Source organism: Sebastes fasciatus, chromosome 23 (genome assembly GCF_043250625.1).
Source record: "Sebastes fasciatus isolate fSebFas1 chromosome 23, fSebFas1.pri, whole genome shotgun sequence".
NCBI lineage: Eukaryota > Metazoa > Chordata > Actinopteri > Perciformes > Sebastidae > Sebastes > Sebastes fasciatus.
In genome coordinates, this window is record NC_133817.1 from 20,295,423 (window position 1) to 20,366,998 (window position 71,576).

At 40.5% G+C, this 71,576-nt stretch overlaps 4 protein-coding genes across 6 annotated transcripts; 2 read left to right on the forward strand and 2 right to left on the reverse strand.

Annotated features, from left to right (window-relative positions):
• Positions 1-6,123: 6,123 nt before the first annotated feature.
• On the reverse strand, positions 6,124-10,137 carry LOC141761791 (suppressor APC domain-containing protein 1). The gene is made up of 4 exons (XM_074625408.1): positions 9,921-10,137; positions 6,802-6,972; positions 6,560-6,715; positions 6,124-6,339 (listed from the first exon to the last, which is right to left on the reverse strand). The coding sequence occupies exons 1-4, from the start codon at positions 10,017-10,019 to the stop codon at positions 6,250-6,252; spliced, it is 516 nt and encodes a 171-aa protein (XP_074481509.1). The 5' UTR covers positions 10,020-10,137; the 3' UTR covers positions 6,124-6,249.
• Positions 10,138-23,980: 13,843 nt separating this feature from the next.
• On the forward strand, positions 23,981-29,896 carry cdkn1d (cyclin-dependent kinase inhibitor 1D). Its single transcript, XM_074626182.1, has 3 exons — positions 23,981-24,220; positions 26,802-27,286; positions 27,423-29,896. The coding sequence occupies exons 2-3, from the start codon at positions 26,806-26,808 to the stop codon at positions 27,479-27,481; spliced, it is 540 nt and encodes a 179-aa protein (XP_074482283.1). The 5' UTR covers positions 23,981-24,220; positions 26,802-26,805; the 3' UTR covers positions 27,482-29,896.
• A 738-nt stretch (positions 29,897-30,634) lies between these two features.
• Positions 30,635-42,284, reverse strand: slc37a3 (solute carrier family 37 member 3). Its single transcript, XM_074626181.1, has 14 exons — positions 42,145-42,284; positions 39,809-40,030; positions 37,548-37,662; positions 37,357-37,449; positions 37,190-37,273; positions 36,917-37,062; positions 36,419-36,515; positions 36,222-36,306; positions 35,830-36,032; positions 35,601-35,742; positions 34,554-34,655; positions 34,211-34,410; positions 33,758-33,823; positions 30,635-32,341 (listed from the first exon to the last, which is right to left on the reverse strand). The coding sequence occupies exons 2-14, from the start codon at positions 39,883-39,885 to the stop codon at positions 32,249-32,251; spliced, it is 1,503 nt and encodes a 500-aa protein (XP_074482282.1). The 5' UTR covers positions 39,886-40,030; positions 42,145-42,284; the 3' UTR covers positions 30,635-32,248.
• Positions 42,285-42,364: 80 nt separating this feature from the next.
• Positions 42,365-55,305, forward strand: LOC141762195 (DENN domain-containing protein 2A-like). Of its 3 annotated transcripts, none has more exons than XM_074626180.1 (20): positions 42,365-42,487; positions 45,066-45,137; positions 46,567-47,649; positions 47,824-47,915; positions 48,620-48,714; positions 48,794-49,003; positions 49,209-49,302; positions 49,400-49,450; positions 49,531-49,736; positions 50,804-50,913; positions 51,184-51,253; positions 51,701-51,778; positions 51,873-52,013; positions 52,865-53,013; positions 53,597-53,774; positions 53,903-53,944; positions 54,075-54,183; positions 54,595-54,864; positions 54,947-55,033; positions 55,127-55,305. In XM_074626180.1, exons 2-20 carry the CDS (start codon positions 45,079-45,081, stop codon positions 55,156-55,158), a joined length of 3,156 nt encoding a protein of 1,051 aa, XP_074482281.1. In that variant the 5' UTR covers positions 42,365-42,487; positions 45,066-45,078; the 3' UTR covers positions 55,159-55,305. The 3 variants fall into 3 exon arrangements, with proteins under 3 accessions (XP_074482281.1, XP_074482279.1, XP_074482280.1); XM_074626178.1 differs by lacking the exon at positions 42,365-42,487 and adding an exon at positions 43,605-43,837; XM_074626179.1 differs by lacking the exon at positions 42,365-42,487 and adding an exon at positions 43,605-43,837 and having other exon boundaries at positions 49,406-49,450.
• The last annotated feature ends 16,271 nt before the right edge of the window (positions 55,306-71,576 follow it).

The window sequence follows — 71,576 nt, forward strand, 5'->3', positions numbered from 1 at the left end:
GAGATTTAAAAGGAAACTCCTGCTGAGAACACGAGATGACTGTGAGGAGACTCTGACAGGGTAAGTTGCATCAATGGTGCAAAATGAAATTGCATATATTTTACAGCTGCACTGTTAAGAATTCCCCAGTAAAATAACAGTAAAGAACTGGCAGCAGGGTTGCCTTTATGTTACTGTAAAATTAACATTATTATACTGTCGCTGAAATTTACAGCTTTGTAATGTTAATGAAAAATACAGTTTGAACTGTTATTTTTGTATTAATTTTACAGTTAATTTACTGTTTAAAGATACATTATATAGCTGTTTTTCACCTTTCTTTTACATTATCTTACTGATTTGTTTTAATGCACTATTTAGGTTGTATTTGTTACATACATTTTAATAAACATTATTTTTTTGCCCTAAATGAATAGACTTAGCAGGTTACAGACATAGGAATAGTCACAATAAATACAGTTAAAGGCACTTGTTAGGAAAAAGGCTATAATAGACTTGTTGACACTTTCCCCAAAATGTGTATCTCCAGCTGGCTACAAGCACAGAATGCAAACCATAACAACATGTCAGTGAAGAACAATAAAGCTAATTCACTGATTTTACAATCATGTACAATGTACAAGCCTCACATGAGCAGATCAGGTCCCAGAATTCAAGAAATACTGCATGAAACTGTTACTGATGATACTTTAGACAGTTGATCAGCAGTAAAGTGATGTTTTTTAAGAATGCATTATAGTTCAGTTAAAAAACGGCTTATGAGTGTAATTTAACAGGTTTTCTTTTTTTGCTGATATTTTTTTTCATATTTAAAAAAAGATTTTCTCTCATAACTTAATATTTTCCTGATGTTTTACCAACGTTTTTCAGGTAGTTTACTAATATTTTTGGGATATTTTACTAAGAGTTTTCGGATATTTTACCAAGATTTTGTCTGATAACTTATTAATATTTTTCAGATATTTTACAAATGTTTTTTGGATATGTTACTAATATTGTTTAGGATGTTTTACTGATATTATTTTAAATTTGTTTTTAAATTGTCTGATGCTTTACTAATCTTTTTTTGCATATTTTACTAAGATTTTGTCTGATCATTTATTAATATTTTTTACATATTTTACTAAGGTTTTTAGGATATTTTACTGATATTGTTTGGATTTTTTTACTATTTTTTATTTTACCAATATTTAAGGTGGAGCTTTTGTATTAACAGTAAAGCACTGTTTTTTTTTTAGCAATAACAGGTTAATACTGTTGAAATCCTGCTGTAAATTAACAGCAATTATTTACAGTGTGAGATGTAATAGTACAGTAAGTAGGTGGTCTTTGAAGAGCACTCAGGAAACTGTTCTGAATAGATACTTTGCTTTAGGGACCAGTTAAGCGTTATTACTATACTACCAAAACTAAAGCATGACACAGGAATATCAGTTTCAGACAGTTTCTTGTTCAGAAGACATTTTGACATGCCATAGCATGAAAATCACAGCTGTGATTACAGTAATAACATGATGAAATGGCTGCATTGCATTAAGGTGTTTGGAACTGAGTTATTAATTCATGTTTTTACCTACACCTTCTCCTGCTATGACAATTTTGTCCATTTAATTTGTATTATACAAAACGTCTGATTGCTGCATGCCCTTATGCTGTTGGACCCATTCTTATAGCTTTGGAAATTATTCATTAAATTGAAAATTGTTCTTGTTAAGTTTATAATAATTTAATATAACTCAAAAAACTATTTGTTTAGAAATGTCCAAAGGGATGGATGGACTCTAACTCTAAATGCATCTTTTAATACTATGTATTAAAGATGAAGAGAGATGAAGTGCTCAACTTGTAATTATTTTTTTTACTATTCACCTCATTCAGTTTCTAACATATGGTAAAGACTTCAGTAATTCAGTGTTCTCAATGTCTACTATCCTGAAAATGTCTCCTTTCTCTGATGGATGTTTGTCCTATAGCTCCCTAAAGTAGTCTCATTTTTCATTCTCAGAGAGATGTCTTATCCCAGTAAGGAGTTAATGGAGCATATTCCACATGTTCCTCATCTGGCTCTGCACAGCTTCTCTATGAAGAACAGTGGAGCTCACTACAAGGATGCACTTCTACATGGACTGCCTTTCCACCTGGACGCTGCATACCTGGACCCAGTGCACGGTCAGATGTCACCCTGCAGACGGTTAACCTATCTCCCCTTCCACATCCCTCTCGGTGTGTGTGATTACTCCTTCGAGCCTGCGTTTATCCGCAAGAGGAACGAGAGGGAGCGTCATCGGGTGCGCTGCGTCAACGAAGGTTACGCGCGGCTCAGAGAGCGTCTGCCGCAGGAGTTAGAGGACAAAAAGCTCAGCAAAGTGGAGACACTGCGAGCTGCTATCGACTATATCAAACACCTGCAGAGACAGCTGGACTTGAACGTGTCCGGGATGGAGACGTCACTTGGAGACGTGCGTAAGAGGACAGACTGCAACAGTGATGGAGAATCCAAAACTGGCCTCAGCGACAGTGGGGAGATGGTTTACTAGCTCTGACTCTCTCTCTGTGTGTGTGATCTACTGTTCACTAATTAAACTGTAAAGAGAGTAAAACATGACAAATTGATCAAATTCCACTGTCTGATTTTATTCTACAGTCTGTAGGCAAGGCAAGGCAGCTTTATTTGTAGAGCACATTTCAGCAATAACATAAACATTAAAGAACATTGCGACAAAGTGCAAAAGAACATTAAGACATAATTAAAACAGTTATAAAAACATAAAAGATTAGAAAATAAAAACAAGCTAAAAATAAAAGCTAGGATAGAAGTTAAAATAGAATATAACACACAAGAGTAAAATCTCTAGTGCAGTATAAGATCATTATCTGCTTTAATAAAAGACAGCAAACAGGAAAGTTTGAAGCTTTGGAGCTTGTTCCAGATATTTAGTGCATAAAAACTGAATGCTTCTTCTGCATGTTTAGTTGTGACTCTGGGGACACTAAGCAGACCTGATCCAGATGACCTGAGAAATCTGGATGGTTCATAACATAGCAGAAGATCAGAAATATATTTTGGCCCTAAACCATTCAGTGCTTTGTAAACCAGCAGGAGTATTTTGAAATCAATTCTCTGAGAGAGACAGGGAGCCAGAGACCTCAGAACTGGACTGATGTGATCCACTTTCTTGGTCTTAGTGAGGACTCTAGCAGCAGCAGGTTCTGAATCAGCTGCAGCTGTCTGATCCATTTTTTTAGAAAGACTAGTAAAGACGCCATTACAGTAGTCAAGTCAGCTGAAGATAAATGCATGGACTAGTTTTTCCAAGTCTGTACATTTATTTATGTAGGGAGCTATAGGACAAACACCCATCAGAGAAAGGAAATATTTTCAGGATAGTAGACATTGAAAACACTGAATTACTGAAGTCTTTATCATATGTTAGAAACTGAATGAGGTGAATAGTAAAAAAAAAAATGACAAGTTGAGCACTTCATCTCTCTTCTACTTTAATACATAGTATCAAGGGATGCATTTAGAGTTAGAGTTAGAGTCCATCCATCCTTTTGGATATTTCTAAACAAATAGTTTTTTGAGTTTTATTAAATTATTATGAACAATTTTCAATTTTCAATTTAATGAATCATTTCCCAAACTATAAGAATGGGTCCAACAGCATGCGGGCATGCAACAATCAGACTTTTTGGATAATACAAATTAAATAGACAGGAGAAGGTGTAGGTAAAACATGAATTAATAACTCAGTTCCCCACACCTTAATGCAATGCAGCCATTTAATCATGTTATTACTGTAATCACAGCTGGGATTTCCCTGCTATGACATGTCAAAATGTCTTCTGAACAAGGCTTATTCTGTCTGAAACTGATATTCCTGTGTCATGCTTTAGTTTTGGCAGTTCAGTATTAACGCTTAACTGCATGGTCCCTAAAGCACAGTGTCTATTCAGAAGAGTTTCCTGGGTGCTCTTCAAAGACCACCTACATACTGTACTATTACATCTCAGGGTTCTCAGGAAGTCTTTCTCCTCTAATAGCTCGAGTGTGTGTGTTTATACTTCCCACCTCCGCTGACCTGCACGGAAACAGCTCACAGTTTCTGTAAAACAAAAGTAAACATGATATTGTATACAAGTAAAAGGGGTTTGGAGAGACCAGCAGGTCAAGTGAACCGTGCCAGTACGGGAGAATGGCATTGACAGCCACAGAGGCGTGACATGTACCCATAACAAAAGGTGTTTGGCTGTGCAGTTTGTGAATCAGACCCAATAATTAGCCAAGTGCTGGTAGCCTGAGCTTGATGGTTCAGTGGCACTCTGAAGATATGAGAACATGAAGCTACTTTAAATGAAAGCCTCCACCATAATGGATGTTTTTCTCCCGGGCTGATTCTAATCAGATTCCTTGCAGGCATTGCTCTATTTCACCGGAAAGGTTGTTGCTAATGGGAATCATCTGGATCATTTCAATTTATTTCTTCCTGCCTTCCTTATCAATTTGTGAATCTGTCAAAACATGTACCACAAAACGTGTTGTCTTAAACCAATAGACACAACAAAATGCCCTTTTACTGCATACAGTCTTCTATCAAATCTATTTACCTTCTCTGGTGATGACTGTAAGCTTGTGGCCAGGTATTCAGACTGACAACAACAACTCCTCCACACATAAAGACACAGGTCCACCATGGGCCCTGGAGTAAACACACACTAGTAGACCATCTTCTGGGGATGAGCATACAAAATAGGAGTCTGATGAGGGATATGAAGCATAAACAATGACAACAAGTCAAAAGAAAAAAGTAGATTAATTACTCAAGATGGAGCAGAGATTGGTTTGTTGAAATGGGAAAAGAAGAGCTAAAATAGTATGATCAGAGAGCACCTGTTAATGTACGTCTTCTCTGTGTAAGGCTGCAGATTTGTGCAAACATGCAAGATGACTTGGATAGATAAAGTTTATCAGTTGAAGTTAAGATCCGTGCGGGACCACCGGGAAAGGCTGCTGCGACGTGTCGAGACAGAGAGCCCACATTCAGAGGCGGAAACTGCGAGTAACAGGACACACAGTGATGCAGGGCTGTCCCCTGTACACTGAAAACATATTGATGCACTTCAGCTTAAAGAAGTCTCTTTGCTGTAGTGGAAGTTGTATTTCACTGCACATTTACTTTATCAGTGCTGAAACTCAACATATCTATTTGGGATTATATTTTTTGTCATCATATTTACAACCCAACATTTCCAGTAGATGCTATACATTAGTGATTTAACCTGTGGCCTATTGATTCAAGTGTTGCGTAATGCTGTTTACATTGCATTAGTGGGGAAAACACTATAACTAATTATAAGCTACACCAGCAAACTACTTCTTAAGTAAAAGTGCAGAAGTATTGGCAACAAAATGTACTTAAAGTATCAAAAGTGAAAGTACTCATTATGCAGTGTTATATATTGTATTATCGTATAATTATTGTTGATGTTGATCAAGGTGGAACACGTTTATATACTTTTGGTAGTTTAATCTACAGAAATACATCATATTTTATGAACTGATTTTATATACATACTTTTAATTTGAAAAGTAACCAGTAATAACAACTGTGGAAAACAATGTGGTGGAGTAATATTTCCCTCTGAAATGTGGTGGAGTAGAATTATAAAGTAACATAAAATGGAAATACTCGAGCAAAGTACAAATACCTCAAAATGACGAGTGAATGTACTGTTGGTATCCACCACACATATTGCACTGTATTGAAAGGTGTTTCTGTTATTTTGTCCACCCCCTACACCTCGCAAGAGTATAAATTGTACTCAAACGCTGACAATCTAACCTTATGCAAATATAATAAATCCTAATGTTGTTACATCAGGAGGAAAAAAGATTATTATTATCGTCATTATAAGATTAACTGCAAATTCCTGTTATGTTAACAGCTTATGTTGTTAATGGCTTCCGATTAACCATCAAGGTGCACAATGACAGCAGGGCTCGGCTATAATAAAGTCAGTTACTGACTAATTGCAGCAACATTATCATGTCAGTCAGGTTATTCAACGCTTCAGCAAAACTGGTTTGTACTGAAAAGAACACTCAGAAGCAAATGATGCATCTTTTACTGTAATTTATTAATTTAAATACATATTTACAAGTGGCTAAAAGTTAGTGACTGTGTGACATGAGGTGAAATGCAGGTTTGCAGTACAGCTCAGTGTGTGTGTGTGCATGTGTCTTGGCAATCAGAGGGCCCGCAGTTCATTGAGCTTTACCAGGAGAGCGCCTTTTTCCAATTCCAACTTGGAGATCTGACGATTCTTGTTACTCACCTCCTGTTAAAGGAGGAAAATGTGGCCAAATATCATACAGACGCAAACAGACTAAGGATTTTTGAACATCATTCTCTGTTTGTAAAGAGCAATTAAAGGGGAAAACACTCATTATGTCAAAAGAAATAGATACAAAATAGGACTTTAAAAAAAGGTGTTGAAGCCCTTTAAGGCTTACAGTAAATCAATTTACTTAGCTTACAACATTTTCTGTCCTCCTTACCTGAGTCAGTACTGTGTTGTGCCAGCGGAGGTCACTGTCCGCCACTGCGTCATGAAGAGAAGGGTTGCTGCCACTGGTGACATTGGGCTCACTCATCACAGAGCCCAGAGAACCATTCACTCGCTGGATACGAGACCTGAGGAGGCAGGACCGAGCCTGTAGATGTACAGACAGGTGGTGTGTTTGAGTGACAGTAGATTGAGTAAAGTCAGTGAGGTCCTGAACCTAGCCCTGCCTCGTACCTCTGTTGAACCTTCCTGGCAGCAGCCGACCCCGCTTTTGGTCTCGGTGTTGTCCTGCCTGGCTCTGTTCTCCTCCAGCTGCTGGAGGTACCAGTGACGGGTCTTCTCCAGGATCTCCAGACCAGAGCTCAGAGCGTCCTTCTCCTTCTCTAGATCCCTCAGACGTCTAACCTGCAGCGGGAAGAACACAGCTCCATCAGGTTCGCGTGAATTTTGAGTTGTAACCCCAAACTGAAATTCTCCTTCATCATCCAGGAACAGGTTTGCTGACAGGATACCAACAAAATGAATAAATGTTGGAGCGTCCTAATAAAATGATGACCATGTGATCACACCCTGGGTCAAGTTCAGCCGGTGACCTTTGCTGAATGTCATCCCCCTTCATTTCCTGTCACATTTCCACCATTTACTTCTCCAAAGAAGAAGAAAAGTGTCCACAAATACTTAAAAAAATAATTCTAAATGTTGAGTTTGATGATATATCTAATTTTGTTAGGTATTCAGGGCTCAACAATAAGGATTGCCTGGGGGGAAGTAAAATGCCATGTCAGGCCATCCGGGAAAAATGTGTTTAATTCCATTAACTTTAGTCTTTGTTGTTATTTGATAACCAGAAATAAATAAAACAATTTGTATAGAGGCAAGAAAAAATTGACTTCAGGCAGTTTGTGGTTGAACCCTGTGTGTGTGGTGTGTGTGTGTGTGTGTGTGTGTGTGTGTGTGTATTATGATGGCACCATGGGGTCAGCTGACTAACAAGCTTGACCAGCAGCCTGCGGCCTGATGTAAAGCAGTGTGGTCGGCACAGCGCTGCCTGTTGTCTTCCAGAGGCCCCAAGGCTTTGTTTATATGAGCAGAGCCAATCTACAGAGCAGCAGGAGGCCTTTAGTTCTATTGTCCACACTCAGTTGGATTACATGCACTTTAAATGGGCTCACACAGAGCTAACAGTGTTACAACAAGCAGAGAATCATAATGTATATATGGTGGTGGTGGTGATGATGATTCACCTCTGGTATCATGAGGTCAGGACGTCACAGTCACTTTGTCAATTTGAAGGCAATCAACAACGAGATGGACGAGGAGGACGTTAGAAACTCATGACACTATTGTATCACTAGTGAATGATTCATTTTTAGCTGCGTTTGATTAATCACATTTTCAAGATATGCAAAAAAGCTCCATTTTATTTATTTATTAGATAAGATCTTATCTTACAGCTGTATGTCTACCATAAATAATCTCATATCTATTACTGTTAGTAACTGTTTGACATCTCTTCTCATAATAATAGATGTACAGTCAGTGGGATCTGGTTATATTGAGCCTTTAACAGGAAGCTGTGAGGGGAAGACTTGACATGTGGGAATGTGTCACTGAGATGACTGCAGCCATGCTTCAAAATAACACGCAGACATGGAGCAAAGACGGGAAAACGGACTGAAAACAGAGTGACTCTACAAGCATTTAAATCAAATGTCCAGTATGAAAAGAAAGCAAATTCCCATTGTGTTAACATTAATAATTAATGCTCAAAAATACGTACATACAGTAAGTGCTGTAATTTTGCCAGTAAAGGTCAGTTTAGTCATCAGTATTTTTCTAGTTTTCATTCCACAATTAAAAACGTATAGTAAGTATTTTAAAGGCTGATTACAGTAATTTTAGATCCAATATATTTAAATGTGATTACTTTAAGGCCAACAAAAATAGATAAATGAAGAATACAGAATTTCCCTATAAGAGTTATATTCCTGGCAGCATGGAGAAAGCTTTGAAACATTTAAACCTTCATTTTGGGAAATAAAATTTACAGGAAATATAATTTAACAGAATGACTCAATGGATAAAATATAAAAAATCCAAATAATTAATCCAAATTTGAGACTTCCTGTTTGGTGTTTCCCTTTTTTGAAGGGAGTGATGCATTGCAGGGACTTGGAATAGATATCTCAGTTTTTCCAAAATCCATGGCTATGACTATGCATTTCTGTTGACACTCCTTCCATATGATACAAATAATAATATATTTTATTTACAGAGCGCTTTTCAAATAGCCTACTCAAAGATGCTTGTACTTGCTTGTACTTTCAGTGTGATGCCTCACACATGCATATATGTAAACGTATAGACGCTAGTCGGTCAAGAATTCAACAATTGCTTTAAATGCTGTCATTTAACAGAACTCCATTATAAAAATATATGTCTAAATACACTCATACAACTGTTCTATCACAAAGTCTACCTTTATGATGCCTATAATTTTCCATTTCTTTTTTGTTGTTGTTTTGACACTGTTGTAGAGGTGTTAATTCAATTATACAGTATATCTATTATTGAGGTCAGGTCAAAGGTCATAGCGGTCCTGTTGAACTGGACTGCATTATATTCTGAGGTTTTTCTAATATTCTGCTCCCCTCATGTGTGTAAATAGGAAGGACAATAATTAGAAACACCTTCCTATACAGTGTAGTCCACTACAACAGCAACTTTAAATAGTAATTGAATTTACACATTTCTGAAAATGTCACCATACAGTATATATGGTATATATACAGTATATACAGTATATACTAATATATACCGTATGTCTTAATACATATTTCTAAATTGAGCCTAAATGTAAAGAAATTACTTCAAATTGAAATATGAAATCTTTGAAAAATAGAACACCGTCTTTTACAAAATGAGTCAAATGACTCATTTAAATCATTTGTTCCACATTCCAGAGGAGCAGAAAAGGTCATGTGAATGTACCTTAGCCAAATGCACCAAACTGGTGACACTTACACAGACTTGAATAATAAATCACATCTTTTTAACAGAAAATGTACAGTTGGTTTTTAAACCTCATGCCAACAGTCGTTGGCAGTATAATCAGTATAATACAGTATAATCTACAGTACACTGCAGTTATTTTGTCTATTGTGCAGAAAATATTGTGCTGAAAACTGTGAAACATGTGAGTACCCACAGCAGCTGATACGAATCACCAACTCAGGAGAATCACACTTATATTCACACACAACAAAGACACGATGAGATGATTAGAATCAAAACACACATGCACGCTCATATCCCCCCCTACACACACACACACACACAGCCCCCCTCCTCACCCATAGATAGAAGCGTAGTGCGTCCAGGCTGCAGAGGCTGGTCCTGAACGGGATGATAACCACAGTGTAGGATCCAGAGCCGGGGGGATGACAGGCCATGGAGAGGAGATCAGTCACTGACAGCTAGTACTACTACTACCAGTGCCCCATACAGCTGCATGAGTAACAAACAACAAACCACAGCTCGCCAGCGGCTGACTCAGAATAATACCACAGAGAGAGAATGAGAGAGAGACAGAGCAGGCAGGGGTGGAAAAAAAAGCAGCAGGATACACAGGCACAGGCAGCATGGTGCCCCCGGGGCGAGGTAATGAAAAATTCCACATGTCACTGCCATGACTGGTTAATCGACATACAGTGACAGAGTGAGAGAGATGGGGGGGAAGAGATCTGAGAGGAGGATACAGGTGTGATCAGACATTTGCAGCTTGTGTGTTTGGTTAAAAACCTTGTTCACTGAATCTCAGCTGTACAACAAGGATAGTTGGGTTTCCACAAGCTTTCTCTGCTCAAGGGATTGGCAGAATTTTCTAGGGATCATGTCATCCTGCAGCTGAAGTTCAAACATGCCATTCCTTTGTTGAATGAAAAGAGAGCGTGTGTGATTATTTTGTGCTTTGGTTTCAGGTGAGCACTCTGTCCTGACATGTTCCCTGGAATGTGACATAACCAGGGGATGAGGTGGAGTGCGTGCCAGGGGACATTATAGCAACAGAGTATAGCAGTTAACAAAAACAAACAGAGCAGTCAAGTAGAGTTTGGTGAGCAGAGGGTGGGGATGAGGAGGGCGGAGCGCTCATGGATTTCAGCTACACTGCATTGACATTAACATCATTACTATCAGCGCTCAGCTGTTCAGCCGGGCAATACCAGAACAGAAAATCAGTGGCACATGTTGTTTATTACTGCCTCAGGCCACACTGGCTGGAGACAGGAACAGTACTGTTGGAGAGATGGAGAGAGGGAAGACTATGAAGATTCAGCCCACTAAAAATGATTATCTTCAAAATTAACTGAAGCACAAGTTAACGATGGCTGATATGATAACAGTTACACACTGGTATATTAAAGAAGTACTCACTTGAATAAAAAGTACCAATACAACAATGTAAAAATACAAGTAAAATTCAAAAACCTACTTCAGAATACAGAATACACATAAAAATAATTTTATCAAGTATTATCAGAAGTAAAAGTACTCATAATGCAGAAAAAAAATCCCAAATAGTGTGATTCAAAGCTCTGTTATATCCTCTGTGATGTATTATTTGAGATTTGATATGCCAACAACTTTGTAGATTTGCCCACAGCCTCATAATATCCATGTTTCATGAATATAGTTTTTTTCTGTATTTAATATATAGCATCAATTCCATTTTGCAACTTTGTTTTTATTCAACTTATTATTGTGGCCCAATGCATTCTTGTGCGCAATCTGTAATTCTTCAAGATGAGTTTGCAAATGATTGAGTTTCTCTTGTGTAAGTTTCTTTAATACAGACGGTGATACCCCTCCGTTATCATTCTCTTTAAAGTCAGTTTCAAGTTTCAGTTGATCTCTCATCTGGGGAACTTTTAAAATGCTTGAATTATTAATGTGTATTGTCAATTGATCAGATTTGATTTAACACTAAGGTTTCACTGTGTATAGCAGTTTGATCAAGAGGTGATAATATGAAGAAAAAAAAAAGGTTAATTGGGAATTAAAGGCACACTCCACAGATTTTTTTTCTGTGGCTCTGGAAGACCTTTGATAAGTGTAATAATAAATAATAACCCCTCATGATGTCACAGTGATGTCTTTTGGCTTGAAATTACAATTTATTAAAAGAAACCCCACATTACAACCTGGGGTTGTGAAGTTTGAAAGATGTGGGCATTTAACAAGCAGGGAGGTTCTAACGAGGAGATAATATTACAATACGTTGCATTATGGGAAATGTAGGATCCAAAGTTTTTCGGTAAGACCGATACTTTGGACTAAAATCAGAGACCATGTGACTGACTCCTCTAGTAGGATGTTCCCGCTGTTAACAGGAGCTAAATTGCGAGAGTACTCTTTTAATCTCTGACTATGCTGCTGAGAGGAAGGCTATACATACAGTATATATTGTGTTTGATTATCCAGAGGGTGCGGCTGAGTTTGTTTCTCCTGACAACTGACATCTTAACGGACCTCCCTGTTTGACGCCGTCAACATAGATCCACCGAATTATCACACTGCTCTACAGTTAAACCCCCAAACTGAACAAGTTAGAGGATTTTCTTTTAATTATTTGACTTGAACGTGACTATCTTTACATGTAATCATGAGTAAGACCTTAAAACCTATTGAGTAAACTCACTGACTGGCTTTACCACTTTAAAGCTGCAGTCCTGCTGCATCACCAGCAGAGAGAGCTATAAGTGCACATCGCCTGGCTAGAAGTTGAGAATCATATTCAGAGCTGACATTTTGTGACTCTTTATGATATTCTCATTGAAGCCGTAAACTGAAGCTTTTAGTCAACGCCAGATGGCGCAGCTCAATGAATACACAGAGCACTGAGACTTCCCTAAAAGTGTGTCAACTATTTTCAACCTGTTACTTAAGACATTTCTACAGACTGCAATTCATAGAAAAATAACTCTTCATAACTTCATCTCAATCACAAAAGATGACCTTATTAAGATCTCTAAGAGGTCACTTTTACATAACACACCTCTACGTTACATACTGTAGGTATTCCCTGTATTAAAACAAAGCTGTATTTTCATGTTGGGTCACAAGCTTAAGGCCAGTCAACCTCGAGGTTTAAGGACAGCAGTTGAATCAAAACATAGGATTAACTAAGTTGCTACCGAGGAATGGCTCTCTATGCTCCAGCATCTCTGAGATGAAGCCTGCAGGGAACCCATGACCCCGTGTTACAGCATGAGACACATGATGCTCACCAGAATGAAGCCTAAAGCTCTACATGATATCATGAACACTAACAAATGATGTGTTTTCTGCTGTGAGTCCTTATTTTTAGTTGATCATGTGCTTGGGGCTTTTTCTGTGAGTAAAGAGAGGCCACAAAACATCAACTTCTGCACAGCCTTGTTGTTATCACAGATCATGATGAGTTTCCACTGTGGGGCCCCCGAGGGGGAAGTTCACATTGTCCCACAAATAGTGTTAATATATTCACACAAGCTGCATTTCACACATGTATTCACATCGGTGTGCTGTTAAGGTTCACTCTCATGTTTTAAATACACACAAGTTTATATACACACACTGCAGTCACATTTTCCCCCTATATACGGACTCTTTTTAGTCACTACTACTACTTGCGGCTGAGAGTGGGCCCCTTGTTGCTTCCTGTCTCACTCCCTCATACACACACATACTTTCACACACGCATATTTGCTCTGCTGCTTTCATACAGATTTTAAAACCACATAGAATGAAAATGACACGTGAACGCACACAGACAAGCAGCCGGAGTGAAATACACATACAACTCTTGAAAATAAAAAGTGAAGTGAAGAGTGCAGCTCTCCATTCAGCGGTGTGAAACAGGACTGAAGAGGCTCAGCCAGGCAGAATTGAGACATTATTCTGGGCCATAGAGAGGTTGCACTCCCTTTCGCCTCTCCAGCCCACGCCAGCACCGGCCGCTCAAGGCTCACTGTTCCAGATCATAGCTCCAAGGAATCTGATCCAGATATGTAACCCCCCATACCCACTCACTTCAATTAGGAATGAAAGAACTGCGTCTCTCTGGTCTCTCGAAGGGGCCTCATTACAGACAAACACTCACCTCCTTGTCCTGAGAAATCTACTGTAGGCAATGAACTGAGGAAAAACAACAAAACAAAACAATGTTATTGCAGAAATAAGATAGCGGAAACTGAAAATCATTGGAGTTATTCATGCCAATGACGTTATGTTTTTTTTAAGTTACACCAAGCAAGATTTTTCAATGTAAAATAAAGTTCTCAAATTTAGACTGTAAATGTACCAACACACTGAATTGAGACTAAATTTGCTTTCTTTAGTTAAGGTTAGGCATTGACCTTGAAGAGTTAAGGTTAGGCATTGACCTTGAATGGTTAAAGTGGCAGTAGGCAGTATATTTTTGGCATCATTGGGCAAAAATTCCATAATAATCTTTCAGCATATTGTAATTCAAGTGTTCTGAGAGATAACTACACTCCTGCACCCCCTCATGGCTCTGTTTACAGGCTTTAAATTAAATTTTTTTCAGGTTATCTGTTTCATGTACTACTGTCACGATAGCGACCGTTTTATAAAAATAACTTTTTTAAATCATATTTGCTCCAATCTCGCCTACTTCAGCTTAAAGGTTAGGATAGGTCATCGGACACTGAGTCTTCGCAATTTGCAGGTTACCTTCTAGACACAACCTAAAATTGGTGGAATATATTTGTATCAATAAGAAACACAATGACCCCCCTCCAGTCTCTTTTTCCATCATTCCCTATCTTTCTATCTTGACAGTTTCATGCAGTCAGACAAAACACACAGCAGCATATGGATTGTACCTATAAGCCCAGCTGGCCCTGTTACCATTAATACCAGGGGCCCCCAACACAGGCACTCCAAATACCTACCCCCCTCCTCTCCTGTTCCATCTCCTCAACATTTATCCCTCTTTTCAAAGAAACATCTCATCATCTAGAGCTCTCTGCACAAGCCTATCAGGCCTCTCACTATCAGAAATTTGGCAAAAGATATATCGCCATTGGCTGAACTTGGATTCTCCGTGATCACGCTACTTTTGTGTTTAATGATGCGTTCAACACTTTAATCAATGACTTTTGAAAATCATCCACCTGTGGAATCGTTCCACCAGCGAAACTGGACTGGAGAGGTTTTCCACCCACAAATGTCAAACAGATAAGGCTGACTGCGAAGTCATGCATGCACATTTATCCTCTGATAGTCCCAGGTGTTGAACAGACTGCACTAAATACCTGCTTTTCACTTGTATATGTGACTTTCACATATTCAGACAGCAACGTTAGGTAACACAATCACACACATACTTCTGTCTCTTTTCATTTGCTCACTCACTCATCCTCTCATCCAGCCAGTCACGCACACACACACCCAAACTCACAAATATATCCCGTGCCCTCTCCTTGCCTTTCTCTCACAAACACACACACACACACACACACACACACACACATATTGTCACGCTCATGCACAGCCCAATACTACAAGGCCAGGGCCAGATGCAAACCAGATGTTCCCCAGATGTAGATAAGAGCGAAAACACATCAGCTGAAGCACACCACCTTTTCACCTCAGCTGCACGGAGTAGAAACAGATGCAGGACACGAACCTCCTGAGTTATGAATGGCTGATACAGTGTGTTTTTCAGAGAGTTAAGATTATTAGTATCATTACTGTAGTTATAATGGAGTTAAAATAAGCATATCTAATATCAGGGGAGAGTGGGTTTCATGTGAAAGCAGCATTTTGTGGGGGAAAGAATTATTTTTTTTGGTCAGAATAAACAATATTTGCTTGACTTTTACATAATGTTTCATATTTCAGACATTCCTTTGTGTTGCTGTGGCTTTCTCTCTGTAGTTTTGACATTGAACTAGTCTCAAAGTCACCTCAGTGAGACCAAAACAAGTCCCCCTCAGAAAACATATGCAGGGACGAAAACAAAGGATTGACTTACATCCGCCTCGGCCCGCCCCTTTTAAACCCTCCCCTCCTCCCCTCCTCCCATCCTCCCCTCCTCCTCTCCCCCTCGCCCACAAACACACTCTGCAAAAACAATATTTCATAGAGCGCCGTGTTATCCCCTCAAACCACAGACTGCTCTCAAAAGAACAAGAAGTGCTTTACATCTACAGATAAATACTCGAGGGCTATACGCACATTCACTGGCCACCGCTGCTCAAAGAAAAATAAATCCGAGACCCCAATCTGTATGTTACACCGGCACCCCCCAGGCCTGCCCATGAGGACTCCCACCCCCCCCCCAAAAAACAAACACAGTGAGTCAGGGTCTCCTTGGGCACATTTCATCTTAAACCTGTTCACCCTGACATGCAAGCTCCCCTGGTGAACCCCTGACAATATCCAGCTGCCAGAGAGCTGCCTCGCTCTCCCTGCACCCCAAATTTCTTCAGACCCTGCCCTAGAAAGCGCACACACACACACACACACACACACACACACACACACACACACACATATGAAATCAGAGTACGACTCACTCCTCGCCCCACAACCCCACCTGTGGCCTCCACAGCTGGGCGAATACTCCCATGGAAACTCCTCCCACTCCACGTATGTACTACTTTCTGTGTGCATGTGTGACTTCATTTTTGGGTTCACTGCCTTTTTTTTATTCCCCCGTGTTTCTCCCCCATCCCCCCCTCACAAAGTACAAAGTTCCAAATTTAGTTTACACCTCACAGATCGCTCACACTTGGAGATATGAAAGAGCAGAAAGAATTGCATTATAAGTTTCTCCCCGTTCAGTATTTATACCCCTGTAATAATGGATTTGGTGATTTGCAGGTCAAACCATAACTAGATTAGACATCTGCTGTTTAAATCACATTACAATTTCTATATTTCAGTGTGTACATATTAAAATATAGTGATTTAAATGCGGTTTATCCATGCTTACTGATCAATTCATTTTCCATACTCCTAATCTAACATAGTGTCTGCACTAGTATAGCCTAAAGGCATCCTTTACTATCATCGTGCACACTTTGTTTTGAGTCAGATCACTATCTACTGTGAATGTTTGCTTGCTTGCGAGTGTAAGGCTATTCATCTCTCAAACCACCCGTTAGCAGACAGCTCTGAAAGCTCGCCTGATTGATGTGCTGACATCGTTTCATTTTCAATTCTGCTGCTATCTCGCTGTAATTCTCTGTCATTTTGCCATTTAACCGCACCGCGTTTCCTCATAATGTCTCTCTTCTTCTCCTTGCTCGGAATTTGTTGTGGTGCGTCAGTAAATCCCGATTGACGTAAACAATCTACTCTCTGTGGCGAGCCTCTTCTCAGTATTTGCCTCCGCAACTGAGGGGCAGAAAGGATGTGGAAACCCCCACACTGCACCTGTGAACCAACAACTTCCTCTCCCCTGTCTCTCCATCACAACTTCCTCCTTCACCGCAGACACTTCCTGCTGAAATGAGACTGGCATATGGTAGGCACTGTACATCCTCTCGGTGTTTCACTGAAGAGCGCCTTCGGCACCAAACTCTCAGTTTCAAGGTTCTGGTTTAGCTAATGACCTTTGACCTGCAGCTTTCTGAAACCTCTGTCTCATCCGGAGTGAAACCAAACATTTGCTGTGATGCAGTAAGCATTACTAATGATATTAGGTGGTTTACGGTTGTACTAGCTGTTGTACTGTGTCATCACATTAATTAAAACCACAATTTGTTGTTTTAACGCTTTGTTCTTTGTGCAGATTTTACAACTGAGATTTGAAGTGTCAATTTGTGAGTTTTAGAGGTGCTGGTAGACAGATTTTGTTAAATTTGGAGAGAGACAGGCTAGCTGTTTCATCTTGATTCCAGCAACATCAGTCTTTATTCTATGATAAGATAAGCTAACCAGCTGCTGGCTCCAGCTTCATATTCAGCATACAGACATGAGAGTGGTATCAATCTTCTCTAACTCTAAATCTAAATCATATTCAGTGGTGGAATATAACTAATTACATTTACTCCAGTACTGTACTTAAGTTCAATTTTGAGGTACTTGTACTTTACTTGAGTATTTTCATTTTCTGCTACTTAATATTTCTACTCCACTACATCTCATTGTACTTTTTACTTCACTACATTTATTTTATAACTTTAGTTACTAGTTACTTTTTACATTAAAAAAAACATATGATATGCTTTTATAATATGATGCAGTACTGTACTACTAAATTACCCAGTAGTATATAAAGTATCTAAATTGATTAAAATGTATTTGTTAGTGATAAAAACAGTATAACATAATATTTCTGATAATACTTCTGTACTTTTACTTAAGTAGCATTCTGAATTCAGGACTTTTACTTGTAATGGAGTATTTTTAGACTGCGATATTTGTACTTTTTTACTTAAATAAAAGATCTGAGTATTTCTTCCGCCACTGATCATACTGATTCCATCTACCTTTAGTTATCTTTAGTTCTTTTTTCATAACCTTTCCTCACAGGAATACATGATAGTAATCATCACTGAGCAGCATCCTTCCATACGGCTTTGTCAAGCTATATTTGTATTATTATTTCTCTCTCTTATCTGATAAATGTCTTCCAAACACCATAACGTTATAAACTGATTAACAAACTACATATATTTGTAAAAACCCTGCCTGTAGTTGTAGGATGTATGTATGGTGAGTTTCTTAATGGCTTCTCTGTTGTGTCCTTTGTTTGTTTTACGACCCAGTGAATCAGTAACATTTGAATGAAAAGAGCTGAATTGATTTTTTTTTCCGCAAGCACAAGACCCACCGTGACAGTTCCCCAGCACGTCGTCTTCTGACCCGAGTCACATTGTAGGCTACTGTGTGACTGTTGTTTTACAAACAAGCTGATGTATTCAAAGGGCACTGACCGTGGAGGGAAGACAATGGGCTTAATGACTGTAACGAACTGTAATACAGCACAGGATTAAGAATGGGAGGAGGAAGAGGGAGGGCACACCAAAACACACACAGCACTGTAGACAACAAGAAGAGGATTAGGAGATGTAATGTCGAATGATAAGCTGACAGTAAATACGGGTCGGAGAGCTGACAAAACAGTGAGGGATCATGCTGCTGAGGCTTCATTGTCTGCTGATGAATCCTCAAATATGACATGTTTATAAAGGCCACTTGACACACAGATTAGTAGGGATTTAGGGAACTGGGGCACAACCCTAATTGACTATTATGTATCACGATGGGAGAGACCTAAAATAACACAGCACGTAAGAAAACAATAAGAGTTTGTGCTGATGTCAGTGGAGGAGCAGATCATCCAGGAACTATCATCACATCTTTGTTTGATTTAGGGACTGTACGGAAATTATTAGGGGGGTCAGAAAAGGGGAAGGTTATGTATTTTTGTGTGCACATAAAGGTGCATTTAGTCATATGCAGAGGACAACTATAGTATCTCTGTATCAGGGCTTTATTTTCTACTTGACAATTACATTAACTATAGCTAGTTAAACTACACAGGCTGTTCTCATACACCGTTCGTACCTACGAAAAGTAATGCACTATAATTCGTATATATTCCATGAAATCAATTTGTATATAATCCACCTAATCGTGAACCAGGAAGTATATAGAGCGACTTTCGCCCAGAAGACCGGTGTTTATGCCCCGTGTGAAACCAGAAGTCAATATTTATTTATCTGTCAAGTAACTTCTGTACTTAAGTTACGCCACTTCCAGAGTTACTTTAACCCAAACCACGATCTTTTCCTAAACCTAACTAAGTAGTTTTGTTGCCTAAACCCAACCAAGTTGTTTCCTGTGAATACGGAAGTTTGTTTTGAAAAGACTGTACGTATGAAACGAGCGTAAATTGACACGTGCGACGCGCGTTGCAGGACATTCGTAGGAAAACTCACAAAAAATTTACTTTTAGTAAGGTATGTGATACGTTGAACCATAATATCTTTATAGTTAATAGGGATGGAAAGAACGCACCATTTTTTCATTTGCCAACAGTCGCCCTTAGTTTTTGGTTTGCTTTTATGTTTTTGGCAATTGCTAATTGCACCCCTGACGTCTGAAAATATACAGTAATTATGACGGGAAGTAAGGTGATGTTGTTATAGAGTGACAGGTTGATGGATGGGTCAACAAAACATCCAACTTTAACATTAGAGGCCGCCGTTCCTTTCCCGTTTCCTACAGTCCGACATCATCGTCACATTACCACGATTGCTCCCTAACCTTCACCAAGTGTTTGTTATTGTCACCATGACGATAAAGCTCCCCCGACCTTAACGACGAAGTCATTTTAAACCACAATGTTTCCCTAAACCAAACCTAGTGTGACTAATCCTAATCAAACCTAGTTCATACGGTGGTGTTGTCACATCATAAAAACATATTTATTTTTCAACTGTGGTTTGTGGAACGGTTTTGGAAGGCACAAACACATGATGTCATCCTGCTGATGAGGTGTCAGATCTGTTCTCTGTGTCGTTCTAACAAGGTATTTTGTTTGATTTGGTGGACTCGTTCATATATTGTTTAGGTCTTTCTTTTTAGAAAGTCAAGTATAAGGTACCTCAGTAATTTTCATACAGTCCCTTACCGTTCAGAAATTAAGTAAATTAAGTCCAAGGTTGAGATTTATGCATCTTTGTGAAACACACTTGGAAGCATATGGGGAGATTGTTTGTTTGCTTTGAGTCTTGTGCTGAGCTGCCTTGAATGTATGATAAGAATGTGAAAATAGCTTTTTCCTAGAAAGCCACATTCCACAGTGGTGACGTAATTTCTTCTAAGCTCTGTCACACACAGAGCACACAAACAATGACCGCTCCACTACCTGCTATGACATTATTAAAGCAGTGCATCTCATAAACCAGTGGTTCTCAAACCTTTTTCACCAAGTACCATCTCATAAAATATTTGGCACTCCAAGTACCACCATTATGACCGATGTTAAAATACAGTAGCGTAGGCCTAACCTATTCAGCAATGCACAGCTCACGCAGGAGGCAAATTTATTCCTAATAAGAATATTACTTATTGTTGACTTTTGTCAGCCACGCTGTACAAAGGGGGAGCAATAGAACTGGTACTGAAACTCTTCCACACAACTCTCATACTACGCAAGGGGCAGCCTCTAACACGAGGCCTGCACCATATGAGGAACATCTGCCATGTGCAATAACACTGTTCAATATTGCGATGACGATATGACTTGCGATAAATAAACAAATATTGAAGTGTGCATATTAGCTATACATATACATATAGTGTATTTAAAATATAATTAGGCAAAATGTTGTTTCTAGAGCAGCAACAGTAGAGTTTACAACAGTAAAGCCACCATATAAACTCCTTAATATCTCACTGGAAACAATGTAAAATGTTAATAAAATAAATCGTATTCCTGACATGAAAATACTAAGTGAAGTTTATAAAGACTGAAGAACACAGACTTCAGTCAGTATCAGTCCTTCCTCCTGTCCTCTGTCCTCCAGAGCAGATTGAAACGTCGCTTTCCTCCATGTTTAAGCGTTTCATCGTGTCTATACTTATTAAAAGGTGTAATGATAACGTGTCTTGGCTTTATACTTGCAAAGTTTGTGACAGGTTGATGGATGGGTCAACAAAACATCCAACTTTAACTTGAGAGGCTGCTGTTCCAGTTTCCTACCGACAGTCATCGTCATATTAACTTTTACCAAGTGTTTGTTATTGTCACCATGATGATAAAGCTCCCCTGACCTTAACAACAAAGTCATTTTAACCCAAACCACAATGTTTCCCTAAACCAAACCTAGTGTAACTAATCCTAACCCAACTTTACAGCGGGTCTTGCTTTTTAAAAAGTCAAGTGTTTGTATTTCAATTGTTGTTTGCTTTGAGTCTTGTGCTGAACTGCCCTGGACTTATGATAAGAATGTGAAAATAGCTTTTTCCTAGAAAGCCACATTCCACAGTGGTGACGTAATTTCTTCGAAGCTCTGCCACACACAGAGCACACAAACAATGGCCCCTCTACTACCTGCTATGACATTATTAAAGCAGTGCATCTCATAAACCACTTGCAGAAACGTTGGCCTATATTTGCAGTGTCTGCGCAGGGAAAACATTACTGGTATGAGGCAGTCCAGATGTTGACTAATGTATAAAAATAGTAAGTAAGTAAGTGTAAAACCTAGAATAACCTTTCTGAGTGAGGGGCGTTGGCCGGCCAGCAGGCCTCTCAAATGACTCGTCACTGAAAAGCTATGCAAACAACAGGCTACCCATGTAATACACAGAGAGCCTATGTAATAATAAGGAGGAGAATCTCATGTAATAATAAGAAAGAGGAGGATCTCTTTCTCAAATACAGTAGGAAAGAAGAGCCAGTATTTCATAATGGAAAGAAAGAAATGTGTCATAATAGGTGTTGGAAGGGTTATGGGAAGTGAACATGATGTAATAAACAAAGGCTGTCGAGCAGTCATTCAAGAATTGGAAATAAAGATATTACAAAAGAGTTTGATGACAAAAACAAGTGTAATGTAAGAAAGGAAAGAGTGAAATGTAATACTCAGTGATTAAAGTAATCAATAATCTGCTTTTAAAGATGGGAAAATTAGATACATTGTCACTTTAAATTTTCATCATCGATTAATCTGATGATTTATTTTCATTTAATTGATCATTCAGTGAAAAATCTCAAGTTCTGGGAGCCCAAATTACATTCAAATGCCTAATTGTGTCCGACTAAGAGTCCAAAACCTAAATATATTCAGTTTATTATTAAAGGAAAACCAGCACACATTCACATTTGAGAGTCTGGGACTGGGGAATGTTTGGCCTTTTTTTGCTTAAATGTGACTTAAACGATTATCTAATCTGTTGCTGATAATATGTTTTTTCTTTGAGCTGTAAAAACTCATTTTAAATTTCCATATTGCTTCATTTGACTCTGATGCATCATTTCAAGGCATAAGTCAATTAAAAGGTCAAGAAGTCATAAACTATTTTTTCCAGTTATAAAGAGAGAATAACAATGTTTCCTCCTCACTTCTCCCATGAGCAGCCATAATGTACATCATCTTGGCATTCAGGGCATTGGAGTGCTTTTCTCTCCACCTCATGGACCTATAGGGTGCATGTAAATCTATAGGAGGAGAAGTCAAGATGGAGCTGTGATTTCCCGCTCACATTGCAGTTCAACGTGACTTTGGGATGTTGGCAGGGTGCCAAACTAAATGTGACGCAAGAACCCTACACGATAATGTATGTCACATTTAAGGGTGAAGGGGAAATTGCCGCCATTGCCAAGATATTTGACCAACTTGTACTTTTCCCGCCGAAGGAAGAGTAGGGAGAGTGCAGGAGCAACAGGTCTGGACCAGGAGCACACACACACTGAATCAGAGGATTGTAGCATCATGATAAGAGGGTAAGAAAGGCTTTCTAATAATTATTAATAACCTAAATTCACAATAACGTTGCATTGAAGGCAGGTAAAAAAAAATATCTTTGCATGCATTTTAGATAGTTTTCTGCACACCTTTGCAGCAATGCAACCACAGTGTGTATATAAAAAGTATGCAACTGTAGCTTTTTAATCATTATTAATAACCTAAATTCACAATAAGGTTGCATTGAATGCAGTTATATTATTTTTTTTTCTTTTCATGCATTTATAGTTAGTATAGGATAGTTAGTATAGGATAGTTAGTATAGGATAGTTTTCTGCGCACTTTTGCAGCAATGTAACCACAGACTGTACATAAAAAGTATGCAACTGTAGCTTTATAATCATTATCAATAACCTAAATTCACAATAACGTTGCATTGAATGCAGGTATATTATTATTTTTTCTTTTTATGCATTTTAGATGCACACTTTTGCAGCAATGCAACCACAGACTGTACATAAAAAGTATGCAACTGTAGCTTTATAATCATTATCAATAACTTAAATTCACAATAATGTTGCATTAAATGCAGGTAATTTTTTTTCTTTTCATGCATTTTGGATAGTTTTCTGCGCACATCTGCAGCAATGCAACCACAGACTGTACATAAAAAAGTACGCAACTGTAGCTTTAACAGAAAAAAAAAAGTACAACATTTTCCTCTAACATTTTTAAGGATATATTATGTTTGTTATTAATAACCTAAATTCACAATAACGTTGCATTTAATGCAGGTATATTATTTTTCTTCTTCTTTTAATGCATTTTGGATAGTTTTTCTGCACACTTTCGCAGCATTGCAACCACAGCCTGTGCATAAACAGTATGCAACTGTAGCTTGTGTTGCGTTTACTTGTCGTCAGAATTCACAGAATCGGTGTTCGCCTCCTGGCTGCGCTACAACTGGGACTGTTTTGACGGAGACCACGTGACGGAGTCCTCTAGTAGGACGTCCCCGCTGTCTTTAGAGCCCAGTGCAAACAAGACCAGCAGATAAGGGGACACGCAGGACCCTCCCGTGGGCAGTGGCGACTAAAACCTTTCAACGTGACACTTGTTTGGCTGTCAGGAACACATTGTATTCCTCTAAGACTGGATGAACTGTGCGCAGTTTGTGGACGAAACGCTTTGAATACTTTGACATATTGACGCTGATGGTAAGAGGAAAATAATGTTTTCTTGTCTTTATGTTATTATAGTTTATTTGTTCACGCGTTCTTGTTTGGGTTTATTTGAGTTTTGTCTGGATACGTGGAAACTAAAGTTGACGCAGTTTTAGTGGGTTTTCACCGCTTAACAAACAGTCATAAATGTCCATTAATACTAGTTTGTTGTTGGTATATTCAAGTTATTATTACGTGGATGTTGTGTGTGTGTAATATGAGTGTTACAGTGCGCTGACAACATGCGGACTGTTAGTGTCGCATCTCATTGACCCACATCCTGCACTACCTCTAACTGCGCCAACAAGTTTTACTACGCACTTTACACTATCTTTACTCCGCCTCTAAGTGGACCTTATGGTGTTGTTTTGTTCAACATTGTACGATTATTTGTTGTTGTGGTTGCAGAGATAGTTGGTGCATTTTTAACTGTAGGTAAAGTTAAAGTTTGGGGTTAGATAATGAAGGTTTTCTCGGTGTTTTTCTGCAAGTGGTGACACCCTCCGCAGTAACCTGATATCTGCGCACCGACCGCGCCCACTTTATCTTCCACACAAACAACTCTCACTGAGAGATAGAGAGAGACAGAGATAGAGAGAGAGAGAGAAGTTTTTTGTTGTTGTTGTTTTTTTACATTTATCCTTTGATATTGCAATAGATTGTTATTAATTGTTTTTTTATTTGTTTTATTGACACAACAAACATGAATGACGTCTTTATTCTTCCATTTACATGCATGTTTTTTTAAAATATCTATATATTGTAATTTGCTTAATGAATTGTATATATGTATATATATATGTTTTTGTTTTTATTTTGTTCTTTTTTTTTAACTTTTATTTATTATTGAATTTACGCTTTGGCAATATGGTTCACCTGACTGACAGTCATGCCAATAAAGCAAATTGAATTGAATTGAATTGAGAGAGAGAGAGAGAGAGAGAGAGAGAGAGAGAGAGAGAGAGAGAGTTGGTAGAAAAAAAAGCTACTATGGTTTTGTGTTTTAGTCTTTCGATATTAATCCAGCTTTATAAGGAAACATAAAGGAGGAAGTTGTGCGTATTAAATCTATTATTGTTGGTGATTACGCACTTAAAGTGTTTGAATGTGTCGCCTGCTGTGGTTTCCAGCACATGGTTTTAACAGATTATAGGAGTAGGACAGACATAGTAAAATTACAGGATGTTTGAGTGGTGAAAGTGCTCTTCCTAGCTATATATCCTGTAGGTGTCAAACAGTTGCACAACACTCTGCTCCTCCTCTCAGCCTCCTCTGGGCTGTTTGTGCAGCCAGATCTTGGGCTGATATGATGTTGTTGTTGCTAAAAGTCATTATATCTCCTTTCTGTGTTTGAACTAATCACTCAGATATAATGAATGGCCCAGAATGTGACAATATTATGTCCATAATTATTGGTATTTTTGTCTAATCTCTTTCTAAACTAGAGGTTATTGGGGCAGGGCTGGATTAGCCCACTGTGGGGCCCCTTCTCAGCTTCCCACACCCTTTGTCCACAACTTACTTTGTGATCATCTGATGAGATGCAAATTTATTGAGCTATAATATGAACCGTGTAATTACAAGGTTTTGACACAGGCCCTCTATACAAACAGGGCTTTAGATTAACAGAAAAAAATATAGAAGCAGGCCCATATCAAAGTATTTAATATTGTTTGTTAGTGATGCATATCATTACACACATTTACAGTTAATCCTGTTGAAACCAGTTGAAATTACCTAAAGGGGGAACCCTGAGGGGCCGTGACCTACTTTGCTAAATTGGTAATCCAGTGTTTTGTTGGTATAAGGTCTTAGAGAGGAAAAAAAAGCATAAATAATGTTGATTTGAGAGCCAAACTGACAGAGGCACTTGTTATTGAGTTAACTCAGTCAAATTAGTCTAGAAATCAGTGCAAGTTTGCAACATTTCAGATCGAAAAAATACATTTTAGACCTTCTATAGTATCAGCAGCAGAACCATACATCTCTCAGCTCTATAGTAGCCACTGCCCATCCCAGAAAAAACACATCTGCTTCTTTTACTGCCTACACACAGCTGATAAAGCACTGAGGCTCAGAGAGAATCAGCAAGGGATGTGGTTATGATCCACCTATATGGAAAACTATATCTCGCTCTATATAGAGATAGTGCAGGCTGTGGATAAGCGGGGTAGAATATCAATTACATGTGCAGAATTCAACAGTATTGCTCTAATTAAATGGGTATGTGGGAAACATTCCTCACATGGGCTTTTTCTCAATGTGACCCACTGACCTTGACTGTCGACCTTTGACTGGCAGACACCAGAGCAGGTGGAGAGTCATGTTCACGTTGACACGGCAGGGCAGTGAATTCTGTTGGAGATTTATTTGGTGTTGGTTCAGTTACCTGTTGCTGCAGTAATTACTCAGCGGGTTAGGGCACATGTGTGTTTGATCACATAAAACTCAAAAGGCGCCCAGGAGAGCCGATACTGCTGGTGTAAAAAACCCAGATCACACCTCAATGAAACTCTGCAGGCCCAACACTCAACCTCTGACCTTCCTCTAACACTTTGTGTTTGTTCTCCGACAGGTACATGGCGATGGCCGCTCCATCAACACCAACAGCAGGACCAGCTACGGCGGATAACCCCGAGCTCTCACGCCTGGGGGGCATTGAGGACTTGGAGATGAAGGTGGGGCCGGTGCGGAGGAACCTCTTCGGGCCCGTGGACCACCAGCAGCTGCAGAAGGACTTCCAGCGGCTGCTTTGCACGAACGTGGAGGCGGCCAACAAGCGCTGGAACTTCGATTTCCAGAGCGAAATGCCAGGAGAGAGCTCCTCCCACATTGAATGGGAGGAGCTCAGGTACCAGGACGTACCGGCGTTTTACCGCAGCTGCACGATTAGGGCAGCGCCGCGTCCGACGGCCAAAAGGTGGACGTCGTCTTTTTCGGGCGAGTGTTCCCCGGGGTACAGCAGCTCGTGCGGGTCCGGGGAAGAGTACCTGGAGGTGACCACAAAGGGGTGCTACCGGATCCAACGGCAAGGAAAACGCAGACAGTCTACCATCACAGGTCAGTCGCATGAGTTCGATGTTGTCACATCTTCTTTTAATCATAAATCTACACCAAAACTTGGGCATATTTTAGTTACGAGACTTGTCTGGAGGTATTTTTTCCTGACTTTGCATTGTCTTCTTTCACCCTCCAGATTTCTACAAGGTGAAGAAGAGCAAGCTTCTGCATTACAAAGCATCTTCTCGGCAGTAGAGAAGCACAACGAGAACCAGCGGAGGATCACTTAGTGGTCGACATCCCTCCACACGTCACCTCACATAGATATGTGTCATATATGTATATATATATATATATGTAGCAAATTGCAACTGACTGTCCACAAGCTCATCCAGCATGGGCTTAAAAACTCCTCCAACACCATATACCTTAAATGTTCAGCACAAGGAAGCTACCATTTTCCTGGTTGATCAACCTCAGACTTTTAGGAACGGTTCTTGTTGATAGTTGTAAATATTATATATGTTCTATATACTGTTTTCCTCAGCCTTTTACTATACTGTGAAATGATTGTGAATGCACTCTTAATAACAGAAAGCAGGCTCTAGTTTTAAGAGGTTCATTTTTTTCTGAACGGGCCTCGGATAGTATTTGACCTCAACCTTTTTTTCTCCCTCTTGCTAAAAGTCATAAGAGGGTTTTGATTAGATGAGTTACTATTCCTGGCCTCGCTCCACACTTAGCCTTTAGTCTCCCCCCAGGGCTCCGATAGCACGAGTCAAGCCGGGGGTCAAAACCTCACCGAAGGGCTCAGAATTTAGCAGCGCGACTGTGATTAGCTCCAGGGCAAAGGTCAACGGTGGAGGTTAAGCAATGAGGTAATGTGGCCGTACCTGTACAACAGTGACTCAAATTCCTATGTGACTATTTATTTATTATTCACGATGCTAGATCATCGTCAAAAAAAAAGAAAGCAACGTGTAAAACGAGGTAAAATGAAGTGTTTGTAGAAACCTGTGCCATTGCACCCAAATTCTGCCTTAGACTACAAGTCATTATAGGTTATATACACTCCACCGTTGCCACTTAAAAATATTGGCCATATATTTAACAAAAATATACAAATCACATCCCCTTTACAATTTTCATTATTTTCATTATGGGGATGTAAAAAAATCGATATTTGTTTGGGCAACAGACCAGAACATACCTTATTTAGTTGTATGTTGTCAGCTTTATGCTCATAATGTAGCATTTTTCTACTCTGTCTCCATGTGACGTCCCCCTTTTAGGTGTTAAACAAGCCTCTTTTCTCCTTGAAGGGATTGTAGCGTTTTATCACCGTGTTGCAGCTCAAAGGAATCCCAAACTTTTGGTTCCGCTTTTGGTAATTTCTTTCATATGAAGAGTCGAACTGCTTCACTTTTCCCTGTGCCATTCTATAAGTGTTTGTGTACATATGCATAGAAGTGTTTTGTGTATGAATGCGTTGATTTGCTGTTTATCTTGAGGTTTTATAACAGTCGTGGCAGCTGAGGCAGTTGAACCAAAGAGAAATTGCTGTGCCATTAAAATTAGACGCACGTCATTAATACAAGTCGCTCACTGTTTGGAGGGATCAGTCATGGGTCACGGAAGGTCTCAAACATGTCAAGATCTTCGAATATATCGTGTAAACACACCACAACTGCTCAACTAACAGTTTTGGTGACTCAAATAAGATACTTTTTACCCCTATACCTACAGTCATTCTCATTTCTATATGGATGAAAAGCCATAATCTGGATTAATCCGCTCTTACTACCTCATGAAGTGATTCAGTAAAACAAAAAAGAAAACCAATGTAGCTGAGGTTGTTTGCGTCTACAGGCGAAAGAGAGACGGAGAGACAGAAACAAGGGGGGTTGGAGAGGGGGGGTGTCTGATCATTTTGTTGTGGTAAAAGCTGTCGAGGTTCAGCGTTCAGAGTCGAGTTTCACATCAGGTAAAAGAGTCAGTGTGTCAGAACGGGGCCCAGCTCCGAGCAGAGGAAACTGGGGTCCCTCAGGGGGGGGGGGGGGGGGCGGCTTTTGTTGTCTCCCCCATAAATAGACAGAGGAATAGTGGTGGGGGTGGTGGGGGGGAAAGGGACAAACTTTAATAAGGGAACCTTCACCACAAATGTCTTCTGGATCAAAGGATTTCTCCAGCCAGACAAGTGGCCAGCGATTCAGACACTCTTTTGTCTGCACCCCCTTTAAAGTCTCCAAGTCTCTCTTTCATGAACAAACCGCCTCAGTCTCTGCGAAGAATCGGCATGAAAGCAGTTGTTCATAATCATGTTCTTTCATGGCTCAACAACGCGATATTTCACAGATCTAAAAATAGCCAACATGGCTAGTTGAAATTGTTTTTGTCAAATTATCTATGCGTTTGTTTGTGTGTGTGTGAGAGACAATGTTTGTGTGCACCGATCTTCTCAGACGAAACTTTCAAAGTCTATATTAATTTATTTTGAGTTTGTATCATTTGTTATGTAGGGAAATAATTTTAAATCCCCTAAGTTTTTTTTTGGTATAACTAACTAATTGTGTTATTTCTGAAACTATATCTTTGCACTACTTTAAACATTGTTGACAAGAGAGATATTTTTTATGGTAATCTTTAAAAAAAACAAAAAAAACAAACAAATACTGACTGAGAAACTGAGGCACAGATTATCACATTTGAAATGAATAAAAAAAATGTTTTCCTCAAATCACACTGTTGGACACAGTTTCTATGTGTTCATTACGTTTTTTGTAGCCTTTTTAGTCTTCCTCAAGTCTGTTCGGTGGAAAAAATAAATCAAGGAAAACTAAAATGATAAATATTGAGATTGACTGGTTAGTGTCTCACTGTCAAACTTCGCTTTCCTGAATCACCTGTCGCAGCTATATCGAAGTGTAGCGTACTAGCGTTTGTTTTTTGTTGTTGTAACTTTGTTTATGCATGAATGTATGATAATCTTTATACAACATTTGTAAGAATTTTATTGTAATTTAAATCTTGTTTATGTTCCCTTGCAACATGTAAGAAGTGTATTTGTATGGGATCAGAATCATATCCTTTTTGATAATAATTGTAAAGAAAATATATTGCTGGATTGTTGGTGCACGGTTGCCTTCATATTGTTGATTTCTTATAGCGTGCTCAAAATAATAAAAAGAATGACTGAGATTGATACAAACTACAAAATACTGGTCTGAAGTTTTTGTTTCCGCTCTGTTTTTAAGTGTTATGATCATGAATGCATTAAGAGAAGCAGAGACAGATTGAAATATAAACTTTCTTCTTGATTAGCAGCACCCCCTGGTGGTTTAATAGTTAAGATAAATTCCATCTACACCATTACTGTCTTATCTGAAATAATCTGTAGATAACTCACAATTTGCAAAATGTAGTTTGCATTTATTTAAAATGAAAATTTGCATTCACATTAGTTAAAACCCTAAAAGTACACATAAATAAAAATAAAACAAAAAAATACACCACAGATAGTGTTTCACATTCAACACACGTTTCAATTTACATTCTGTTACATTTGGCAAGTTCAGAAACATCGGAGGTGCAAGTGTCATTTTAAGCTCCAGTGCTGGAGGTTTAGCATGAGGAACACGTCTCGTACCACAGAGTACTTCTCAAAAAGCATTTTAAATGCTCTAAATGCAACGGAGCAAACTACCGGTTTTGTCTATTGGCCACAGTTGCTGGAAAATCACTAATTCTAGTCTCTTTTTACTGATTTTAACCAAAACGATTGATGGCTGGTTGCTGACTACTGTCACGTAAAGCAGACAACCTGCAGAAACACTAACTAGCCCATGGCTGATGACATATGATAAGTGATCTGATCATGAGTAATTATAATCTAAAAGTAATTTACCTCTTTAAACATAATAAATCTGTTCAAACACAGATTTGCAGTCAAGTTCCCCAAACAAACGTGCAAATGTGCAGCTCCTGCTGCAAACAGGCAAACCCTGTCTCTTCTGCAATGTCAGTATGCGGTTTACACTTGAATGTGCATGAGGCATGCCTCGCTGTAAACTCAATGTAAAGAGACAAGACATTGGTAGAGTTTTCTAATTGTGTTTCTGTCGGTGTGTTTGTTGGCGTGAGGGTTTTCACGGCGATTGCTTGTGACTTAAGACATTAAAACTTAAAAAGGAATGAGCATATATCGATCAGTGACTGACACACATACAGAATCAAGAGAACCAGTCCCCGTAGACAGTATAGTTTCTAACCCTGATGATTGCACAAAATGTACACAAGAGAAATCAAGTGGCTGCGGTGAAAGTTTCCCAAAACCCAGCTAAAATCTGAGTGGTGCACTAAAATCTTCAAGACTAATTACTGTATACTACAGTGCAATATTCATTATCTCGACCCAAAGCAACACAAATATCATACATATCTACAAACGCTGACAGTACATCTCTACATTATCGTTATTATTCACATTCTTTAGGCCATCATGACCCCCAAATTGTCTCCGAGGGGCTGATCTTTAAGTTAAGAACTCTTGATTTAAAACTTGAATCAAGAACACCTACATTTAAAAAAAGGTTTTTACATCCATTTAAAACCTAAAATATATACAGTAGTACATTCTGTGATGGCCCCGCAAGGCCTGAATTCACAGAGTGGACAGCTAGGGTCCCTTTAAAAGCCTTTGTCAATGAGGCACTTCAGCTCAACCTTTAAATTCTTGTGTGCACACTAAAAGACGTGTGCATTTGCATTTTTAGGCTTCTAGTGAGTGGATAAGACTTCAGTGTTGTGCTCAAAGTCGCTCTGCCTGCTCACATGGGTGTTAATGGACAAACACTGGTGGTTTGTGGGAGTTAAACTGGTGGTTCTCTATCTCCAGGTTACCTTAACCATCGTGGCTGTGAGAAACAGCATCCCACCTCCCGAAAACTCACGTAAAAGGAGCCGTTTGTGAGCAGCCCTGCTGATTAGAGGAGGAATATTATGGCTGGCAGATGTTTGGCGCGTTCACAGCTGGCGTCGCAGCGCTTGTCTGTCTCTCCACATGGCACGCACCTCTTTGACGAGCAACGGAATGATGAACACGATGCTGCCCCCTGTCTGTGACATAAAAAACACAAGAATCAAAAGTTACACAACGGTTTTGTTATACAACTACATGGTGTGGTGTTGCTGTGGGTTATAGGGTTCCACCAATGTTTCCACCAGTGAACAAACGAGTCATGCTAAAAGAAGGAAAATGCACATAAAAAACATCACGATATGGGGTTATTAGCTAGAAATTAAAATGTACTTTAAACCTATGAAAAACATACTACAGTACACACATTAATATACTTAGAATTGGCAATTAAAAAGTCATATTTATGCCAATGTATTGTATTGTAATCAGCCTTTTTCACAGCAGCCCTTTTGAATTGTTATAGTAGGTGTTTCCCTACTGTTTCATTTTCCAATCATTTTGGCTGTGTTAATGCATATGGCATACATTTTGGCAAGGATATGAGGTTTTGGAAGTTCAACCTGAGCTCCTTTAATAAGTCTATAATAAACTGTGTAGCCAAAATACTCAGACCCTTAAGGACAAAAACGTCCCCATTGAAACCCATTAAAAGCACAGTTTTTGATCCCATGGCCATTACAGCATATAATCATTCAATTAGCTCATGCTTTCAATCTAGAGCCAAAATGCTAGTTTTAACTATTTTCCACCAGATTGAGTCATTTTCTCATGTTTGCCCTGTAGGGTAAATACATGCTATTTCTCTGGTTTCCTGCAGAAAAAATAAAAATGCATCAAAATCAATGTTGCTGCTAATCATTGCCATACTCAGGACTGTGAAAAAAAGCCCCCCCTTGCATTTAGTATGCAGAATAGAATTCAATTTTTGTGGGGTTTTATTTTCTCATGTTTTTATGAGAAAATAAAACCCCATTATGTTCAACAGTGGTATTATGTAAACAAACTGGCATTTAAAGGGTTAAAATTCTGAAAATGACTGAATATTTGGTAGTTATCATCAGCACTGATGTCGGTTAAAAAATTGAACCCTGTGAAAGTGGAAAATAATATTAATATAGTATTAGTATAGTATAGTATTTTTGTAGCAGTTTTATGAGGGGGACATTTTTGTCCTCTGAGGTAACAATTGAGAGTTTTTAAAAAAACAATCCGACACTGCACAAAAAAAAAATGAAAAACCACCAAAATCAATATTTTTGCTAATCATTGACATAGCCTAGACTGTGAAAAAATCCCCCTAGCATTTAATTTACATAAAAAACAGTGGCATTATGTACACAAACGGGCAGTAAAAGGGTTAAAATTATGAAAAATAAATGAATATTTGGTGGTGATGATCAGGACTGAAGTTGGTTAAAAGATTTAACTCAGTGAAAGTGGAAAATAATATTAGTATATAATTTTATGGCAGTTTTTTTGTCCTTTAAGGACATCAGAGCAACGTTTTCAAAAGTGAGACACAAGGGTTAAAAAGTCCTGTTGTGATTTCTTACCATGACGACGAAGAAGTAGAACACGCACATCCAGCCCAGCTTGTTCTCAATCAGGGACACCAGGTACTAGAGGATGACAGAGGTATTAATGCACCAGTCTGATGTAATCAGTGTGTGTGTGTGTGTGTGTGACTGGTATAATACACAGCCGTGTGTTATGAAAGTGTCGATGCAAAACTAAAATCCAAAACTAAAACCACTGCAGTGCTCTCTTAGTTGATGTTAATATAGAAAATGTAACTATTTCATAATGCATTAATGCCGTTCTAAATGTTTTTCTTTTATATAATTAGGACAATGATGACTAGTCGACGGGTTTAGCTGGGCAGATCCATCAAAAACCATCTTTTATGTCCTTTATTCTGTAATTTAATCTGGTCTCTTCCTGCTGTTTTAATGCATTTTTTGTATAGAAAGAGTTTTACTCGTGAAATGTCCCGTATTTTTGTTCACCTGTCCCCCAGCAGCTCCTATACTCCCAGTTCCGTCCACTATGCCAGTGACAGTAGCCAAAGCCTCCTGACTGCCCCTCAGAGCGTCCTGTCTCCCTAGATCAGCGGATATAGCCGAGCTGATCATATTGGAAGGACCGCCAATGAAGAAGCCAGTGGTAGCCAACAGCGCAGCGTTTATCACCTGGTCATTAGGGGAGTCTGAGAAGGAGAAAGAGAGAGAGTAGTAGTGGTAATACTGTGGTGATGCCACCATCAACCTTATATTATGAGGTTTTGGTCGATTGCTGCTGACAGATTTTCTGTTGATCACTTAATCAGCTAATGGTGAACTCTATACTCACGGCTGTATCCCACCAGGGCTCCCATCGCCAGCGCCAGGCTAATGGCCAACACCGGGGCTCTCTTTCCCATGAAGTCAGAAATCAAACCCTGAACTGTCCCTCCTGACACAAAGACACAAAATGACAGAGACACAATGAGAAAAAGACCGTAGGATGTTTATGCATGAAGGAGACAGAGGAAGAGATATGTCTTATTTATCGCTAAAATTGAGTTGACCTGTACAATTAGGAATAGAACTAAAATACATTGTAATACGGTATGCTGACCACTGTGGTTGCTGGACCAGTAGTTCAGCTTCCTGGATCAGAGAATATTACGAGTATAATAAACCCCAAAAATGCACTTACGGAAATCACTTATATAAATTGATATTATAATATTACCTAATCATTTTAGGTGGCATTAAATGCACAAAAATAAATGTCCGAAATTGAATACCATGCACTACATACCCAATATATGTAGTTATATACAATATCGTTCAACATACTTTTGTGTGAATTTTTGGAGGCACTGGGCATTAGTTTACATCGTCACTTCCTGAGAGCCTCCTTGCCGGTTGGAGACGCGTAACCATGGTAACCAGTGCCAACCTCGTGTGACCAGAATGACGATTTGTGAGAGTCAAAGTCTGAACTAATAGCAAAGTGAAATCTTTAATTGAAGCTGTCTGTCAACGTCTGTTATGAAAGTTGTCGTCACTACCGCATTGCATCGTGGGATATTGATGCCGCCGTAGTGTCCAGCGTTTGCATGCTGTAATATTTCACTGTGCTATTGGTTTCATACTAAGGTTTCAGACATACTAATATCTCACATACTGTTTTAGCGTACTAAATAGCACGTTAGTGTGGAATTTTCAGACGCAACCCATCATTTATTTTGCATATCCCAAAAAATGTAATGTGTTTATTCCGCCTTACATTTTACTGTACCAGTACCAATGTCACTTGAAAAAAGTGAAATTTTTTCAATAACTCAAATTTCAATGAGACTATGATTAAATAAAGGATGAAAGAAAATGCATAAATTTGCTTGCCACTCACCGATAATTCCTCCGACATCATACCACACAGACAGGCGGTCGGCCTCAGCCTCCTTCCAGCCGTAGTTGTTGCTCAGGTAGAAAGGAAGCCAGAAGAAGAAGGAGTAGTTGACCAGCTTCAGGCACGCGTACGCCAGAGAATACTACAGTACAAACAGACACAGAGTCAACATGTATGTTTGTTGAAAAGTAAACAAGTTTGTCTCCACTTGTTGGTGTGGTGGACTCACAGGTAGCACTCCAGGCAGACAGAAAGCCTCGCAGAAGCCGATGGCTCGAGGAGTCTCGGTCAGAGGTTCGTCCGGCTCCTGAACTGACTGGTATCGTCTGGAATACGCCTCCGCTTCCAGCTCATCCTCCTCGTCGCTCATCAAAGGCCTGTGGCTGTCTGTGTCCGTCTCCACCAGTCCGGTCTCCGACTCCGAGCTCAAACCTGACGCACACAAACACATTCAAGCTGTGGAGATTAAATCACTTAAGGCAATCAAAACCCTAAACTGGTTCTATTTCAGGCAAGTTCAAACTGGCTTCCGTGGGAATGAGGTCAATTTAAAGTGAACATAGAGTCGGGTGGTCCTGTTCTGTACACATGTTTTTCTAACATGTTCCTTGCAGTGCTTACCAACTTCTTTTGGGGAGGTAAGCAGGCCGAAGAACACCACCACCCCACCGGCAAACTGCACCACTGAGGTCACCAGGAAGGCATACTGCATGCAACAACACACGGTACATCATATTAGCATTTAGTTGCTGAAAAAAATTATAGTAAAAGACATCAATAAATATATGTGTGTGTGTGTGTGTGTGTGTGTTTCTTACCTCGTATCCATACTTGAGCACACTAGAAGCCAGGAAGGCCCCCAGGATGTTGCCTACAGAGGCACAAGCACTCCACAGGCCGAACACAAAGCCGCGGCTGGAAAACAACATCATGAATTCAATTAGAAAAAGTTAGAAATATGTAGATTTTTTTAATATTAAAAGCGCTTCAAATACTTCAAAACTTTAACAAGCACAATTTCACAGACAGCTCTGCTATTTTTATATTCAGCAAATTATGTTCACAAGTCTGAGGCCACTGAGGAAAAACTGAGTCTAAATGGCGTCTATGTTTTGGCAGCAGCGCCAGTGAATGCATGTCATTGTGCGAGTGTGAGCGTGTGTGTTTCCGTGTGTGGGCGTGGATCATAAAGCTCCACTTGACAGACACGAACTGGACTGAATATTTCTAGGGCTGGATATAGATGTTGCACTTGTAATACTTGAAAGCGATGTTAGATAAATGCAGGTTTTGTAAACAGGGAAAATGTCACGCACCCCGTCTTGCCGAACCAGTTGCCCATGACGGCCACCACGCAGGGCCAGACGGCCGACTGCAGCAGGCCGTTCACCACCCACAGGCCGCAGTACAGATAGATGTTGTAGATGTGGAGCCATTCGGTGAGAGTGCCAAACGCAAACTCCTGCAAACACGCAGGCAGCGACAGTTAATATTCAAATAAGAATCCATACATCAATAGTATGCAAAATGTACAACTTGACACTATCAAGGTGTACAAACCCGGCCGAACACAAGGTCTATGAACTCACCACTATAGCAGAGCCACAAAGGCCGAAGCAGAGTACGTAGCGCAGGTTCAGTCTGTCTCCAATCACACCGCTGAAATACAGACCCTGTGTGGACAGGACCGACGCAAAGTCACACAAATGACAGAGACGATGACAATTAATGCAGGATCATGATGTTCTCTACTCACCACTGCGTACGAGAAGAGGAAGATGGAGTCCAGAGCTCCCAGGAACATAGTGGCCTGCTTTTCATCTTCAAACAGACGATTGGATTCCCACGTCTGGGGACAGTCAGACAGAACACAGTTGATTATATGCAGTTTATCTACAGTACAGCAGGGGTTTAAATGCTATTATGGACCATCATGCTGCTCAGTACCTCGCCAGGAGAGTAAGCCGGTGCGCTGCCATTCTGGAGAGACGGCGTCCACTGGGCCGAGATGCTGACTTTCACATTGCTGAACGTCTTCCTGGATGCGTGTAGCAACACATAGCTGGAGAGACAGAAAACAGTTTCACTCAGCAAGTTAAAGGCAACAGGGGTTTGATAGAGATTTATCTAAACCGTCCACATAGCATGAACAGCTCAAAGTTCATACTACAGCTGGCGGGGATGCTGAACACATGTTTAATATACTGGAACTTTCTTCTGTTCATCAGTTTAACTGCAAATGGTTAGTAAAATGGCAATTATTCAAATAATAATACTTGGACCATTAATAGTCCTTTAAAAGGTCTTTGGCTACATAAGGCCAAATAAAGCACGCAGGAAGTGAAATTCCAAAGTAGTAGCAGTTCAATTCTGCTGAAATAATTTACTAAGAAACAGGAAATGGTTTTCTGCTGAACAGTTTTTTGCTGAACAGCAGTATTCACTCACTGTGTGCTGCTACCTGCTGCAGACGGCCCTTTGCTTTGCTCCTGATAACAGTGTTTTGACGTGGCCACAGACGTGGTGTGATACCACGTCTACTGTAATTAAAGATTAACAGCACTGACTGAAAATAAACATATGGCAATGAAATTTACTGGGTGGCCATAAATATGATTTATATCCTGCTGTTTAACGTTGCTATACATTCTACATTTACAGTGTTAGATAGATGTAGACAATGAGCTCTGTAAAGAGCAAATGCCTTTGCAAACATGTTATTTCCAAAACAAAAATACAAATACAAAATGCATGTTTTCCTTTTTTGATTTTTTTTTCACAACATGAAAATATTATAATTCGTTTTCACTACTTATTAAGACTTTTTCAGTCTGTGTAGCAACCCTGTCTATTGGAAATCACTACTTACTGTCTATGTTATCTTGACCTCGTCTGACCTGGGTTAGGGTAACCTTGTTCCTGTAATGGCAATTTTCATATCTGCAGTTTAACACTGTACCTTTAGACAATCTCAGGGCCTCACATGTTCAACTTTGTCACCATAGGACAGTGACCTGACATTTTAGATCTCTGTAACTGCAAACAACAGATTGCTGAAATACTTGTTATGTCTTGTGATGCTCTGTTGTCTGCTGTGTGCTGACGCATTGATATACTTTCTATCCTTCTCTTCCTTTCTTCTTTGCACTTATCTTCATGTTATGCTTTAAATGTATAAATACTGACTACTCTTTGTATTCGGGGCTCACTTGCCACAGTCCACAACAGGTGGCTGTGCTCGTGAGTCCATCTGCAGATGCTTTAGTTATTAATGTATGCCTTTTTATTAAATTCACTGAAAGACAAGTTGTTACGTTGGTTTGTGTCTTGTTTTAACAGAAACTGCCACCACACTCCATAAACCTTTCACCTAAATTTACAGTGCACATCCATTTACAGTGTGTTTCTGCACACCTGGCATTAGGGGTGTAAAAAAATATTGAAAATATTGAGTATTGCTATATTGTTTTGTGATACTGTATCCATTCTCAGAAACACTATCGATTTTCAATTAATTAATTAATTAAATATTAAGTCAGTCAATAGTGTATTTCATTTGCAAAGATGTGCACCGTCTCGCTGTGTGTGCCCTCTCAAAGTAGTGATATGATGTTGGATGTTACAGGGACTCTGATGAATGCAAATGCAGATCCAACTGTTCTGATTGTTTTATGCATATAGTGGTGTGTTCTTTATACAATAACAGTTTTCCTAAAATTTGATTTTAAAAAATTGCAATATATCGCCTTGCTTACAGTATTACAATATATTGAACAGTAACCCCTGTATCATGATGCGTATCGTATCGCAAGATTCTTGCCAACACACAGCCCTACATGGCATCCTCTTATTCAACTCCCCTTTTTTTTCTTGTGGCTCAGTGGGCTATGAATGGCTAGTTAGATTTTTGTTTCAAAACTTACTAAAATAACGTCTTCAGATGTTTAATTGAGTTACTATACTATCCAGTTTGGTTGGAAACCGAATTTCCCCATCTATCCTTGTGACTCTTTCCAATGAATAAGCAATAAAGAAACAAGCTAATTAAAAATAATCTACAAAGTCATACTAGACAGGTCACGTGTCCCAGTCTAGCCCTCATTGGGTCTCCAGTTTCTCCGAGGACATGTCTGGTATCACGGGGGTCTTCTAGAAACTAACATTCACAATGGTAGCAGCAGGTTTGAGGGAGACCTTTCAGATTATACCTAAAGAAGGTGAGGAGAAAGGCAACCAGATGATGATGAGTGTACTGTGACAGGTAGCCACAGCATGGGGGAGGCATCACAGGGGCGGCCGGAGGGAGGAAGAGGAGGTGGGGGACGAGGAAGGAGGTGGTGTTGGTACGAGGTCTTCAGGGGGAACAGCGACAGGACAGGGAGGGGGTTCAGCTATAGTGTCCCACTATGTCAGATGGGACAAGCACATCACTAGGGGAACAACAAAGAAAAGAGGGGATTGGAAACCAATGTTAAAACGCTTAACTGTATAATGTTTACTATTGATTATAGGACAAAGGCTTGTACAAAATCACAACTCCATAAATATATTATTTATCCTTGGACGAGTAAGTGAGAAAAAACAAAAATATTTTAAGGACAAACAAGTCGTGACCACATAAATAGAAACCCATGTTAGACTGCCTTTGGCCCGACTACAACCAAAACACCGCACAGTGTTTCATCCCAAAGTTTAACAACGCAGTGTTAGAGTTCACCCAACATTGTGGTGAACATGTGATGAATAAGAGTTTACCTGATTTTAGCAGTCCTGGATGAATCCCGTACTACAACAGGCAATACTAGCTTTTAGAAAGTATCCATCCCTTTAGGGTAAAAAGGCGAGTATGAATAGTTGCATCTGGTCTGAATGCTGGGTAGTGCACCGGCACCCACAGGTATCAATGGGCCCAGTGTGTCCCGACTGCCTCTAAAACCATTACACCTCCCCCACCAGCCTGTTCAGCTGTCACCATGCACTGCCTTTTTTAAATCAGGACCTCAACTTGGTGAGTACTGATCCAATACCAGTTCAGTTGAGTTCACAGGGTGGAACTCATTAGATTCGTGTTTTTGAAAAATAAACATGAGACCAGGATTTTGCTGTAGTACGAAAAACTGGAACAGTGACTGAATAAAACAGAATGTTGAGAAATATTCATTGAAGAAATACAGATATGAAAGTCAATGGCCTCACTTTCATTTCCTTGATAAATTATTTCCTAACCAGTTGATATTTCACATGACTTTTACTCCACCCATGAAACCCTGGCCAATATTTACCAGTAAATCCACTTCAGCGAGACAGATCCTTCATTGAAGGTATTACTTAAGTAAATAATCAGGAAAATGTACTCAAACTGAGTATTAAAAGTAAAAGTACTCAATGCAGAAACATTTTCCCTGTGACTGTTATTATTTTTTCCATAAATCAATTGATTGTTTGGTTTGTAAAAATTCTGAAAATATTGAGAAATGCCATCCCAAGTTCTCAGAGCCCAAAGTGACACCATCACAATGTTCACTTTGTCCAACAGCACAAACTGAAATGTTTTTGTATGAAAAATGACTGAAAATAGTTGCCAATTAATTTTCTGTCAATCGTTAAATTGTTTCAGCTGCTCTTGTACAGTATATATGTTGGGTAAATTAATTTATAAGAAAACCTCATATTTTATAAGCTATGTTTTAAATGCAAAAATCTTAATTTGCAAAGTAACTAAAGCTGTCTAATAATAATTGTAGTGAAATAAAAAGTACAATATTTCCCTCTGAAATGAAGGGGAGTAGAAGTAGAAAGTGCCATGAAAAGAACAGACTCAAGTACCTCAGATGTGTACTTAAGTACAGTGCTTGAGTAAATGTACTTAGTTACATTCCTGTCACTCAATATTTCCTCATTCTTTTTGCAAAACACAACCTCTAGCAGTTAAAACAGGCAGCTGAAGGCAGGTTAATACTCTCAAAGGGCTTGGCAGACAACTCCCTGAAAGTAAATAAGCTTTTCCGGGATTTGTTTGGTGTCTGGTGACATTTCCAAATCCCTGCTGATGCAGTGACTGACAGTTGGGACTATTACTCTGTATACAGCACACCTCACACCTCACTGACACTGAAAGGGACCATGTGAGCAGGAGGTCCTGCTCAGAGGACATCAGTTGTCTGTAGATTACAGAACAGACTCTAGTTGTAAATCACTGTTTTTATGACTTTTGTGTTTAAATAAATGGTTTTAAATGTTTACTCACATACGTCCATGAATATTCAGTCAATTGAGTTCATTTTCACCAGCATGTAGTTGTTTTAAAGGGAGCATATGTCTCCTCCTAGAGATCAGTCTGTGTCCCTCTCAGCCTCTCTGAGTGACATAGCAACACACTCACTGTTAGCTAGTTTACAGCGTTACCTGGTAACAGCAGCCTCTCTATACCTACACACACAGTTCCGGCTCCGTTAACACGTTAAAGTAACAACAGACGTCTACGAGCAAACAGTTACAGTGTCAAACTCTTCATAAACACACACAAACCGAGGCGTTTTCTTACCTTTCTGCTCGTGTGGTCGTTAGCTGGCTGGCTGGCTCTCCGGTGTGGCGACAGTCTGTGTTTACTGCTGGGGACTCCTGACTGTGTGACGGACGAGGCTGCACGCAGAGCGCCGCGGTGCGCTGCTGCCACCAGCAGGACAGGAGGGGAACTACAGGTGTCACAGCTGTTCAGCTCTCACCTGTCACTGTGACACTTGTGGGGGGTAGAGCCAACTTATATAGAGCCAACTACATAGTTTAAAAACTGCCCCGCCAAAAAACACTTTTATGAAACACTCCAGCTCACTGCCTGACACTGCAGCAGGGATCCAGCACTGAACTTGACCAGCACTTTAATTCTGGTAAGCCTTTAACAATGCTATACAGTAAATTTGCTGTGTGTACATATTTTAAGGGGTGGTTCCATAAGATTAGATATTGTACCAAATTTCCATTGTGGTTAAATTTACTAGTATTAAAAGGTATCATATAAAATGATCAATGCCATGAAGGTATTCGGGGATTCAAAGGTATATTTGTACACATATTAAGTCATATGTGTAGTGAAGTGTAATGTTGTGCACAAAGCTAAAAGACTAGTGTGAAAAATAAGGATTAGCATAAATAAAATTCAAGTAAAAGAAAATATAAATATATGTAAAAAATGAATAGGCCTATGTCACATGTGCAAAAATAATTAAAGGATTCAAAGGTATATTTGTACACATATTAAGTAATATGTGTAGTGAAGTATAATGTGGTGCACGTCTAAGGTGTGAAAAGACTAGTGTGAAAAATAAGGATTAGAAAAAAATGATATTCAAGTAAAAAGATGATAAATAAAACAAAAAACAAAGTATTACGTTGTATACTTTCTGTTCTGATTTATGAAATGATTATTCTTCTGAAATTGTAGGATCTTACTTAATGGTCATCTCTTGGTAATGTGAGTTTATTTACATTACAATAGAAAAAAAGCACTTACTGGTAGCTGGTTTCTCTTTTCTAAAAACATTTTAGAAGTCCCTTGTCATTTCTTTTTTTCACTTGCAAATCCCATTGGGACTCTCTTATACTTTTCTATGTAAGTGAATATAGCCCTACACCACCCTGGGGCAATGAGTGGGGGCTGATATGTTACAGCTGCATCAGCAGCCGTAGCTCAGAAGCAGTTGTGATGTGAATTCCAACGAACTTCAGATTTGGAGGGAAATAATGTAATACAATGACGTCTGTCCCATGTGTCAGTCGTTTCAGTCAGTATTAAGAGTCATTCATTCATTCTACAGAGCTTGTTCATAATGTCAGCTATGAGAGGGACAACCAGCAGATAGAGATAAAGACAGAGAGAGAGAGAGAGAGAGAGAGAGAGAGAGAGAGAGAGAGAGAGAGAGAGAGAGAGAGAGAGAGAGAGAGAGAGAGAGAGAGAGAGGGAGAGGGAGGAAGTCATATCCAGAGGGTGTGGGGAGAGAAAGAGTGAATGAAAGTTGGAGATTGGAGAAGAGACAGGGAGAGAAGTGTTTAGTTTCTGTTCTCACTTAATGAAACATCTGAAGACTCACGTCAAGGCTTTAAGTCAGACTGTTTAACGTGGACATACAGCACACCGAGGTGGTCTGGAGGTTATAACAATGGATACTGTTATAGCAGCATGGGTTGCATTATGCTCCCATTTCACTAATGAACACATGGAAACTGTACGACAGAAGGAGGTAAGATGCAGATTTAATTTTGTGTTTTTTATTATAGGGTTGTTTCAACAGGATGTGTTGTCTCATATTTTCATTCAGTGTTTGAGAATAATGTGACTTCATTCGGAATTAAATTTAGTCATATATTTTCTGCTTAGTCACTTTGATAATCGTAAAAGAAATAAAGTTGGGTAATGTGATTTCATTCTAAATTTAATTTTGTCATATATTTTCTGATTAGTCACCTTAAGAACTGTAAAAAAAATAATAATGTTGGGTAATGTGATTTCATACTAAAATAAATTTAGTTATATATTTTCTGCTTAGTCACATTAACAACTGTATAAAAAATAAAGTTGGGTAATGTGATTTCATTCTAAATTAAATGTATATATTTTCTGTTTATTTACCTTAACTTATTAAAAATAATGTTGGGAGGGGAGAAAATAAGATGTGGTATATTTCTTTTGGTATCTGGGCATATGTATTTTGTAAAAGCAACCTCTAACATAATGAAAACGGAAACCACTTTGATTAACTAAAATAGCTCTGGGTGGCTTTCTGTCTTTATCACACAGTAACTGCATCTAGATCTGTTTCCCAGCTAATCAGCTGTAGTCTACGTCTTTCAGGGCTGCATGCAGTCTCCCTCTGCTCATGCACGCTGTCATTTGGACAACATATCATCTAAACAAATGATGACAACAGCCTCAGAGCTGGGAAAATTACCAAGCACTATCTTAGAGGCCACTGAACTTTGAAACGTTGGCCTAAGAGATGCGAAAGTACGAGAGTCAAGAAGAGGAGAGCAGAGCAGAGCAAAGGTCTGTCTCCTGTATAAGGAGAAAGCAGCAGCAGAAGGAGCATAGAAAAGAAAGAGAAGAGTGATTCAATCATGCAAGCGCTCCCTAATGACTACTGAAATGTTGGTTTGTGTGATGAACTGCCCGAGGGAGTTGCACTCAGTCCCTGGCTGTCATGTTTTTCCTTGAGTTTGCCCAGCTGGCCCCCAGAATACCATACATTACAGCTGTGAATGAATGGCCACACTGCATAAAATGTAATGTTGATACATGGTGTGAAAAAGACAATCTTCTCAAGTGTGTGCAGAGATGTTCAGTCTCAGTGAAAGACGCTAATTGTCAGTTGGAGCCAAGCCAGGCAGGATGACAATAAAAATGCTAATATCCGAATTGTGAATGCCTCACTCAGCAGAGCTAAGATGCTTTCCTCTCTATCTCTGTCTCAGGTGTTCAGTGATCATGGCGGCCTCTAAAAGAATGACAATCACGCCGGACTGCATCTACTCCACTGTCAACAGGTTTGTATCAGAACACTTTCCCTATAGGAAATTAACATTTTCCTCACAAATTCCTCCTGAGAAATAACTAACACGGTTTAGGTTGCCCTTTACTCATCGCATCCATTAAAGAAAAGGTCTTTCAACTTAGCCTTCCCATTTCCTCCTGTTTATTTATTAAATCATAACAGTTTGATGAAACGGGCTCCGGTCCAAGTATGTGTTTATTTGGTGAGGCCGATGAGAAGAAGATGCTCGGTCATAGGCTTGTCCTCTGGCATTTACTCTCAGGCTGAATTTTCCCACTGTCGCCAGAAAAAGACTAAGTGTCCCCAAACTGGCAGTCTCAGTGACCGGACTGGGAAGTTCAGTACAACTCTGGTAGCAGTCAATTACTGAGCTTTTTCTTAGTATATTGTTGCATTTATTTGATTGAATTCAGGGAATCAGTGACACAATTATCATTTAGAAAGATGTGTTTTACTGAGAACTTCTGTAAAACGGTGTTTCCCAACCTTTTTTTGTCTTCTGTCGTACCCCCACAGCCCTATCAGATGAGCTCAAAAACCCATTACCAAATGTGTACATCTCCACCCGTTTCGACTGTTATCAGCTCATGAGCCGTTATAAGCCTCATAGATGTGGGTCAGTAGGGGCCTGCTACACCTACTACGTCGTAAAAATGAAAGTGAAACTTAAAAGCAACCTGTTCTAACGGGTTGTAAAACTGAATGAAACATTACGTTTTAAACACAAACATGCTTGTTTAGGTTTAGGCAACAAAACCACTTAGTTAAGTTTAGGGAAAAGGGTTGTGTTTTGTCTTAAAATCACTACGTTTGCAAAGTGAAACTTAATGCTTGTGAACACAAAGACAATTACAAATTGTTGGTTTCACAGGGGACGCAAACCCCTGACCCCTTGGTGAAAGCCTTGTGTCCCATCCATCAACCTTGACCTCCACAACATGGAGTTTCACGCTGTCTATACTACAGCGCCTGACTTTTACTCCTGTCATAATTACTGTGATCGCTAGAGGTCGATGCTGTCTTCTTTTATTCCATCTTTCAGTGATCACCCATGTGAGTCGATGATAAAACCTACTAGTGGGTGTAGCAGGCCCCTTCTGACCCACATCTATGAGGCTTTTAACCACTGATAACACCCATGTAATGACCTGATAACAGTCGAACCGGTTGATATTTCAATGGATTTTAAAGTAGATGTTATTTAATGCCTTTAAAAAACAGATATTATAACAATATATTTTCATTATTGGTTTCATTTTGGTTTGGTCAAGTTTTTTTATTTGTACTATACTTGCAGTGGCAGTAGTGAGACATTTCTTCCAGTCATCCATCACTTTTAACTATTTCAACTCTTTATCCATTTCCTTAGGCTATGTTCATTTGTAACACCCAGTCAAAGTGTCTTTTCTTTGTGTGTTTAGGGTAAAGAAGGGCTGTGCTGGGGAGAAAAGTGATTTCCATATTGTTTCAGTGGAAAACAAGAAAGTTGGGCAAAGAAGAGAGGTGGCACCGAAACTCCCCTTCACCCAGTTAGACAACCTGAGCAACCAGAGGGAAGAATCACCCATGATGGCTCACAGGAGGTCGAGCTTTGACCCTCATAGCAATGAGAACGCTCTCTTGGTTGGCAACAAGCTCCCCAGATCCAATGCAGGCAACATCAAGGACAAGATTTCTCTGTGGGAGGGGAAGGAACCCACCTGTCTACCCACTACCTCAGGTCCTTTGGGCCAGTGCACCAGCATAAAAAGGACAGAATCCCTTCCAAAAAACAGCAAAACGTCTGATGAGCAGAGTGCAGAGAGTTGCAGGAGAGGGGCCCATAAGGAAAAGGAAAATTTTGGAAAAGAGAACGTGGTAAAAATTGGGGATTCAAGGCCTCGTTCACCTGTTGAAACTGGGAAACAGCAAAGAGGGACGCTCAAAAGCAGCAAGCCCAGTGAGAACCAAAAAGAGAAGGAGGACTGCGGCAGAGTTGTCCACAAGGAAAAGCAAGATCACGAGAAAGAGAATGTAGAAAAGCTTGTGGGTTCAAGGTCTTGTTCGCCTACAGTAGCAGCTCAGCAGCAGGTGGGGACGCTGAGGAAAAGCAATGAAAGGAGAGCAGCAGAACAAAGCAGCCAGGAGAAGAGAGCTGTATTCACTCTTTTTAAAAACCTGGATGCTATGGGGGAGAACCACGGTAAAACTCCTCCAGAGCTCGGGAACTACTTCAGCCCACCGAGCAGGGACAAACAGGTGGGTCAAACTGGTGCAGTGAAAGGGAAGCAACACCAGGAGAATGTGTACATGGAGCCAGGGGAGCCCCCCATCAACCCAGTCCCCAAACCCAGACGTACCTTTGAGCATCCAGCTACCGCCCCCATCGGGAAGAGTCAGAGGAAGGAGACAGGGCAGAGGAACCTCCCCCCACTGCCCTCCATCTCTACCAAAACCTCCTCGAAACCTCCATCTGGTGTCTACGGGAGACCCAGGGGTGAGAGAGTCAGAGACAACGTCAATAGGTACAGAGGGAACAAAAATTGAGTTTGTAACTTGTATACTAGCCAGATCTAAACCAACACAATATATAGTTTTGTGGCCATAGTAACAGCAAACATTTTATAATATTTAACAAATTATTTCAAACTTTAGAAGCACATATACATTAATTTTCACTTTTCTGTTCCCCATGACAGGAAGTCCTTTGAGTTTGAAGACCTCGCAGGGTCAACTAGCCCGCTCTTCTGTCGCTCACCATCTCAGGAGCATCACTACGAAGACATCCCAGGTCCAAACATCTATTATCCTTCCCTTTTTAAAGGATTGGTTTGACTTTTTGGCAAATACACTTGTTCACTTTCTTGCCAAGAGTTAGACGAGAAGATCGATACCACACTTAATGGTTGTTTGGTGAATATGAAGCTGCAACCAGCAGCCAATTAGCTTAGCTTAGCATAAAGACTTGAGTTCTTAAGGGGGGTTATGTGCTTCTTGGCTGGGTGCAGTGGTTTCCTGAGTCTCTCCTGGTTGTCAGATTTTTTTAACTTTTGGACAGAGCCAGGCTAGCTGTTTCCCCTGGTTCCAGTCTTTGTGCTAAGCTAAGCTAACTGTCTACCGACTGTAGCCTCATATTTCTCAGCCAGATATGAGAGTGCTATTGATCTTCTCATCTAACTCTTGGCAAAAAACGGAATAAGAGTATTTCCCAAATTGTCGAATTATTCCCTTAAATTCCAACTTATGTCCACATGAATTTAATGTTTCTGACGTTTTTCCGCTCCTTCATGAGCAACATTCTGCAGAAAACTATTAATAGGCCATGTTTTATGACACGGTCACATTTACAGATATTGGGTATTAGGCCTACTACTGGCAGCTTCAGCCTAAAAATATCAGAATATTCTTCAGAATCCCGTATTGTTTGAACCTTGAGACTTCATAAAAACGTCTATAAACATGTGTTGAACATTGCCATCTTTGGTCTCCCTGCAGACTCGACTAAAGAGAACCCATATGAGGACATAGAGTTGGAGAGTCAGTGTTCCCAGCAGTCTTTGCCCTCCTCTCCCGGCGCCGACACTACCAAGGTTCCTGCAATACTTAAGCCAAGCATAATACTTTACAGTGACACCACGAAAGTGTATTAAATGATTGTTTTGTCTATAGACCTCGAGGCCCGGCTTCTTCAGGCAGAATTCAGGCAGGAGCTTTAAGCTGCTGGATCTGCGGAGAACCAACCAGTCGCCCCAGAGCACCAGCAGCGGGGGGGTTTCATCTCCACCCCGACTCAGCCCTCCCTCAACTCCCCCTGGGCCTGAACACACTTCCTGGCTGCCTGGGGATCCCTACAGCCGCACCTGCCGCAGGATACCAACGGTGTGCATATTATAAAGCTGTATATGTAGATTCTTATCCAGAAGAATAGCTGTTTTATCCTGCAACTCCAATACATACCATATTTCAGCATTAATTTAAATCAAGTGTCAATCAATATTATGAATTGGTGTTTTGTCCTCATCCTTGAGGAAAGATATCATAATGTAGTATTTCTTCACACTGAGTCTGAGCTTTTTCCCAACAGGTTGTGCTAAGAATCAACAGCATCTTTGAGGCCCGGATCGGGAAGAAACATCTAAGAAGGATCTATCATTACGCCGAGACAAGCTCAGGCAGAGGTGATGATGTTGAAATGAAATTTTATCCTATGTATTTTCTAATGCCAGTACTGTAAATGTGGAGTTTTGGCTCAAGAGACATGACTTTTGTTTGCAGTAACAGATGAGAACAGCGACTCCGAGAGTGAAGTTGAAGAAAGAGTAAAAGGTAGATTACAGAAAACCTCTTTTTGTCTTTTTTTTACATCTTTTGACAGTTTATAATCATCTAAATTTCTTTGTTTCCAGCTCATCGTCAGCGTCTCGTGTCAGTCCAGTCCATACTGAGCCAGCCTAGCCGGGCCCACTACAGCGGTACCAGCACCAGAAACAGCTCTCTGGAACAGGAGCTCCACCAGCGTCTTCTCTTTGAATATTTCCTAGTGGTGTCGCTGCAGAAGTCGAAGGCTGGTGCCCGCTATCTGCCAGAGGTCACACAGCAATTCCCCCTGAAGGTCAGGAGCAAAAGAGTGCTTTAATCTTTGTTTGCTTTTTGTGGTAATTTTTGTTTTAAAGGGACAAACCACAGGCTTGACACATAAAGTTCAACTAACTCAGGAAATGTAGGATCCAGTCTTCTGCTTTTGGACTCACATTAGGGATTAAACTTCGGCTGCATTGACTCTAGATGTCTCTTGTGAGTTCACAAACATCATGGAAGTGCAAATATTAAAATCCCTGAAGTACCCCTTAAACTTTTGAGACCAAACGCCTCAAAACAAAAATTTACATCTTTTACTCCAGACAGACAAAAGTCAACATTTAAAGCAATTTAAAATATGTGACTGATCCCAAGTCTCCCAGACAAGATGCTGTGAATGCAAAAAGCTGAACTAGCAAGAGAGGAGCTTCAAACCAGGATTTATTTGTTCATCCAGCAGCATTTTATCTATCCTAATTCAAATCTGTAAACTTATACTTGTTAATAAGAACATGCAAATATTTACCTGTGGATTATGGATAAATATGCAGGAAATAGTGATGAAAAAATGGAGATTAAAGGAACAGTATGTAACATTTCGGGGAAGCAGAAATGGAACATAATGTTTTCATTAGTGTATAATCACCTGAAACTAGGAATCGGTTTGTTTTCGTTAGCTTTGAATGAGCCGTTCATATCTACATAGGGAGCGTGTCCTCTTCACAGAGTCCGCCATGTTGTTCCGCTATGTTTCTACAGTAGGGCCATTCTGCAACACGCTTGTGAAACTGTGGTAACATAAGCCGCAGGGTGCAAAGCTGTGGTACCGCCAGCCGCCGTCTGACTTCCGTTGCTCCTCAAGTAGTGTTATCATGTTGAGGATGGCCTCTGAACGAGGCGAATGGCGTTACCACGGTTTTGCAATCGTCGGCTCACGTTACCGCAGTCTTGGAAAGGGAGGAGTGAGCGGAGGGGTACTCAGTTGGTTGCAATCTGCAACCACACCACTAGATGCTGTCAAACCCTACAGACTGTACCTTTAAGTTAATGAAAATGTATGAAAGTAGCAAAAATGAACTTCTAACTTTCTTTTGGTTGCAGCTGGAGCGGAGCTTCAAGTTCATGAGGGAGACGGAGGATCAGCTGAGGATCATTCCTCAGTTCTGTTTCCCTGATTCAAAAGACTGGGAGCCGGTGGAGAACTACCCAAGGTGAGTGTAAAAAATGTCCTGCTTTCTAGCTACTGTTTATGAAATTGCACATAAATTAAAGATAATTGAAATGGTCAAAATAAGAGGAGTTTCTCTCCCATAGCAACTCAATATTAGACACTGAGAATTGTACTCTTATTACCACTAGAAGACTTGCTGATATACATGACTGGACTGATGATGAATGTCAGTTTGTATGTATGTAATATACAATGAAAATATGCTAATCACCTGTTTATTTGTATATTTGTTGTGGTTCATCCCTTACAGTGAGATGTTCTCCTTTGTTTTGACTGGAGAGGACGGGAGCAGGAGGTTCGGTTACTGCCGGCGTTTACTGGTAAATACAAATGAGTAGAATAAATAAGTGCACTGCTACTGAACAGGAAGTGGCTAAATACCACGATGACGGCTGAGTAAATAACTGTGCCAAAATAGTCGGCGTGCCTGTGGGAAAATAGTCCATCTGAGAGTCTGGGAGGAAGTGTGTGTATGTGTGTGCGTTTGCATATTTTCTGTCTATGTGTTTCAGTGCCGTTGATGTGCATATTAATATGTTTTCATGTTTCAAGCTTTTATATGACCTCTGACATGTGGAAACCATGCAACTCTTTGGGATAGATTGTCCTTTATGACTTTTTGACTTGTAAAATACTTTAAAAACCCTGTTGTTAATTCAAAAAACACATGACTGTTAAACTGAATTACTAGAGTTACGAAAACGTCAATGTTTTGGAGATTTTCACTCAACAGCTGCAGCAAGTAAACTTCCATCCTTTCTTTTCAGCCCAGTGGAAAAGGTAAACGTCTACCAGAGGTCTACTGCATTGTCAGTCACCTCGGTTGTTTCAACCTGTTCTCCAAGGTATACCCCTCCCACTGGTGCCCTATGATGATATTTTGACATAAAAGTAATAAAGCAAATTTACAAGGTGTGTGTGTGTGTGTGTGTGCTGTAGGTGCTGGATGAGGTGGAGAGGCGGAGGGCTTTGTCTCCAGCCCTCGTGCAGCCTTTTATGAGAGCCATCATGGAGGCTCAGTTTCCAGCTCCAGGCAGAACCATCACCATTAAAACGTTCCTCCCTGGCTCCGGCACTGAGGTGAGTGACACTGGAGGCTCCAGAAATGTGGAACTTAAAGAGGAAATTTGATCTTTTTCCCTTTTCCTTTAGTGTGTTATATAGTTTTTTGTGCGTGTAAAAAGTCTGCAAAGTTACAAAGCCCAAAGTCTACGCCGAAGGGAGTTACTCTCCCCTAAAGAAACACTGCACCTGAACTACCTGAGATGCCTTGCTTGAAGTCCCACCTTTTCTTCTGTAACGTGGTGATGTCACCAAGTAATACATTTGCATAATACCTACCTAGCAGCTAGTTTGGCACGCCCCCCTAAAACAAAGCTAGTTAGAGCGAAGCTGGAGCGGAGTCCGAAGAGTTTGGTTTGGTTGACCAATCACAACAGAGTGAGCCAGCTGACCAATCAGAGCAGACTGAGCTTTTCGGAGGGGACAGGACCTCAAACAGAGCGTTTCAGACAGAGGGTAAAAAGAGGTGCTGCAGCAAAGCCAGTATGAGAAAAATAAAGCATGTAAACATGTTCTAGTAGAAACTCAAAATACAAGTATGTACCTGAAAATAAGCATAATAGGTCCTCTTTAAGAGTTTGATGAAAAGAAAAGAAAAGAACCTGTTTTTTAAGGATGAGGTGAGATTTAGTGATGAGTCATGTTTTACCAAAATTTAGAAATGTATCTCATCTAGATATGCTCCATGTAATGTTTCAACTACTTTCTTCAAGATTATTTTCAAATCGGCTTTCAGTGATAAGCACCTCAAAAAAACAGTTTGGTCTGTAAAACTAGTGAAAGGTCAATAAAGGTCACAGTTTAAAACCCATAAACTGCAGTGTTTATGGAGTTCTATAACTATGTAGATTCATCCGTCTCATTCCCAGGTGATGGAGCTCTGTCGACCCTCTGACTCGCGCCTGGAGCATGTGGACTTTGAGTGTCTGTTCTCCTGTCTGAGTCTGCGCCTCCTCCTCCGGGTGTTGGGCTCTCTGCTGCTGGAGCGAAGGGTCATCTTCACCGCCGACAAACTCAGGTTGGTCCCTCCAGTGGAGCTTTTTATACAGAAATCTATATATCTCCCCTCTACGTGACAGCTCATTTGATCGCTCTTAAAATATGAGGTTGCACTGACCATCCTTCCTCCAATGTTTATGTAATTAAGGAGACGGCAGATATCAGGTTCAAGCATCAGGGATGTTTTCATTATGAAGTTATAAGAAATACGGGTGGTCCGGACCCTCACTTTTAAATATATTTAAGGCAGCCCCAGTTTTATTCAGGGAACATGCCAGAGGGATATTCTGAGGCTGTTGAGTTGTTGTGCTGCTGGGGCCAGATTGTTTGTTCTGAAGTAGTGGAATGCTAAGTTGAGTTACGTAAATGAAAGAAGTATGCAGCTTTGCTTTCCTCTCTGGGAACTGTTGATACTGTTGGGAATAGTCACAGAGATTTGATTATTTAAGACCAAAGCACCCTCATGTGGTGGGAACGAGTAAGTTACTCACTTTCTGTATCTTTCTCTTCCTCTCTGTCAAACTCTCATCCAGAAAAAAAAATCAATTATATCATCTTTAAACATGTGATCACCTCCTCCTCTCATTTCACTCTCCTTGCAGTACTTTGTCCCAGTGCTGCCATGCTGTCGTGGCGCTGCTTTACCCCTTTGTGTGGCAGCACACTTACATCCCCGTGCTGCCCTCGGCCATGCTCGACATCGTCTGCACTCCGACCCCGTTCATCGTTGGCCTGCTGTCCAGCTCCCTGCCTCAGCTCACCGAGCTGCCCCTGGAGGAGGTCAGAGAGGCACTTATGAAGTGAAACTTGAGTCATCTAGAAAATAAAAAGTGACTTATTTGCAGCTGTGAACAGATTTATCACATCAATACAATAATAATTCAATAATCTCGGCTTTCTGTGCACAGGTTCTGGTTGTGGATCTTGGAAACAGTCGGTTTCTCAGACAGGTAGGCCATGCGTTGAATCTTATTTATGTGTGTTTTAATGGCTCTGCATGATCCGTATGGATGTGGAACAAATGATTTCATCCTTAACATACCTACAAATTAGTTTTCTATCCTGATTTGTCACATTTAGTTGGACGATGAGGACTCCATCCTGCCGTCTAAGCTCCAGTCAGCCCTGGAGAACGTTCTGGAGAGGAGAAGAGAGCTCGCTAATGAGAGAGGAGGAGACACACCCGGTGGTGAGATATAACAAGGACTGAAACTGAAAACTAGCCATGTAGAAGCCATTTAAAGGAACAGTGTGTAGCATTTAGGGAGGTATAAGTATGTTTTCTTTAGTGTATAATCACCTGAAAATAAGAATAATAGTTGTGTTTTTGTTGCCTTACAAAGAGCTGTTTATATCTCGAGCGGGTTCTCTTCACGTAGCCGACCGCCATGTTTCTACAGTAGCCCAGAATGGACAAACCAAACACTGGCTCTATATAGACCATTTTCAGTTTCATGTTTTCACGTCGGCCACCGTAGTTGAAGTTTCAGTTGGTAGCAATCTGCAACCTCACCGCTAGATGTCGCCAAATCCTACACACTGAAACTTTAATTTTGCAACTGAGTTCCCAAGTTCACATTCCAATGTTTATCCTCTTCAGATTCTAGTCATCTCAGCACCGTTGTGTCGGAGGCCTTCATTCGTTTCTTCGTGGAGCTGGTAGGCCACTATCCACTCTTCATCACCGGCGAACGGGAAGACGGCTACTCCTCCTCTTCCTCCTCCCCGGTCCCCTGCTCCTTCCAGCGCGAGGGTTTCCGTAAAGCGATCCCATCTAAGACCATGCGTCGCTTCCTGGAGGTCTTCATGGAGACCCAGATGTTCGGCTGGTTCATCCAGGAGAGAGAGCTCCACAGGCAGGCTCCGAGAGGTAAAAGAGCTGCAGAGAAAAAAGAAGAGGTTTAACTGTTGAGAGGTGATCCAGCGATTCATGATTCTTTCTCTTTCATCAGGACTGTTTGAAGTGAGGGTGCAGGAGTATCTAGACTCCATCCACGAGAATGAACACCGGAGGGTTAACAGGTTTCTCAAAGGCTTGGGTAAGGTTGTCTTTCTTTGTTATAGTGAAACAAGCTCTGTACAAACAATCTCATTCTCACCTTAAACCACTCTTGTTCCCTTCTTCCCTCCAGGGAACAAAATGAAGTTTCTTTCCAAGAAATAATGCCACGACAACTGCACAAAAAGAGACACAAAGTAAAAAAGAAGAAGCACTGAAACAAGGAAAAGACTTGCAGAAATCTGACAAAAGAAATGATCATTTGAGCACTTTTCCAGATCGTTCACGCCATCCTCATCTGTGTCAATGTGTGGGACTTTTGCTCAAAGGCTCATGATAGACACGGGGAAGCTCCGGTGAAAATCCTGCTGTATTTCACATGAATAAAGAAATTTGGGATTGTAGACTCACAGAGATATTTAAGAAGTTCATCGTTGTTTTTTTCTTTTAAATTATATTCTTCAGGCATGAGCACAAATGTATAAAAATAATATTGGTCCTAGGTATATTGCTGTAAGATACATATGGTTGGTAAATTAAAGGTAAAACCTGAATAGATTAGTATGGAATGCTTCTATATAGGGCACAAGGGGTCACTGAATGGTTCGATGAGTATAAAAATGATGTATTATGGTAGTCAGTCACCCTTTGTATGCACTGTAACTTGACTGTAAAGTTCACAGTCATAGTATTCTCTGAATCCACTAGGGGGCAGTAGTATATTTTCTGTGATTGGATGATCTTGACACTGTCAGTGACTGACCAGAAAATGACACAGACCTGCTTTCCCGCTCTGTAATGCTTAAATGTTTCTTTTATAACTGTGACAACATCACAAGTAAATAAATATTATAAAACAAATACATCTGATTGTTGTTTTGAACTCGCAGTTATTGTCTTGATGTTGTCATGTTTTTTCCACGTTGAAACAAATGTCTCATATAATCATTGCATTACATGTTTAGAGTTTGGATGTCAGCATTGTAAACTTTGTAAGTCTCTCCCCCCGCCCCCACACATCCTCCAGTTTGTAGATTACGAATGACGAAATTAATTTCTGGTGAAAACAAACTGTATCCAACGACGCTGTGCACATTTGAAAATGATTGAGTGTTTGTCACACACTGGAAAATCCTGAGCAGAAAATCAAAGCTAAGTAAATTGTGTTCACTCAGCATTTGTGTGCCAGTTTTACACAGTGAGTAATCCACATACCACCCATTTGCTAACCATTCACTGCTGTGTTTGTGTGTTCGAAGTTATTCTGCCTTTTTACTACAAAGAGCCTCGCTTCAGAGTTGGTGGCAGCTTTACTATTTTAGTCTCTGAGTCATGGAAACAAAGCGGATCTTTAGCCCACGAAGAGGAAAGCACATCTTTGTCAGCATGAAAACATAACACAGGTGCAGAGCAGAGCATAGTAGTGTATTGTCTGAGGACTAGTGGGCTCAGTTCGTGCCTGCTGAGTAAGCCCAAGGGCCCCACCCCCCCCACAGGGCATCGCACAGCACCTAACCTGTCACCTTGTTAGTGGGTAGTTCACACACACCTGCTGACACAGATGTTGATGCATATACACAGATGCACAGAGAGCACAAAACATATATAAACACGTTCAGGCCTATACACACATTGTATATACTTTGAAACTACACTACACCACTACAAATGCACAAAAAGAGACACAAACTAAAAAAGAAGAAGCACGGAAACAAGGAAAGACTTCACAGACTGCAGAAATCTGACAAAAGAAATGATCATTTGAGCACTTTTTCAGATCGTTCATCCCAACCAGAGGTACTTGTACCCCAAAGGGCACTTCTGAGTTACCAGGGAGCACATGGAAAGATTGTGGAGTAGCTCAAAGGAACCTTTAAAGTGGCAGTAGGCAGTATATTTTTGGCATCATTGGGCAAAAACTCCATAATAACCTTACAGCATATTGTAATTCAAGTGTTCTGAGAGAAAACTAGACTTCTGCACCTCCTCATGGCTCTGTTTTCAGGCTTTAAAAAATCTAGCCCGTGATGGGAGACTGCCTGTTTTCCTCCGGTCTGTGAAATCTTGCAGATGCCGTTAGGAGCACCGGAGGACACAGAGGCAAATGATGTTTTTCAGGTTACCTGTTTCATGTAATACTGTCACAATATAGCGACCGTTTTATAAAAATAACTTTTTTTAATCAAATTTGCTCCAATCTCGCCTACTTCAGCTTTAACTGGTTATGAAACTGTCTCAGTTCAATACTGATGCCTCGACATGACCTATGTAAACGAGACCATCTGCGAGAAGATCGGCTAGTTCTATATATATTCTCAATGTCTGTCATCGGATCTGGCTTCGCTGCTGCCTTTGACCTGCAGTCAGAGCTCCGGTGGGAAGTGGAGAGCTCCGTGCCCATGCAAAAGCAGCCCCTCCTCCAGCCAGGAGCAGAACATCACTTTGCTGCGCCGCTGGTCCCCGCTGGGAGCAAACACCAGCACCACGCTGCTGGAGGCCCACGCCCTATTGCTGGGCCCGCGAGAGGAAGGGAGACACGGGAGAACCAGAGCCAAGACTGAGCAGGGCAGACTGTCAGACCCTGCTGCAGTAAGATGAGAGATTTTCTAAAAAGACTCTACCGCTTTTGTCCACAGGGACCGCCAAAATCAACACAAAATGAAAGTTCCTCGTAGTAACTTTAACTAATGTGAACAAAAAGTTTTAAACACTGAGCTTAAAGTAGGCTAAATGGTTGAAATAGTCAGCTAAAAGTCACTGATAAATGGTTATAGGTAGCTTAAAGTGGATAAACAAATGAAATAGTTGTTTTAGGATAGCTGAAATTAATGGATTAAGTGTTAACAGTTGGAATAGTTGGCTAAAAGTATCAGCTAAATAGCTGAAATTGAAAGGTAAAAGTATTGGATGGCTAAAAATGGATAAACGTTGGAAGAGTAAATTGTTGAATATATTGTTAACAATGGCTAAATGATGAAATTAAATGATTAAGAAATAGATAACTAAAGGTAATGCATCAAATAAATAGCCACAACTAACACATAGAGGGTTATACTTGTTAGCTAAAAGGGATAAAAGTATTGGATAAATGGTTATGAACTAAAAGTAATGGATGAATAGTTGAAATAGTTGGTTAAAAGCAAGTATGACCACTTGAAATAATGTTAGTTAGCTAAAAGTATTTGATAATGTCTAAATAGTTCAAAATAATGAATAAACAGTTGAATCAGCAAAAAGTAAATGGTTGAGACATCCACCTTCTGCCACTGCATGCAGTAATAAGAATGCAAACTTGACCAAACCAAGCTAAACATTGACAGTTCAATTTGATGAAAGAAATATTGGAACAATATCCACTGTTATATAATCATTAGTTGTAAATAACATTCAGTCCAAAATCAATTCAAACTAGACTGGCACTCGGAGAGCGCAGACCTCCGCCAAGCTGCCCAAGTACGATTGCCCCCCCCCCCTCTCTCCGTGCAGCTTGCGCCATCATCCACATGTATTTTTGTTTATGTTGAGATCAGCTGTACGTAGTGGAGCATCGTAAAACACTTCATTCAAACTGGACAGAAACAAAGTAAAACTCACCTAAACCGTCATCGTCCAACAATCACCAAGTGTGCTTTGGTCGAACTCAACTGTAATTTCAAAGAGTTTAATGTGAAAAAACGCCGAATCTACAGTTGTCCCCCCCTCCCTCCAACCCCCACTCTCTCTCTGTCCCTCTGTAGGCAGAAGGAAAAAGGCAGGGTGACGTGTCATAAACTTGTCATCAGTTACACTGCGCATGTCTTAAAGCCTGTGGTGTTAATGCACAGGCTGAGCGGAGTTATTAAAGAAAATTCCCGAAGCCGGATCATGATCTGGTTCGCCACCAAAATCTAATGGATTGTTCATTCTACCACACCCCACCCCTTCAAAGAATTTCATTCAAATCCATCACAGACTTTTGGAGTAATCCTCCAAACAGACAAACAGACAAACAGACAAACAGACAAACAGACAAACCAACAAACCAACAAACCACCAAACCAACGCCGGTGAAAACATAACCTCCTTCCAAGGCTTTTGGCATTGGCGGAGGTAATGACCCCATTTGGGACATGGCGTTTGCTGTCGATGAAGGGCTAGTTGAGCTCATCTGACGGGGCTGTGGGGGTATATCAGACAAAAAAAAAGCTTGGGGAGCCGCTGCTCTAAAACACAGGTTTTCAGTGAAGCTGTCACAGAGTAACAAATGTGAAAATCATACCGCAGCTTCCTATCTGGCTCCCAAGGTGGGAAAGCTGCGGCGCTGTGGGACAGGAGGCGTCTCAGGAAGATGGATGGATGTGGGGAGAGAGGAGCACTGACGGCTGCCGACATGTTTGCTCACTCACTCAGGTCCTCGCGGTGTGTTTGTGTGTGTGTGTGTGTGCAGACGGGCGAACACCAAACCCAAATTGTCACATACTGTTTCCTGCTAAACACCTGGCCGCGGCTCAAGACAACTGGCTCGTTAGTGCGGAGGTAATTATGGTTTAGATTTATTCCAGCCAGCAGGGGTTGACCCCTAAAGCCTTAACATCCTGCACTGATGTATTTCCACAGCAAACCTCCCTGTGGAACACCTCTCACCACTGCAAACACGAATGTCATGCGTTTTCAGTCAGGGAGAGAGAGTACTCTTATCTGCCACTTAGGAACAACAATAGCTTGTTGAAACTCTAATCTTCCCTGCAAAGTGCCTTTCACAGGTCCCTATTACCTGACTGGATTCCACCTTTAAGAGCTGCTGCACGGCGATACCACATTATGATGTTAATTGAAAACATCTACCTGCAAGTGAGAACCTGCTGCAAGACTCGGCAATGCAACGTACATAAGCCTATTATTCTCAGCAGAAATAAAATCATACAAACATCACGGCCCATTAAAACCTACCACCGATTCAATTATAAAGCCTCTCTGGAGATTTATTGACCTCATTTCAAGGCTTGCAAACTCACATTTAGAAACTCTCTGGAGGTTGCCTCTGCTAATTACATGATTTATGGTGTAATTTATGGAGGCAGGGAGGTGCGGCGACTAAGCAGCACTTGCCATCAATCAAAATGAAAAGTGTAATGTCATTTTCCGTCATAATCTTTTATACCTTCTCTCCCACAACCCTCAATCAAAAAGGCTGTTTTGGCAGGTTGAATTTGCTAAAAAGCTTCGGGTCATGGCGGTAACTAAATCCCAGGGTGCCATGTGCAAATTTTGTACAAATTATGCTTGTGTGCCTCTGGTAGTTTTGTCATCACAACACAAATATGCTACCTACAGGTTCCCATAGAGTCCTTACGTCTGGTTGGAAGTTAGGGGCCATGATTGAGTCCACTGCTCCTCTAAACACCATCTCAGACTGATTTTAAAGTTGCAGTAGGCAGAAAGGTTTTGGCATCATTGGGCAAAAAAATTCCATAATAACCTTTTAGCATATTGTAATTCAAGTGTTCTGCAACTTCTGCACCTCCTCACGGTTCTGTTTTCAGGCTTTAAAACATCTAGCCTGTGACGGGAGACTTTGGCCAATCACAGGTCATTTCAGAGAGAGAGAGCGTTCCTATTGGCTGTGCTCCAGCTGGTGGGCGGTTCTTAGTATTTCCTCAACAGATCTCAACATGGCTTCCGTGTCACAAACTTTCTCATTTTACAGCTAAACAGTACACTACAAGATGTTTCTGTAAACATTTTATGCCAGAAATAGTTATTACAGTAACAGGATATTGATTCATATTTGATCAGCGCTGCCTAGTTTGACCGTTTGGTCGGAGTTTACGAGTGATTGACAGCTGCTCAGAGACGGTAAGGCTCCAGCTTGGCTCTGATTGGTTGTTTTCCTCCGGTCTGTGAAATCGGAGGACACCGGAGGACACAGAGGCACATGATTTTTTTTTTAAGATTACCTGTCTCATGCACTACTGTCAGGTTTTATAAAAATAAAAAAAAAATTTTAATCATATTTCCTCTATTTCTACCCACTGCTGCTTTAATTTGCCTGTATGGGAGCAGAAGTGTGGGAATAACAAAGGAGAAAAAAAGTAGGAGAGTAAAAAAGGCGGGAAACAGAGAGGAAGGGTGCAGGAGGAGTTTGATGTATGAGAAAAATACTTGACTGTGCACACGCTACAATGCAAGCACAGTACACACACACACACACACACACACACACACACACATAGATTGAAAGGTTGCCGAACATGCACCCGTCAGCTTGTTTTTCGGAGCTGCAGGTGCAGTGTCCAGCTGCAGCCCTGCCATGCATGCCAGCGGCCTGAATCATTTCCCCCCCTTCCAGAGGAAGAGGAGCCGTCGAAGCATATGGACACCATAACAGCAGGACAGGAGGAGAACAGTGGAGAAGAGAGAGAGAGAGCAGGAGAAGGAAGGAGAGGTGTATTTGACGGGGGAGAAGTGAAGTGGTGCAGAATGTAGTGAAAAGAAGAAAAAAAAGGGTTAGTAGTGCAGGATTTCCATTTCCCTGCTGCTACGCCATGTTACAGCAAAGCCTTAAAACTGTGGACACAGACCAGAAGCTTGAAGAGAGGGTGGAGGAAGTGGAGGGGATAAGAAGGAGGGAGGGAGGGAGGGAGAGCAGAGGAGGAGGTGCAAAGGAAGAGTAGTTTGAGGAGAGCAAAATCATTGTGAGTTTTTTTGTGGCCTCTGTTTCTCGCTCTCGAAAGAAAGAAAAAGGGGTGAGAGAGGCTTAAAAAAAGGGTTTAAAGAGAGAGAGAGAGAGAGTGGGAGATTGGGTGTGGAGGAGGGGGGGCAGGGAAACTCAGGCCACACACATAGATTTCCAGTCCGGAGGGTGCGTCAGTCAGTCAGGCCTGTGGTCTGCTGTATGTGTCCAAGTTTATCCACACCACTATTACACCACCATTAGTCATGGCATCTGATGACATGGGCTAATATACGTCTCTCACTCGCTCATCCAGCTCTAAAGGACCTTTTAAAGGGTCATACACCCCATTTTTTATATTTCCCTATCTCACCTTACATCGTCCGACTTTGTGTCTGCGTGGAGCACGGAGAGGAGTCTGTCTGGAGCCTGAGGAATGGACACACACACAGTCAGACACCCACAGACAGACGGGTCGCAGGGGATTCTTTGTCAGAGTAGTTGCAGGGTGGTCTGGTTCTATAAGTGTCACGACGTAGACTCATCTCTCTTCATGTGGTTTGTATGCGAGGACTTGAGTAACTTTGTGTGTGTCCTGGAACTCCAATATGTCATCCTATTCAGACTTGAGCACAATGCAGCAAGCAAGCCGCTTCAAACGTTTGTTTTTAGGATTTAACTGGAACATTTGCAGCTCTAGAAATTGGTCACATCATGAAACAAGACAAAGGTTGTGTCCGAAATCACTCCCTGTGTGTCAACATGTAGTATGATGTTACTAAACTGTATATTACTATACTATATTACCACTCTGATGGGCGAATTAAAAAAGAATGGATTGTGCATCACTTGCAACTGCTATCTGCCCAGTCTCCAGATTCGATTCACAAAAGATATTGCACTAATGATATTACAGCGCCAACGCGCCCATAAAGTTTTGCAGCTGAGTGCAATTTCCCCCTTTTTTTGCATCTGATCGCAATTATTCATGTGGCAAAGTATAAATGTTGCCTTTACGCCAAGAACACCGTAGGCAGAACAATAGGGGAGAGAAAAAGAAAAATACGTTTTTCAGACCGCAGGGGTCAGGTGCTGGCCGCCGAGATGCAGAGGCATTCCTCAAAACTTCAGGCAAGGAATATAAACGTGACAGAGAGAAACCCTATTTGGGATTTAATATCCCACTCTGTCAGTATAAATGCACTTCAGTTCCAGCCAACTCTCTGAAGACACTAATAATTTCACTGTAACTGCGTTTGGCTGTTAGTGTTGATCTTTGTGAATTGGACTGTTTTTGCTATGAGGCTCATTTCCATAGAAAGGGAATATATTACTTAATTTAAATATGTGCAAATAGCACAGGAGCACCGAGGCGCTGTCGCTTGGCAGCACAGTCAGGGTTGCATTTAACCCTTTGCTGGTGCTTTGAGAATTACATGGTTTCTTTTTGTCTTATATGTGCAGATTTAGCGGCCACAAAAGCCGCACAATCCTTTTGTGTACTCGCCCCTGAGTGTGAAATTTATACACCGTACAGTAAAAATAGTGTCCCTATGGCATGTACCCTTTTTACTAACAATCCCACAATGTCACATTTTATATATGAAAAAATGACCGTTGTGTACTCTACGCCTGTCAGTGATGATGCAAAATGACAATGATTCATGTGTCTATTACATAGGAGGTGGTGAATGAGTGAATTTAGTTAGTGATTTCGAACACAGCTTGAGAGTTAAAGGTATAGTGTGTAGGATTTGGCAGCATCTAGTGGTGTGGTTGCAGATTGCAACCAACTGAGTACCCCTCCACTCACTCCAAAACTGCGGTAACGTGAGTACAAAACCGTGGTAACGCAATTCGCCTTGCTCAGAGGCCATCCTTACCATAATAACACTACTTTAGGAGCAACGGAAGTCAGAAGGTGGCTGGCGGTAACACGGTTTTACACTCTACAGCTCACGTTACCGCAGTTTCACAAGCGTGCCGGAGAACTATGGTGGACTTCAGGTAAAGTAAAAACACTAAACACTCTCTCTAGAGCCAGTGTTTGGTTCGTCTGTTCTGGGCTACTGTAGAAACATGACAGAGCAACATGGCGGACACTGTGAAGAGGACCCGCTCCCTATGTAGATATGAGCTAACGAAAACACAACGATTCTTAGTTTCAGGTGATTATACACTAATGAAAACATAGTTATGAATATTATATTCCATTTCTGCAAATAGATCCCCCGAAATGTTACACGCTGTTCCTTTAACAGCCAGCTGGCGGCTCTGTGAAGCTATAGCCTACTTAAGAACAGCACTACTTTACGCTCACAATGACAATACTAACGTGCTGATGTTTAGCAGGTATAATGTTTACCATATGCACCATCTTAATTATGGTATTTGATTGGTCCACCACCAAAGTGATAGACATATCCTTAAAGCCATGCTTCTATGGCTAAAATGCCTGTTTGTTTTGAACATACACATATTTTTCTATGTCTGACAACATCCATGTGCACACAGGCACGTTCACTGTGCTCTCTCCTTCACCTTTCACCCTCCCTCTCTCAGCGTCCCCGCTAGCTTTCCAACATTAACAATGTGACTGCCAATCAGAGTCCACAACAATCCTAATATCTTTTCCTGTAAAGTCTACCATCTGCTGAAAAGATACTCCAGATGAAATGTGATCCGCTCATACCTGCGATGGCGCTCACTCCGGCACACTTGTAGTTTTACAGTGGCCAGCGTGACATAAAACAGCTTGACTGACAATTACCGCTCGCTATAAAGGGGGAGATTATACAGTAACGCGTGGTTTTCACATTAACATGAGGCTTGCGTCGGAGCGTGTGTGCGTTTTATGGCTTTTTCGTTTGTATGCATAAGAAATCAGGGATTATCTTGCCACTAATGTGTTGACTATACAGTGATTTCATCTATTGTGCATTTTTTAAAAACAGAACTAATGTGCAGACATGCAGAGCGTACCCAGTGTGTTGAGAGAGTGGTGCTATTTGCAGAGAGAAAAAAAAAATTGCCTGACAACTGTACGCGCTGCCTGTGAGTAATGTTGCCATGAGGAAGTACGCCCATACAAATAGGCTCTGTCTTTAAGCTGTCACTCAGCCATTCATCACCCCGTGTATTTATTCCCGAGGATTAGAAATGCTTATCTCTTGGTGGTCGTGTTTATTTTCCTCTATAGAGGGCTTTTAGCTGCTGTCAACTGTGTGCATTCAGGATGATCTACACCTCCACTCAGGTGTATTTGCCTACTTCTCTGTATGCTTTAAATCTTCCTCTGATTTGGGATGATAATGAGCTGGAAAAAGGCCACAATTCAACCGTATTTGACGTGTATTTTTGGACAAGTAATACTGTACATTTTGTTCGAGCAACCTTGAAACTTTCCACAGCTTCCTCGCACATCCTGCCAAGATACTATCAACTCTCTGAAGATATGCAGTATATTGCTTCGCTCCGAATGTCGTATCTTTACTGTAATACTTTGGCTCATGCTGTTCTCCACTTACGATGACATGCTATGATGAGAAAAAAAAAGTTTTATTTCGGTCCTCTTCATTTTCCACTTCAGCCGGTCTTCTCGGTGATTTGTACTCCTGCAGGTTTTGAACCGGCATAAGTCTGGAAAGTTCTTTTTTCCCCCACCGGTGCAGATGGTGGATGGTGTTGAATCAATTATTGTAGGTCAAAGACAAAGGTTTTACTACCCCACAGCGAAGTGATTCAGACCCATGGTTTAAATACTGAAAATCCATTATTATAAAAATGAAGGACTGAAATATATGCGACATGTATTCACTTCAGATGATTTGACAAGTTCAGAAAAGAGAGAAGGAGGAACAGTAAAAGTTTGGCAAGGAGCTCCCACGCACATGGCAAATACATCGGAGTGTACTGTAATAAAAAGAAGGCGTGTGTGTGTGTCTTTGTACTGCTAAACTGCTAAAACAAATGATTCTTGCCACATTGATACAGGCATTCACATGCAGAAATGTGTCCAATCTAGTTTGAAAGTAATTCTACTAAACATATGTGACAATTTGTCAAGTTGTTTGTGCCGACCGTTGCCTCAAATCACCTAAAGCATCATGGAAAAGAACTTGACAGTTTATTTTCAGGCTCTGACTCCATAGTGCTTGCAACATGTCACACGTTTCAGTCGTCAAATAAAGATAGCACCATTTTTGGCTGACGACAGACGCCACGGTAGACATAATGTACTGTATGCACAGTTCACACGAGGTAGCCGGGCCTCGTTTTGATAAATGTGGGAAAAGGGGAAGTGGCCGGGCCGTGTGTTATCTTATCTGTGTACCGTCCAAGCCACTGAATGTGCTGTGTCCTGGGAGTGACAAGCACAGTTGTGTGTGTGGTAGCTGGCAGCCGCCTCGGGCCTGTTTCTCTTTACTACAGGGAGAGTCTGAGAGACAGTGCGGAGGTTTAAACTAATTCTCCCCAGGATGTTCCACTGCGCCGGGAGTTGATATGTACAAAACTGTCCGGAGAGAGAAAAGAAAATGTTGAAAAGGGAAAGTACAGTGTAATTGCACTTAGCTCATAAGCTGGTATTTGGCTGCGGAGCAAAGGCGAAGACATTTAATGACTACAGGCCAGAGACATTTAATGAAATCCTCTGAATGACATATGGGTCAATTTGGCTGCAATAACCCTTGAACATTTTGTTCCAAAATGAGATATCCATTATTGGAAAAAGGTGAAACTTTGTCTTGCCAAACAGCACACAATGAAAAAAACATCCATTGACAAAAAACACTTCTACATGTTGGATTCTCTTTATTCTAGAAACAGTGATTAATGACTTTTCCCCCGAAAGTCTTTTTCCCTCTATAAAATAAATGTATTGCATCTTGGAAGTGGACCATTTTCTGCTGCTGCAAAGGTAACATTTCCACTCTGGCCAAACCTTTTCAAACGTTGGACTTCAGTTTGAACAAGTTGATTGATTGACTTATGGACTCTTGCCAGCGTGTCCTCATTTGAACTGTCTGAATCAGAAAGGCCTCCACTGTGGTGGGAGATAAACTCGGCTCTCTCCAAAACCGCAGCAGGTGGCCTGCGTTTGGGTCGTACACTAGCTCAGTGTCGAGTTACCTCCTTATACACATGTTATCAATTAGTATAGATCCTCAGCTTGGTGGAGAGGATTGCTCATAGCTTTCTCTCTTCCAACCCCAAAGATATGAAGAGAGACAACAACAGAACCTGGCCCGACATGCAAAAATGCAGTTTACATTTCAGCAGCTCTTATAATCAGTTAGGTGTTGAAATTTTAAATAAACCGGAGAGCGGGTGGTCTAGTTGTCATAGCAACCATCAGAGATATCCATTAGTGATGAATTGACTATGAATGAATGTTTGCATGAATAACATCCATGCAACTGTGTGAAATAATGCAAGGCCACAGGTGGAGAACAGTAGGGCATGCAGATGAATTCCTGAGAAGTGAGGCAGGCGTCTGAAGACCCTGGAATCTGACTGGACCGTTCAGAGAAGGAAAAAAAAGGCTGTGCTTCCCAAAATCGTCCGTCACTTAGTCTCATTCAGAAATATGTCTGGGACCAGTCCTATGCGAAACACTTGTACAAACACACTCTGTCCTTTTATACGTCTTGGCTGTCGGTGGCTCAAAGAGCTTGCCTCCGGGGAAGGGGTCTCCTTCCAGTCAGTTTCCATTCAGAGGGAACCAAAATACATCCTGACCTGGCTACGGAGACTGTGACATTTCAGACGATGTGTACGCAAGAGAGACAGATGCACAAGCAATGTGTGAGCCTTTTATTGCAAAAGTAGGTGGTAGCAAAGCAATACACGCCTGAGAAATTAAACAGTGAATGTTGTTTCAGCTCTCAAAGCAAAGTCCAACAAACTCCTGCTTTGTATAATTCAGATCCTCTTGCCTTCCTGTGTGTGGCCTGATGTCGAAGGAGCTCCTGGTCTACTTTGATGTGACCACAATTGTGTAAAATACTCTTCCAGGTAAACAACTGTTCCAGTTACTGTTCTTCCAGGAACATTATTCAGGTGCGCAATATAGGACGAAAAATTTAGCTTGGATCGTCTTAAGCCCCATATAACCATCTGACACCGGTATGTTGTAATAGTTTGACATGTCCACACCCAAATCATTGCAAGGCAAACTGAAGCAGTCTCAACAAACTTGAACAGTTCAAACCGTCATGCCAACTCGTCACATACAGTCGCTTTGTCACGCCCCTTGGCATCACTTTATTTTTGGCATCAAAACCGCTATTAGTTACCCTCGGCGTCACTTTAAGATTTTGCAAAAACAACAACTATACAGTAGGTAAGGTTAGGAAAGAACTACATGGTTGGGGTTACAACTACTACGAACACTGGACACGAACAAACACCTTTCCGAACACACAATTTCACACGTGAGAACGCACAGGACATGAACATCGATCTCCTGGATTAAAGCCCTCCGCCTCCCCTTCTGCCCACCCGGTGCGTGTCTTTTCGCTCTTTAAACTACGTCACCACAGTCACTCCCGGCGGACTTTCTTGGAGCGTTTATTGTTGCCGCAGATGGGTTTACACTATAGTTAATGGAACGCTCGGTGCGCTGAAGGGTGCCTTTGTGCGGCGGTACTGAACGTCGACGGCCGTGACAAAGCCTCGGTATTTGACGCCCTGGGAATGAAAACGGGCTGGCTGTCCACATACTTTGAAGTTCTAGAACTTCGAGAACATGAGATTTGCTATTCATGGGTCTAATGACAAATTCTTTAGCATTTTATCACATACTTGGTTAACCAGTTGTAAAGGTATTAATCTTCTGTCAAACCACTTGAAAATGTGACTTCATTTTGTTAATCTTGTTTATGTTATCATCCCTTGGTTATTTTTGCCTTTTATGATTTTTTTTATTGTGAATTTGATCATATTCTATTTTACTTTATTTTAATTTTGTATCTTTATTTTTAGCAAACAGGAATATGTGATTATCATATTACTGATACTGAAACCAAATAAACAACCTCCATCATATGTGACGCACCCTCTTTAATCCGCATCCGGCGATACTTTGTCAGCTTGTCTTTGCTTTGGCACCATCTCTACGAATTCTGGTGCATTTTTTTCATTCTCATGCCCCAACTCGTTCTCCCGCCCAAACTCATACATGGTACAGACAAGCCAATTTGCCAAGTTGCCAACACCTTTAGTCTCAGCTAACTGGAAAGCACCCGCTCATTTCAGTACCTTCTAGCAGCACTTTATCAGTGTGATCTGTCACGCCAATAATCCTACAAAACACAAAGTGGTGCCAAGTCATGTGATATGTGTTTGCTCTTTGACACTCACGGGGTGCACAACCCAGTCACCAGAATAAAATGTTGCCATTGTCCATTTCTGCAAAACACGGATACGTTGAATCTTGACGTGTCTGAACCAAAAATATGTTTCATATCAACATTAAACTAGTTTAGGCAACAAAACTACTTGGTTAGGTTTAGTAAAAGATAATGTTTTAGGTTAAAATGAGTACATTACTTTTGGGACACTGGTTAGCTGGGTGAAAGTCCCGTGTTTGACCCAGCTATCCACCCCAACCCTCCTCCCTATGCGGACTTACACAGACATAAGCGGACTTTCATTAAACGTATTTGTAATATGTCAAATCCAAGCGTAATCCAGGAGATAATACGTTCCCTCGAAATGTAATTTACAATGCAGTTTCGTACTGTAACTTTTAGGAGACCAGTCTGGCAGTGCAACAGAACACTACATGGGAAAAGTTGCATTTTAATGAAAACAAAAGAAAGGGGGGGAAAACAAAAAAACATTAATTTGACAATAAAAAAATATTATTTGTAAGCAAAATACCACAGTAATCAAATTTACATATACCACAGGTGGTATGTATAGTGCTGGGGGCACTTCACGTACCACCTGTGGTACTGCATGTGTATAACAGTTGGAGAACCGCTGCAGAAGATAAATTAAGCAACTGAACACTGCAGACCTTCATTTTTTGGAGCCGATTTGCCGGATTGGCCAAACCCAATACAGGCGTAAATAACGCCAATTGTGTTTTATTGCCATTAAATCCAGATGTTGGGTTATGGGAGCATTCGGGGTAACAGGTAGGGCCTGCAGCCTCGTCAGGAACTCTCTAAATCCCCCAGCTCTCGGCGCTGGTCCTGATACAGCTCATTAAACTGTGATTATGCTGCTCCCAAGGGTTTGGGCCCAGGACCAGCTCATTATAAAGGCAACAGAAAACAGAGCTCGCAGAATGAATCGTAATAACGCCTCCAATCACTATCATCTGCTAGTTTGTCTCAAAACTGAAAGTTTCACATTGAAATTTAAGAAATTCTCATGTTGTGTGACACATTTAACAGGAAACCAAAGCTTTATAAGAAAAGGAACCTGATTGTGCCATAGTGTGCTACAGGCTATTAGCATCAGAATTAGCGGTTGGTTGACCCCACACGCCCTCCCAACCACGGCTCCACCTCTCACATACTGCAGGCAGTTACAGGGGATCTGGTAGGACTGGTCAAATTAACCTGACCCTATCAAGAACAGATTTTAAAACGCAGGTGTTTGAGAGGAAATGTCAGGGAGGTCCAGTTCTCACATGAGGCTTTTAATCAGGGTGCTTCATCACTTCTTGGCAAAAATTACACTCAAAGGCGCTTATTAAGTTAATTTCATACAAAGCAGCTGTTAATTTATACTGGTCAATGTTCTGCTTAAGTTGAGACATCTAACTCTTGTTAATTGTACAGTATATAAACATATCACATGTGATTGTTGTAGTAGCTATCGTAGGGTTTTAAAGAAAATTACTACCTTCTTCAAAATGACCTTGTAAAAGTACGCTCACCACAAAGTGTTTTTGACTCTTGTATATATCAAATTTGATTGCCTGTCATTGTTATTTATGTTCAGTGTTATTGTTTTGGCATTTTGTGCTCTTTAAAGGAATACTTTGACATTTTGGGAAGTACACTTTCTTGCTGAGAGTGAGATGAGAAGATCAATATCAATCTTCTCCTCCCGATTCGACTGTTATCAGGCCATTAAATAGGCGTTATCGGTTGCTATAAGCACCATAGAAGTGGATCAGTAGGGGCCTACTACGCCTACTACATTGAAAAAGTGAAAGCGAAACTTAAAAGAAGGACGTTCTAACACGTTGTAAAACTGAATGAAATGTGACATTTTGAACACAAACAAAAAGGCTTCTTTAGGTTGACGCAACAAAACTACAACTTTTTTAGGTTTAGGCAACAAAAACAGTTACGTTTATGGAAAAACATTGTACTTTGGCTTAAAATAACTAAGCTCCAAAAGTAAAAGCCAAACTTAATGTTTGTGAACACAAAGAACTACACGTTGTTGGTCTCACATGAGATGCGAACCCCAGCCTACTGGCTGAAAACCTGTGTTTTGTGTCCCATTAATCGCCCCGACCTCCACTTGTTATGGAGTTTCACGCTGTCTATACTACAGTGCCTGACTTCAGCTTCTGCTCCTGTCATAATTACTACAGTCGCTAAGTCGCTGTTGTGTTCTTTTGTACCTGTTTTCGGTGATTTACAACGAGAATAGATGATGAAATCTACTATTGGGTGTAGTAGGCCCCTATTGACCCTCATCTATGGTGCTTATAGCGACTATTTAATAGCCTGACAACAGTCTAATTGGCAGAAATGTCGACTAAAGCAACTAAACCAAAAAATTAAAACTGAACAAAAATGACAGCAAACACAATTGATCTGTTAAAGATGGAAAGAAATACATAAGATGTAACATTAATCACTCAAACACATGGTTACTCAGGCTCCATTTCACTACTCCACAAGTTGCACTGACACCACTTCACTGCCATTAATCATCATCATTTCAACAATCTTTCTCT

What these genes read in the sequence shown, in the direction of transcription:
- LOC141761791 (XM_074625408.1), bottom strand. Translation starts at nt 10,019, where the DNA reads ATGGCCTGTCATCCCCCCGGCTCTGGATCCTACACTGTGGTTATCATC. An exon ending in CACTACGCTTCTATCTATGG is followed by an intron (nt 6,973 to 9,920) that starts GTGAGGAGGGGG and finishes TTCCCGCTGCAG; the next exon opens with GTTAGACGTCTGAGGGATCT. An exon ending in GCCAGGAAGGTTCAACAGAG is followed by an intron (nt 6,716 to 6,801) that starts GTACGAGGCAGG and finishes GTACATCTACAG; the next exon opens with GCTCGGTCCTGCCTCCTCAG.
- cdkn1d (XM_074626182.1), top strand. Translation starts at nt 26,806, where the DNA reads ATGGCGATGGCCGCTCCATCAACACCAACAGCAGGACCAGCTACGGCG. An exon ending in CAGACAGTCTACCATCACAG is followed by an intron (nt 27,287 to 27,422) that starts GTCAGTCGCATG and finishes TTCACCCTCCAG; the next exon opens with ATTTCTACAAGGTGAAGAAG.
- slc37a3 (XM_074626181.1), bottom strand. Translation starts at nt 39,885, where the DNA reads ATGCCTCCCCCATGCTGTGGCTACCTGTCACAGTACACTCATCATCAT. An exon ending in TGCTCAAGTATGGATACGAG is followed by an intron (nt 36,307 to 36,418) that starts GTAAGAAACACA and finishes TGTTGCATGCAG; the next exon opens with TATGCCTTCCTGGTGACCTC. An exon ending in TGATGTCGGAGGAATTATCG is followed by an intron (nt 34,656 to 35,600) that starts GTGAGTGGCAAG and finishes TCTTTGTGTCAG; the next exon opens with GAGGGACAGTTCAGGGTTTG.
- LOC141762195 (XM_074626178.1), top strand. Translation starts at nt 43,806, where the DNA reads ATGAACACATGGAAACTGTACGACAGAAGGAG. An exon ending in CCTGCCGCAGGATACCAACG is followed by an intron (nt 49,004 to 49,208) that starts GTGTGCATATTA and finishes TTTTCCCAACAG; the next exon opens with GTTGTGCTAAGAATCAACAG. An exon ending in GTTTCAACCTGTTCTCCAAG is followed by an intron (nt 51,779 to 51,872) that starts GTATACCCCTCC and finishes TGTGTGCTGTAG; the next exon opens with GTGCTGGATGAGGTGGAGAG.